At 35.2% G+C, this 72,089-nt stretch overlaps 5 protein-coding genes and 1 pseudogene across 8 annotated transcripts; 5 read left to right on the top strand and 1 right to left on the bottom strand.

Moving 5' to 3' along the window:
* Positions 1-18,402: 18,402 nt before the first annotated feature.
* Positions 18,403-25,698, top strand: LOC145634990 (protein SRG1-like). Its single transcript, XM_081686308.1, has 4 exons — positions 18,403-18,673; positions 21,459-21,706; positions 22,581-22,914; positions 25,308-25,698. Exons 1-4 carry the CDS (start codon positions 18,422-18,424, stop codon positions 25,563-25,565), a joined length of 1,092 nt encoding a protein of 363 aa, XP_081542434.1. The 5' UTR covers positions 18,403-18,421; the 3' UTR covers positions 25,566-25,698.
* Positions 25,699-28,295: 2,597 nt separating this feature from the next.
* LOC145634989 (uncharacterized) lies at positions 28,296-50,917 on the top strand. Of its 4 annotated transcripts, none has more exons than XM_081686307.1 (12): positions 28,296-28,459; positions 45,735-46,014; positions 46,088-46,324; positions 46,441-46,740; positions 46,830-47,237; positions 49,115-49,356; positions 49,433-49,764; positions 49,871-50,061; positions 50,153-50,268; positions 50,385-50,444; positions 50,539-50,640; positions 50,722-50,917. In XM_081686307.1, the coding sequence occupies exons 2-6, from the start codon at positions 45,856-45,858 to the stop codon at positions 49,337-49,339; spliced, it is 1,329 nt and encodes a 442-aa protein (XP_081542433.1). In that variant the 5' UTR covers positions 28,296-28,459; positions 45,735-45,855; the 3' UTR covers positions 49,340-49,356; positions 49,433-49,764; positions 49,871-50,061; positions 50,153-50,268; positions 50,385-50,444; positions 50,539-50,640; positions 50,722-50,917. The 4 variants fall into 4 exon arrangements, with proteins under 4 accessions (XP_081542433.1, XP_081542431.1, XP_081542432.1 ...); XM_081686305.1 differs by having other exon boundaries at positions 50,385-50,448; XM_081686306.1 differs by having other exon boundaries at positions 50,367-50,444.
* Positions 31,056-32,923, top strand: LOC145637036 (uncharacterized). The gene is made up of 2 exons (XM_081688551.1): positions 31,056-31,251; positions 31,353-32,923. Exons 1-2 carry the CDS (start codon positions 31,056-31,058, stop codon positions 32,921-32,923), a joined length of 1,767 nt encoding a protein of 588 aa, XP_081544677.1.
* LOC145637418 (small nucleolar RNA R71) lies at positions 43,210-43,310 on the top strand (annotated as a pseudogene).
* Positions 50,918-56,071: 5,154 nt separating the features above from the next.
* LOC145634988 (protein SRG1-like) lies at positions 56,072-64,793 on the top strand. Its single transcript, XM_081686303.1, has 4 exons — positions 56,072-56,426; positions 57,515-57,762; positions 62,376-62,697; positions 64,332-64,793. Exons 1-4 carry the CDS (start codon positions 56,187-56,189, stop codon positions 64,587-64,589), a joined length of 1,068 nt encoding a protein of 355 aa, XP_081542429.1. The 5' UTR covers positions 56,072-56,186; the 3' UTR covers positions 64,590-64,793.
* Positions 64,794-66,900: 2,107 nt separating this feature from the next.
* Positions 66,901-67,971, bottom strand: LOC145637035 (uncharacterized). The gene has a single exon (XM_081688550.1). It carries the CDS (start codon positions 67,969-67,971, stop codon positions 66,901-66,903), a length of 1,071 nt encoding a protein of 356 aa, XP_081544676.1.
* Between the last annotated feature and the right edge of the window lie 4,118 nt (positions 67,972-72,089).

Genomic DNA, 72,089 nt, shown 5'->3' with positions numbered 1-72,089 from the left:
ACCAAAAAAAAAAAAAAATCTTAAAAAAACCAGCCACCCCTTCCCTCCCCCCCCCCCCCCCCGCTGGCAGCCTATGCCCAGAAAATCGGTCGGCGTCGTCGCGCACCCCCTCCCTCCCTTTCCCCCACCCTAGGCAGCCCCCCTTCCCTTTCCCCGAACCCCACCTCGAACAAAAACACCTTCCCTTTCCCCTTCCCCCTTCGGAATTCGCCCCCAGCCCCGTTCCCCCCACCGAAATCAACATCCCTCCCCTTCCCCTCATGTTTTCGGCCTTCCCTAACCCTAAACCACCACCCCAAAACCACTTTAAACGAATTGCATAATTTTAGGGTTTCGGGGCAGCGAAAATGTCGGAGAAAGAGAAGGGGGGTTGCGTAGGGTAGGGGAAAGGGAGGGGGTGGGTTCGTGTAACACCCTAGAAATTCCTTTATTTTAAAATACATGTTTTGCCCTGTATAAAACTTTTAATAGGAATATCTAAGACATTACCGCCACCGTGAAAACGGCTAAGGCAAATACCAAAGATACACAGCGGAAGACTTAAAAACCAAAACTATTTAAATAACACAATTTAAAAACCAAACCAACGAAAATAAAGTTGAAAATCAACAAAACCAAAGTCAAATAAAACCCACCACAACTTGAAACCATTTAAGGCCCTTATTCAAAACCGAAACAACCAAACTTTTTGTGTTAGTCCACAAAGTAATATAATAAAATATTCAATGCATAAACAAATCATATCCTAACGGAAGCTAGCATGATTCCTTCTTCACTCATGCCCCGTTATGAACATGCTTCAATACCTGAAAGTGTATCTCTACTCGCCCCCACTACTCTCCATTAAAATGGATCATCGTAGGGCCAAGATAAAGACATGGCCAGACACAAACACCACACACAATCAGCAAAGCTGAGTACATAAGCGTAACTAAACACACTAACATGCATTCTCCTATCATCACACACACTTACCTCATTGTACCTGTTTATAAGCACACCCAACAATCAACAAGACACAATGACTAGACAATAATTAATTCGTTTTGCATTGATTACGCATCGAACGGGTTTCCACCTATTAACCTCCCCCAAATAAAATTTGAGGTTAACTGGCACAGGAGCTAACCGTGCCAGCGAAAAACCACACAAAGGTGGCGGAATTCCTGCGCATAACCCCCCCCCCCATTGTTCATACTCAAGGTATATACGTTCCAAGAGTTTTGGTGCGTAATCTCTTTCACTTTACGTTATTTACATATTATTAGACTTGGTGATGACTCTCAAAGCATAGTAAATCAATCAACAATAATTATTCAATCAAGCAAACATACCAATTTAATTCTTGAATAATCACTAGTAGAAAAATACAAATAGGCAACCCCCTAATTGCACCGGTTCAGGCCAAACCGGTGCCAAAAACCAACCTAAAAATGGACGGGTTTTTAAATAAAGAGAAATGGCACCGGTTCAGCTCAAACCGGTGCCAAAAATAAAAAGGGCACCGGTTTGAACCGGTGCCTTTACGAACCGGATCTTTACTTATTAAAAAAAAAACCCGCCCATATAAAACCCCCCCCAAACCCTAAAATGCATGCGCCTAGCCTCTTACACCCCTCTCCTCTCCTCTTTCTCTCTCCTCCGCCTCTCTCTCCTCCGCCTCTTTCTCTCTCCTCTCCTCTCCTCGGCTCTTTCTTTCTTGCTCACCATCTCCTTCCTCTTTCCTTCTTGCTCACCATCTCCTTCATTTTAATGCATCCGGATCTTTTTTTACCAACAACAAATCGAAGACAACAACATATCGAAGACAACAAATCGAAGACCAAAAAACCGCCCATTTTAATCGATTTCTTGTTTTTTTTTTTACCATTTCAATCGATTTCTTGGGTTTTTCGATTTGAATTTTTTTTTCAATTTCAATTATTTCAATTTCTGGGTTTCTTTTTTCGATTTTGTTTTTCTATTTCAATTTTGATTGTGTTTTTTTCGATTTTGATTTTGTTTTTCGATTTCAATTTCGATTTTGATTTTTTTTTTCAAGTTGCATGCGGTTTTGGGGTTTTATTTTCGTGATTTTTAGTTTTTTTCTTGGGTTTTTTTTTTCCATTTCAATTCTCTTTTAATTGGGTTTTTTTTTTCCGATTTTCATTTTTTTTTCGATCTCTGGGTTTATTTTATTTTTGTTTTCATGTTTGTTTTAATCAATTTCGATTTTAATTTTTTTTCTGATTTTAATTTTTTTTTCGAAGATGGGGTCATTTTAATTTTTTTCGATTTCTTATTTTTTTCTGGGTTTATTCGAATTTTGTCATATTTATTTTTTGTGTTTTTTTTAATCGAATTTAAATTTATTTATTTTCTGGGTATTTTTTAATCGAATTTAATTTTATTTATTTTCTGGGTTTAATTCTGTTTTAACTGATACATGTTTTGGGATTTTTTTTCAACTGATTTTCTTTTTTTTTTCGATTTTCTGGATTTTTTTTTTTGGAATTGTTTTCGCAGCTTAATTAAATCATTTTTATCAATTTATTTTGGTTGTTTTAATTGGTACAGGTACATGGATTTAGATCTTAAATTGAAGAATCAAGATGCAAGGATATTGATTTAGATGTTGTATGGGTTTTTTTTTTATTGTGAAGTTGTAAAATTTTATTTTGATTTATATTGTAATTTTTTTTTATATGTTTAAATTTTTTTTTTATTTATATGTTGTAATTTTTTTATTGATCTATATTGTAATTTTTTTTTTGATTATATATATATTGAATAGATTTGACTATATTGATTGTGATGTGCCATTTATATTTTGTATTCTCATTTTATTTTAGTGTATTTAATTTTTAAGTTAAAAAAAAAAAAATCAATTTTTTTGACACTTTTGGCACCGGTTAACCGGTGCCAAAAGTGGTGAATAAAATTTTTTTGGTAATTTTAGGCACCGGTTAACCGGTGCCTATTTCAAGTTTTGGCACCGGTTTGAACCGGTGCCTTTTTAAACCACTTTTTGGCACCCCCCACATTGGCACCGGTTCAAACCGGTGCCTTAGGCCGGGTTTGAACCGGTGTCAAATTCATTTTTTCACGTAGTGAATTAGTGACCACATATTATTTAATGTTGAACCCTTTTTAATTCTACCTCAGTGTCAAAGACACCTTAAACGCATAATGCGCCACAAATCCTATCCCTCGGTGTTAAACACACCTTAAGTGCACAAAGGCACCGACATACAATTTATTCCTTGTGTACATAGACCCTTATATAGCTCCTTCCTCATGCTTAAAGCATCAATAAAAATTATATGAACCATAATAAAATTTCTTTTCAATATTCCAAACATAATTAAACAATTAGTTTAATTAAACATGCTCTCTATCATGTCATAAATAAATATGTGGTCCATATAATCATGCCAAAATATAATTTTCCAATCCATAAACCATCACAAATAATTCATGTTTCACCATTCAATCACCAACACCAATAATTCACGATTCAATACATAACCTTAGCATGATACTACTTGTAATTGATTGAAATTAAACCTAGCATGATTCTACATCATCAAAATATGTTAAGTACGCGAACGTACCTTGAATACGATCTTAAAATCGTCACGACTAGTAAAAATTGCTCAATTCGAAGTCTCCTACACATTAAAATTATAATAGAGCATTAAAACCCACTCTAAACAAATTTCCAGCAATATATACTATCCTAAAACCCCTCTTAAAATAATTAGAATAAGCTGAAATTATATTTAAAACACTCTAATTAAGTCCCACTTAATGGGTAATTTAAATTATCTTCAAAAACATAATATTAAGTGCTCTACATAAAATTCCAGCACTTTATTTCTAATTAAACTTGCTGTAATTTAGTCTTAAAACACTTAAATTGAAGATCTAAACATTAATACCTCATATGCTTTCATAATTTTCATAAATCAAGGACCTAGGGTTTCAAAAATTGGGGCTTTTTAATTAAAAACCAAATCTGAAAATTAATTCATACAATTACAATTATCAAACATCAAAATTAAACCCCCAAACTCATAATTTATATTTAGATCCAAGAATAGATTCAATTAAAACAAGAAAGCTTCAATTTTTTTTTTTATATGAGGTTCGAAAAAGAGAAGGGGAAAAAGGGGAAGGAGGGCGGCAGCCACCACCGGCTGCTGGCGGCGGCGGCTGCCTGCTGCCGGCGGCTTGCGCCTGCTGGCAGCGGCGGCCACCAGCCTGCCGGTGGCTGGCAGCGGTGGTGGGGGTGAGGCAGCCGAAAATTTAAGGGGAAGGGGGAAAAAGAAAAAGGAAAAAAAATAAGGAAGAGAGAGAGAGAAGTTTACCTTGGGTTTTCTCCACTCTGGGCAAAGTTTGATTTGCCTCATAAGTGGGATATTTATACCCCTTCTCTACTAACCCTCTCCCAGGTTTTCTCAATTCCCTTTCCTAATAAACTTGTTGAAAAATCAAACTTTCCTAAAATAAAATCCCAACTTTTAAATAAAATAATTAAATAAACTTTCCTTCAATAATATTAATTAAAATACTTTAATTAAAATAATTACAACTATTTAAATACTTTATAAAATACATACTTTAAATAAAATACGTATAAAAATACGGGGTATTACAGTCTACCCCCCTTAAAAAAAGTTTCGTCCCGAAACTTGGGGAACGGAATTCAAACCTTTTTTTCTTAATATGTATAGTATTGCTGTACTTTTTATCACTTCGTTGTTGTTTTATGTCTCTTTGAGAGCATAAATACTCGAAATACTTGTTTAAATTCGTGCAAAAGCACAAAAGTAACTGAAATATAGGGAAAACGCGCGAAATTCTACCGCATTCTACCCCTCTTAAAGAAAACGAGTTACGCCCCCGTAACTCTACATACTTGAAACAACTCTGGGTATTTCTTTTTCATTTCATCCTCTGCTTCCCAAGTGGCTTCCTCATAATCTTGGTTAGACCAAAGTACCTTTACAATCTTAACGTTCTTGTTGCGTGTACTACGCACTTTACTGTCAAGAATCTTGACAGGTCTCTCTTCATAGGTTAAACTTTGATCTAACTCGATGATTTCTGGCTGTAGCACATGGGATTTATCGGGGATGTACCTTCTCAATTGGGACACATGAAATACGTCATGTACTTTACTAAGCTCCATAGGTAAGGCTAACCTATACACTACTTTGCCTATTCTTTGTAGTATTTCATATGGACCGATGTATTTTGGACTGAGCTTTCCTTTCTTCCCAAATCTCATCACTCCTTTCATCGGTGAAACTTTTAGTAACACCTTATCGCCAATTTCAAATTCTTCTTCTCTTCGCTTTAAGTCTGCATAACTCTTTTGGCGATCTTGAGCTGCTTGGATTTTAGATTGGATTTCCTTTACTTGCTTGACTGTGTCCTCAATCAATTGAGGCCCAAGAATCATAGTTTCACTAATGTCGTTCCAACAAATTGGACTTCTATATTTTCTCCCATATAAAGCCTCGAATGGTGTCATTCCTATGCTTGCGTGGTAACTATTATTATAGGAAAACTCAATTAAATCCAAACTGTCTTCCCAACTTCCCTGGAAGTCTATTACACAAGCTCTCAACATGTCCTCCAAGGTTTGAATGGTTCTTTCGGTTTGCCCATCTGTGGCAGGGTGAAATGCTGTACTCATCTTAAGTATGGTACCAAAATTTTCCTGAACACTTTTCCAGAATTTTGAGAGAAACCTGGAATCCCTGTCAGAGACAATATCTTTTGGAACTCCATGTAACCTTACTACATGCTTGATGTAAGCCTTCGCAAGTTGCTCCATCTTCCAAGTTTCTTTCATTGGTATAAACACTGCCGATTTCATAAGTCTGTCCACTACTACCCAAATGGTGTCATTTCCACTCCTTGACTTAGGTAAGCCAGTCACGAAATCCATTGAAATGCAATCCCACTTCCATCCTGGGATTTCTAATGACTGTACAGTCCCTTGAGGCCTCTTATGCTCTATTTTCACCTTCTGACATGTTAAACACTTTGCCACAAATTCAGCAACCTCCTTTTTCATTCTAGGCCACCAAAACATCTTCTTCAAATCCTTATATAACTTGTCTCCTCCCGGGTGTACTGAGTAAGGTGTGTTGTGTCCTTCTTCCGTCAACTTTTTCTTCACTTCCTCACATTTCTGTGGTACACACCATCGACCTTTATACCTCAAGCTCCCATCTTCGTGAATTTTGAAGTCTATAGCTTTTCCTTGCTTAATTTTCTCACGAATCCTATCCAACTTTACATCCCCTTCTTGGTTCTGTTGAATCACGTCGAATATTGTTGGTTGGATACTCAGATTCGCAAAAATACCTGCTGGTACTCCCCATTCCACGACTTCTAAATTCAATTTCGCCATTTCTCTACATAACTCATTAGCTACTACTAACGAGTTTAATCCATGACTAGTTTTACGACTTAGAGCATCCGCAACCACATTTGCTTTCCCTTCGTGGTATTGTATGTCTAGATCGTAATCCGTCGTATACTCCAGCCATCTTCTTTGACGAGAATTCAAATCCTTTTGGGTGAAAATGTACTTTAAGCTCTTGTGGTCTGTGTAAATTCTACATTTCACTCCATACAAATAATGGCGCCAAATTTTCAGTGCAAAAATGATGGCGGCTAATTCCAAATCATGAGTTGGATAGTTTACCTCGTCTGTTTTTAGCTGCCTTGATGCGTATGCAATCACCTTTCCATTTTGTATAAGCACACACCCCAAGCCATTCTTTGATGCATCACTATATACATCATACAGTCCACTATCATCTGGAAGTGTAAGCACTGGTGCTGTAACTAATTTGTGTTTTAAGAGTTGGAACGCCTCTTCACACTTTTCATCCCATTCAAACTTCTTGTCCTTCTTCATTAGAGTAGTCATAGGTTTAGCAATCTTGGAAAAATCCTTAACAAAACTCCTATAATACCCTGCTAAACCTAAGAAACTTCTCACATCAGATACTGTCTTGGGTGTCGGCCAGCTCTTAACAGCTTCTATTTTGGCTGGGTCTACCTCTACCCCGTCCTTGGACACAAAGTGTCCTAAGAATTCTACCTACTCCAACCAAAACTCACACTTAGAGAACTTTTCATAAAGATGATTTTCTCTCAATGTTTGCAGAATTGTCCTTAGGTGTTCTGCATGCTCTTCTTTGTTCTTTGAGTATACCAAAATGTCATCTATGAACACCACTACAAACTTATCCATAAATTGATTAAACACTCTATTCATCAAATCCATAAAGATTGTTGGAGCATTCGTCAATCCGAAAGGCATAGCTGTAAATTCGTAGTGTCCACATCTTGTCCTAAATGCTGTCTTAGGAATGTCCTCATCGGCAATTCTCAATTGGTGATATCCAGACCTCAAGTCAACTTTCGAAAACACTGTGGCACCCTTTAGTTGGTCTAACAGATCATCTATCCTTGGTAAGGGATACTTATTCTTTATGGTCACCTTATTTAATTCCCTGTAATCAATGCACAGTCTCATGCTTCCATCCTTTTTCTTCACAAATAGAACTGGTGCTCCCCAAGGGGAAGCACTTGGTCTAATTTACCCTTTGTCCAACAAATCTTGTAACTGATCCTTTAGTTCACTCATTTCTGCAGGTGCCATTCTATATGGTGCCTTGGATATTGGGGTTATTCCGGGTACCAAATCTATGGTAAAATCGATCGCCCTTTTAGGTGGCATCCCAGGGATCTCTTCCAGAAACACATCCAGAAATTCGTTGACCACTTCTATGTTTTCTGGATTTGCCACCTGTTCATGGTTCATATCCCTAACGCTGCAGAAATATACTGGATGTCCCTTCTTCATGTACTTTGCTAATTTTAACACTGATATTACCCTTGGACACTTTGTTTTACCATCCATCCAGTAAGTCACTGATTCATTTCCACTTGTGATCATCTTCACTTTCTCTGATCTACAACTAATCTCAGCATTATACTTACTTAGCCAGTCCATCCCCAAGATAAGGTCAAAGTCGCTCAGCCCAAACTCAATAAGATCAGACGGAAATATCTTTCCCTCTATTTCTAAAGGCACGTTTCTAAAAGTTTTGATACAATTCACTACCCCACTTGTCGGGATGGTTATAGGTAAATCTACTGCCTCTACTATTTTTAAGCAGTCCCTAAGTTTTGAAACAATACCCTTAGAAACAAAAGAAAAAGTTGCACCAGAATCAAACAATACTTTAACAGGAATAGAGTTACGTTAATAGAAAAAGTACCAGTGATAACATCTTTTGTGGCCTCTGCCTCGTACCTACTCAAAACATTCAGTTTCCCTGCAGTTCCTCCCTTTTGTTGGCTATTACCGTTGTTGGTGTTACTGTTTCTCACCCCATTCTGTTGCACTCCCTTATTCCCAGAAAAATTGTTGTTGTTCCCTTGAAAATTCTTCTGGTTTCCTCCTGAGTTATAGCTGTTTTGTTTATTCCCATTAGCATTCTTGGAGTAACACTCGTACTCCCTATGCCCCAGTTTGTTGCAAGCGCGACAAGCAACCAAATTGCCTTCACAATCCTTCCAAGGGTGATTGTTCCTACACCTCTTGCAGTAGTAAGACCTTCCATTCTTATTATTCCCCTGGTTATTGTTTCTAGTACCTCCATTGTTGCTACGTCCCCCTTGGCGATTATTGTTCTGGAAATTATTATTGGGGAAATTATTGTTATGGTGGTACTTCTGCTTCTTAAACCCATTCTGGTTTCCCTATTGGTTTCCTGAAACTTGTCCTACTTCCTTCCTTTTCTCTCTTCCTTCTATTTCAGCTAACTCTTTCTTCTTCTTTTCCTCCAGAGCATAAAGGTGTGCGGCCCTTCCATATACTTCATCTAGGGTCTCAAATACCTGCCCGCACAGCTTCAACTGCAGATCAGTAGTTAACCCACTCTCAAACTTCCTAGCTTTTGCTTTCTCTGTGGAGACGGATCCTTCAGCAAAACGGGAAAACTCAATAAACTTGGTGTAATATTCTGTAACTGTCGTCTTATCTATCCTAAGGTTTGAAAATTCCTCAGCCTTCTGCTTCTGCAAAAAGCTAGGATAGAACTTGTCTCTCACTTTTTCTTGGAATTTGGTCCAGTTGAACCCAGGTAACGCTCTAATGGTAGCCTCGTTTTGTTGCCACCAAAGGTAAGCTTCACCCCTTAGATAGTAGGTAGCACCACCTACTTTGGAGTTTTCAGGGCACCCCACAGCTCCAAACAGTTTCTCAAATTCCCTTAACCAGGTTTCCAACACCACAGGATCAGGCTCGCCCTGATAGGTTGGTGGCTTGCTTTGCGCCACCTTTTTAAAGAGCTCCCCTTGAGCATCCCCGTTACCAGTTGAGTTCCTTGCCAATTGTTGGGCAACCGCTGCCAATTGTCTCACTACATCATTCAAATCATTTCCACCACTACCTGAACTTCGTCCCCCTGCCATTTGGTTTCTCCTGAATATAGGACAAGGATAACTATTAGAATTGGCTAGATTTAGCTCTCAAGACGAACACCCTTATATATTTTAACAACTCTTTTGAACATTTACAGTAAAATGTGAAGCTAACAATTTGGGATAGCGATTGCTAAAATTTCCCTTAATGTAGCTTTATCAATTAATATTGATTGCTAACCAACCATCAATTAATAAAGAATCACAATAAATATAAAAATAATTCCCATGGACGTTTGCGGTTTATAAATGTTTGTTGGAGATAAGTTGCTTGGAATGGTGATTAGCATTTCAATAATTGCCTGGAATCAAAAACTGCTCAAAAATCGTATTTATAGGCTGAATTTGGCCACGAGAGGGTAGTGCTCACTATCAAAGGTAGTGAGTATTTCTCAAAACGTTGTTTCCACTCGAAAAACACTACTTTTTCGAACCAAATCGGAGGAGTTTAGAACCTGATCGGAATTAAAACGAGATTAATATTAACGAACGGAAACCTAATTATTTGCGTGTTCAAATAGTGGTGTGAAATGGAATATTTGTAAAACAAAAGAATTTATAAATAAAAATTTATCAAGAAATAAATAAGGTTTATTAATTAAAATAGACTGAAGGTATTAAAATAAAAAGTGTGTTCCAAAAACGGATGTGGTCATGCCACTTATTTGCTAAAACTGAAATAACAAATAAAAATTTTTCAAATAAAGAATATGAACTCTTTGCGAGGAAAGTCATAAGATTTAATCCTTTCGAACGTTGTCCCTATTGTCGGTGGATTGCTTGTAGCTTGAAGGATCGAAGTTAGAATCATTTGACTCCTCCATTGGTTCAGGTGATTCAGGTTCAGGTTCTACTGGAATAAACTCCCCTTCTTCTTCCTCATCCGATGAGATATCTATAATTATTGGAGTTGGAGGTGGGTTTGGATCAGAAATGTCCATGAGTGAACTATTACACTCTTGTTGTTCTCCATTCTCTGCTGGATTTCCCCCCGACGAAGAAGAAGAAGCGGAATTTTCTGGTTGTTGATTTGGAGGAGGATTGTTCTCTGCTGGGTTATCAAAGTAGTAGTCAGGGTAGGGAAGGTTTAAGCGCTGACAATAAACTTTCTCCACCCTTACGAGATATTTGGTTAAGAAAATATAGTCTGGATACCACTGGCCATAATAGTCTCTGTATTTATGGTAATTTGGGATGTCTCCTGGAAGATAAAAATCAGAGAATCTTTGTTTGACAGCAAGGTAAGGGGGCTCCTCTGGAAGACAATGTACAATCATTGCCGAAATACGATCAGGGGTGTCATAAACTTTTTCCCGTAGGACATTTCTCATGTAGGAACAAAAGTATCTGATCTTTTCTACAAAGTCATAGGGGTGTTCATTATTTTTCTTTACGAGAGATCCCATTTGGGTAAACTTGCTAGGAAAAATTGGCATCCTGTAGAGAAAAGGTTTAGAAAAGATTTCCCTCCCCTAAAGGAATAATTAAAATTAAATAAATAATACAAGGTTCAGTGTTCAATCATACAATCTGAAGAATCACATAAAATAATCCATTTATTGCATGCTTTCATCGCAACATTTAGTCATACAACATGCTTGAATATTCTAAAATAAAATTTATGCACACAGGGAAGAAATTAAATTCTAGTCTATATGCCCTTTTCTTTCCTACCCAAGCTCACCAATATATTAATAAAAGCTTTTAACACATAATTCTTACCTCAATCCTTGCTCCCTGCAAAATTAACAAACTCAAAATGTTTTACCCTACTAAAATTTTGTTTTTTTTTTTTTTTTTTTTGAAATTATATGGAAGGGGCCAAATTTTCGGCCTTCACAAAAAATAAAAAAAAATTTCGGACACTAAAAAAAAATTCGAGTGTCCCCCTAAAAAAAATTTCGGACCAAACTAGAATAAAATAAAATAAAAAAATTTTTGGCCTTCTTAATAAAATAAATTAAAATAAAATAAAATCGGAATGAAATTGACATTGCAAAATGAAATTAGCACTTGGCCAAGTTTAAATCATAATAAAAACGTTTTCGTGTTAGTGGTAATTTAAAATCTCAACCTAAGCTCTGATACCACTTTGTAACACCCTAGAAATTCCTTTATTTTAAAATACATGTTTTGCCCTGTATAAAACTTTTAATAGGAATATCTAAGACATTACCGCCACCGTGAAAACGGCTAAGGCAAATACCAAAGATACACAGCGGAAGACTTAAAAACCAAAACTATTTAAATAACACAATTTAAAAACCAAACCAACGAAAATAAAGTTGAAAATCAACAAAACCAAAGTCAAATAAAACCCACCACAACTTGGAACCATTTAAGGCCCTTATTCAAAACCGAAACAACCAAACTTTTTGTGTTAGTCCACAAAGTAATATAATAAAATATTCAATGCATAAACAAATCATATCCTAACGGAAGCTAGCATGATTCCTTCTTCACTCATGCCCCGTCATGAACATGCTTCAATACCTGAAAGTGTATCTCTACTTGCCCCCACTACTCTCCATTAAAATGGATCATCGTAGGGCCAAGATAAAGACATGGCAAGACACAAACAACACACACAATCAGCAAAGCTGAGTACATAAGCGTAACTAAACACACTAACATGCATTCTCCTATCATCACACACACTTACCTCATTGTACCTGTTTACAAGCACACCCAACAATCAACAAGACACAATGACTAGACAATAATTAATTCGTTTTGCATTGATTACGCATCGAACGGGTTTCCACCTATTAACCTCCCCCAAATAAAATTTGAGGTTAACTGGCACGGGAGCTAACCGTGCCAGCGACAAACCACACAAAGGTGGCGGAATTCCTGCGCATAATAAATAATAAAAAGGAATATACAGCGTCCTGTACTCCATTGGAAGTTATGGTTAAATATAAAACCCCATAACCCCCCCCCCCATTGTTCATACTCAAGGTATATACGTTCCAAGAGTTTTGGTGCGTAATCTCTTTCACTTTACGTTATTTACATATTATTAGACTTGGTGATGACTCTCAAAGCATAGTAAATCAATCAACAATAATTATTCAATCAAGCAAACATACCAATTTAATTCTTGAATAATTAGTGACCACATATTATTTAATGTTGAACCCTTTTTAATTCTACCTCAGTGTCAAAGACACCTTAAACGCATAATGCGCCACAAATCCTATCCCTCGGTGTTAAACACACCTTAAGTGCACAAAGGCACCGACATACAATTTATTCCTTGTGTACATAGACCCTTATATAGCTCCTTCCTCATGCTTAAAGCATCAATAAAAATTATATGAACCATAATAAAATTTCTTTTCAATATTCCAAACATAATTAAACAATTAGTTTAATTAAACATGCTCTCTATCATGCCATAAATAAATATGTGGTCCATATAATCATGCCAAAATATAATTTTTCAATCCATAAACCATCACAAATAATTCATGCTTCACAATTCAATCACCAACACCAATAATTCACGATTCAATACATAAACCTTAGCATGATACTACTTGTAATTGATTGAAATTAAACCTAGCATGATTCTACATCATCAAAATATGCTAAGTACGCGAACGCACCTTGAATACAATCTTAAAATCGTCACGACTAGTAAAAATTGCTCACTTCGAAGTCTCCTACACATTAAAATTATAATAGAGCATTAAAACCCACTCTAAACAAATTTCCAGCAATATATACTATCCTAAAACCCCTCTTAAAATAATTAGAATAAGCTGAAATTATATTTAAAACACTCTAATTAAGTCCCACTTAATGGGTAATTTCAATTTCTTTCAAAAACATAATATTAAGTGCTCTACATAAAATTCCAGCACTTTATTTCTAATTAAAACTTGCTGTAATTTAGTCTTAAAACACTTAAATTGAAGATCTAAACATTAATACCTCATATGCTTTCATAATTTTCATAAATCAAGGACCTAGGGTTTCAAAAATTGGGGCTTTTTAATTAAAAACCAAATCTGAAAATTAATTCATACAATTACAATTATCAAACATCAAAATTAAACCCCCAAACTCATAATTTATATTTAGATCCAAGAATAGATTCAATTAAAACAAGAAAGCTTCAATTTTTTTTTTTATATGAGGTTCGAAAAAGAGAAGGGGAAAAAGGGGAAGGAGGGCGGCAGCCACCACCGGCTGCCGGCTGCCTGCTGCCGGCGACTTGCGCCTACTGGCAGCGGTGGTGGGGGTGAGGCAGCCGAAAATTTAAGGGGAAGGGGGAAAAAGAAAAAGGAAAAAAAATAAGGAAGAGAGAGAGAGAAGTTTACCTTGGGTTTTCTCCACTCTGGGCAAAGTTTGATTTGCCTCATAAGTGGGATATTTATACCCCTTCTCTACTAACCCTCTCCCAGGTTTTCCCTATTCCCTTTCCTAATAAACTTGTTGAAAAATCAAACTTTCCTAAACTAAAACCCCAACTTTTAAATAAAATAATTAAATAAACTTTCCTTTAATAATATTAATTAAAATATTTTAATTAAAATAATTACAACTATTTAAATACTTTATAAAATACATACTTTAAATAAAATACGTATAAAAATATGGGGTATTATAGTTCGCACCGTCATTGGCCGAAGTTCTGGGCGCCGGCCACCGACAAGGGGGGAGAGAAGGGGTGGCAGTTGAGGGGAGGGGTGGCTGGTTTTTTTTTTTTGTTTTAGTTTTAATTTTTTAATTTTTAATTTATTATTATTATTTTTTTAAAAAAATAAACTTAACGGAACCCTGACTGATTCTGTTAACGGGTAGCAAAATTTTTAAAAAAGGGCATATGTTAGGTAGTAAAATAAAATAAAAGTTTTCAGAGGTAGCAAAAGTGAATTTGATGTGTTTGATAGGTAGCAAAAGTCAAAATTTCCTATATTTTAAGCCCAAGACCGAGTTAGAGGAATTTAATTTGGTGATTAAGGGCTCAATTAAGTTAAGAGGTCCCAAATTAATATCATGATCAAGTTTAGCTAAAATGAGGAGATTGGGCTCAAAGCTTGAGGATCCAATACCAAGGAGAACACTCGAGCCCGCGCGTGAAGAAGCTCATCTCGCTGCCAGACAGACGGGCCCGATCGGGCTGGTTATGTCCAACAACACGTTGGGCAGCTACAACCACTACTAGAAAACGGCCTAATACCGACGGAATTTTTACGACGGACCTCTTTTTTCGTCGCAAAATTTAAATTCAACGACGGAATTTAGTTTGTCAATAAAATACGTCGAAATTTTTATTTTGCGACGGAAATTCCCTCGCTAATATTGCGACGGAAATTCCCTCGCTAATATTGCGTCAGTTATTGACCTTTTTCTTGTAGTGAACAGTTCAATTGTCGTACTTCTTGGGCTTATGCAATTTTGGGCCGGTCACTTGGTTTCGTTTGCTGATGATTGTGTCGGTTTAGGAGCTAGTTTTAGTGGGTTTAGGAGTAGTAGTTTGACTTTCTATCAAACTCACTTTCCTATTACTCCATTAGATATAAAAGGAGTAGTAGTTTTAATTCTAGGAGGTAGTTGTCATTTGTCAGACTTTTGGTAGGAATATTAGGATTTGTTTTATGCTAAGTTACTTTTGTTAGGATTTTATTTCACAATTTTATCTTTATTTAGTTTGAGTCTTGGTGGGATTAAACTTACTTTCCTTATATAAGGGGAGGAAGTAAAATTGGAGGGTTGTGAGACAAATGCAAATGTCTCACAATCATTAAAATAACATAAAAAGAAAAAAAGAAAAGAGAGAAAGGAGGAGAGAGATAGGAAGAGTGAAAAAGGCGGTGTGGGTCCCACTAAAACGTTTTCTGAAATGTTTTCACGTGCAAAAACGACAAAAAAAAATTGGGACCACATCCACTAAGAGTATATTTTGTACCACTGAGGATTTTTATAAGTACCACTAAAACCGCATTGATTACCACTGAGAGTGTATTTTGTACCACTGAGCTGTAATGGTATTATTTGACAGCCTAATTAGACATTTTATCCTTTTTTTAAATACCACTAAAATTATATTTTGTACCACTGAGAGTGTATTTTTTTACCACTAAATCTAAAATGGCAAAATTTAAATCCCGCATGAAATTACCAATCTACCCCTGCAAGACACTTCTAAATCTCTCTCAACCCTCTGTTTATATAACCTCATATAAGGGAGGTAGTAGTACGTAGGAGCATTAGGTAGTTATTAGCTTAGTTTTAGTTTTTTAGTTTCATTTAGTTTAGTTTTCTTTTCTTCTCTATTTTTCACATCAAGATTTATTATTTTGTTTTCTTATTACTTTAATACTGTTATTCTCTTTCTCTAAATTCTTGCTATTTATCATGCTTTCTTTAATTACTTTGATTAGTTTGGTTTTAATTATGTGTGAGTAGTTTTCTTTCTAAGGTTTATGGGGATCCATAAATAATATGAAGGGGTAATTTATTGTTGATTGTCAATGTTTGATTAATTTCCTATTGGTTGATTTAATGCTATGAAACTAGATTTGAGTAGATCTTTTATGTATGAGTTTAGCAATATTGATTCGAGATTCGAGATATGCGAATTGATGTTTAGGCTTAGCTTCAATAGGCAGGTTAATTTATAAATGGTTAAGTCGAGATTCGAGAGATGAGATTTAATACCGGTAGATTAATTCTGTGATTGTAATATGTAGCGAAAGCCCTTAAAGATTTGGTTAATTGATGCATTGATGATTGATTGTTATGTTTTACCCTGGAATATTGTTTATTGGTGAACCTATGCCCTAGGTATTTTATTTTTTGATTTTCTCTATTTTTATTCTTCCCTACTTTTACTCTCCGTAGTTTAGATTATTTTTACCATAATTTTATTTGTTACTTAGTAATTTAGATTGCTTAGATTAATTAGGAATAGAAAGACTCGTTTCCCTGTGGATTCGACCCTACTTCCCTATCTATTTTTAGTTAGTGGTTTTAGGAATTATTTTTGATTAGGTGATACGACTTTAGCCTGTCAAGGGCCTGGTGGTGGTGGTCCGCGGCCAAGAAGGTGCGGAGGAGAGAGAAAGGGGAAAATTTTGAGGTTTTATAATTGGGTTTAATTGCTGAAATTTTGTGGGAGTTCTTACAATTAAAATTGAGATAAAAATTTGCTTGGTTTCTTGCTCTATTTATAGGTGAAAATGGTGAAGAAATCAAATTAAGCTTCAATGTTGATTGGTTGATTTGGGTGGTGCATCTAATGGTTGAGAAGAACTTGATATTGGTGATGGAGTGGATGAACTCCAAGTGTAAGAAAATATTTTTAAAATTAGATTAATAGACTAGAGGTGGTAACATTTGGGGAGGTAAATTGAAAGAATCTTCCATATTTATGGTGTATGAACATCATAGGTTGATGTTGTTGATTGGGCAAGATGGGGTGGGTTTCTATTTTCTTTTTCCTTTAATTTTGTGGTTACAAAAATCTGATTTGGGTTATGTGTAAAATGGACTTCAAAGTATTCTTATGAGCTAGAGAAAAGTGATAGTAAGTCAATGACCCAATAATTATGGTCATGGTTTAGAAAAGGGTTTAGACTCATAGAAATTTTTATCACTTTAAAGTCATAAATTAATAACTTTATAAATAAAGTTTAGCAAAATATAATTTTCTTAATAAATCACTTTGAAATCAGAAAAGTTTAGAAACTATTTATAAATAAATAACTCAAAATATCTTAGGGAACACACCTTAAAATAAAGTGTATAATGTAGTTTGAATAAATAAAAGTGAAAATCTTTTAAGAAATTAACTTTTCTATAAGGGAAATTAATTAAACCCAAATCAAAACATATTTAAATCTAATAAATATGATTAAAATTAATTAAATAGGCTTAAAAATATGGGGTAATAATAATAATAATATTAATAATAATAATAATAATAATAATAATTAAAACAGTAAAAAATAAAAAAATAAATAAAAAAAGCCAAATGTTAATCACTAGTCGATTATTCCTAAGCTATGCTCGGTTTTTTAGTTGTTAATAATTGAAATATTGAAATTCCTATAGAAATATAACACAATAAACACACCGTGTGGCCGGCATGCCTACACCAAAACACTGATCAGGTAATCCTGACTGAGTAATCCCTATATGAGTAAGTCCTGATTGACCAAATAACCCATTATCGATTAAGTAACCTTTGACCAGATAACTAGTGACCGATAAACCCCTAATTTTAAGTAACTCCTGATTTTAAGTAATATCTGGCCAAACATTGTGGTTAGTTACATATAAACTTTGTAAAAGATATTTCCCTACCTTATCCCTACCTTATAAAAAGTATAAAACTACTCTTATGAATAGTGTGATGCCAAATTTATCCCTTAAAAAGTGTATTTACATATGTACCCTCATTAATATGTACAAGTTTCTATTAATGAAAAGTATTTGGACAATTATATCCTCAAAAATATTTATTTACTTATTTTCTATCATAAATGTTAGTAACCATGGTGTTTTTTTAAAAAAATAAAGTTGACTTGGATAATTAAACCCCTAAACATAGTTCTTACATATTAACAACTAAATTCATGATTTAAGGTCAAAGCAAAAGAACTTTCGAATATGGCTAGCTATGGCACGAGCATCGCGCGCGTTAGTTGTCCTAGTAGAAGCAAATGTGTAATCATTTGAGAGCCACAAACACTGGGCCGCTAGAGTAAGTCCAAGGCCTTATTATTTCTGCTGCGCTAGTCCATTACAAAGAAGGCCTGGCCTGATTCACGCCTAATAAATCACTATCACAGAATTTCTAATACACTTCATATAGACACATACCAACCAAATACAAAACGTCTGGATTTTGAGCATATCTAATAGATAGTGAGATTAGTGAGGAAAAAACCAAAACACAAACAAAGAAATGGATGCTGCTAATAAGAACCAAAGTATAACAGTAGGGAAATCAATATTAGTACCAAGTGTTCAAGAGCTAGCCAAAGGATCACTAGCAAAAGTTCCAGAAAGATATGTTCAGATTAATCAAAACCCTTCGATTATACAAGCTGATTATGATCTTCAAGTTCCAATTATCAACTTTGAAAAGTTGATCAATGGAGATGGCTTTGAGTTGGAGAAGTTCCATTCAGCATGCCAAGATTGGGGCTTTTTCCAGGTACTTTTGATTTTACTTGTATATATTATCTCTTGATCACAACACTTATATATATTAGATCAGTGCATAATATGACCCATCACGGCTTGTTTTGACCCTTTTATTATGGCTCGGCTTGTGATCCTGGTCTGATCTGTTTAGTTCATATACATGCATGATATTTGACACATTTTCCTTTTGAAGTCATATTTTTCAATACCAATAGTGACTGGCTATTTGTATTTTCGTACGTACATTTCAGTGTGTCTAGATTTTTTTTTTAATTTTTTAATATCTTTACGGTATGGAGAAGGGTCCTATTGGGTCGGACCTGTAATCCGACCCAACCCGGGTTAGTGGACTAGACAATTGGCAATGCCACCCCAAATTGCCTCTAGTGGGATTTGATCCAATAAACTTTTGGTTGTGAGGTGGCAAACCTCATCAGACCAAGCTTTGCTTGGTTTTCACTGTGCCTAGACTCGGTTTAGATGTATTGTTAACAAAATAAATTTGATTTTTACTAAATACGAAGTATAGATATAGTCAAATTTATACGACACTTTCTCCATTTTTCTTTTGATTTTAATGTTTTGACTTTTTTGCTTAGCTTTTCAATACACAATTTCAATCCTTTCTATCTATAATTACAAAAATAATGATTAAAAAAATATCACGCATGATTATATTTTACCCAACATATAAATCTAATAGGACAGTACAGAATGAATTATGTGAATGAATTCCAACTGTTGCAATTATAAAAGAACCCTAAGAGTGAAGGAAAGAGTGAAGGAAGTAATAATAGATTCGCTCTGTTTTTTAAATGCATTACTTGGATTTGCGTATTTGCCCTAAAAACAGTTTTAACCATCAATTTTTTAAATTGGACATTAACCAAAATTATAAAAGTAGATATTCTGACTAATCTAGTAATATATTACATAATAACATTATAATACCATTTTTATAATAATAGTAAATAATCTTAAATAAAAAATAATATATAAATATTGAAAAAATTAAAGTGATAGCATTTTACAAAACTAGAAGGAGCAATTTGAATTTTCTTGGATACGAATGATTGTAATCCGTTCATTTGAAAAATAAAAGCAGGATTATATCAATCATCAATACTATATACTAAGGGGCCGTTTGGTTGGGGGTATTCATCAAAGGGAAAGGGAATCAACCACCCTGATTCCCTTTGTTGCTGTTTGTTAGCCCTTTTTTTTCATTCCCTTTCCCCCATCCATTCCCCCAAATTCTTCTAAGCCCATTCCCCACCCCCCCTAGGTATTTCCATTCCCATTCCCTACCACCACCACACCACCACATCACCACCTTCATACCTACCCAACCACCGGAAAACCCAACCACCGTCCTACCTGACCCTCGCCGCCCCTCGCCGACCCTCACCGACTCTCCCCTGCACCGGAATCGAATCGTTCGCTGCCCCTTTTCGCACCGGAATCGCACTTCGCTGCCCCTTTTCGCACCTCCCTCAACCCTTTTCGCACCTCCCCCAACCCTTTTCGCACCTTCCCTAACCCTCGTCGGAGGTTGTCGCACCTCAAACGGCGAGGGAGAATATTTTCTAGGGTTTATTCGAGGCTGATGGTGGTTTTTCGGGGTTGAGGGAGGGTTTGCGAGGGGCGGGGAGAGCTGTGCGAGGGGCGGGGATGACCGGCGAAGGGAGGCGAAGGGGGAGGGAGGTGCGGCGAGTGGTTTGGTGGCTGGAAACGGTGGAGAATGAAGGTTTGAGGTGGATGTGTGGTGGTGGGACTGGTGGCCCTCATTCCCTTTGTTTTTAAGACCAAACAACATAGAAAATTTTAGGTATTTTCATTCCATTCCCTGTCTTTCCCTTTGTTCATTCCATTCCGATTACCCCTCGCGAACCAAACGGCCCCTAAAAGCAAATAAAACATGACACTTGTCAAAATAGGGTTAAATAATTTCCCACCAATTTTTGTATTTATATTTTTGCCAAATTATCTTAGCAATTTTTTAATTCAGTATAATTTTATTTCCTACTTTACTTATATATTCTTTCCTTCCTAAATTCAGTAAAACATTTTTTAAAAAATTTATTACTTTTTGTCCTACTTTTTATAAAAAAAAATTATTAAAAAATTATTGAAATACAAATTTTTGTTACTCCGTGCATTGTACGGACCATACACTAGTAAAGTAACTAAAGTTCAAAGATAATTAGACATTAATCCTCGGTAGTGTTTAATTATTTCAATAGCCCACCAACTTTGGCCAAACAAAAAGAAACAAAACCCACCTAACCCAACATTTAGAGATTTGCATTTTGCACCACTTGGCATTTTTAATGACCTCAACGTTTCGTGCAAATGGTGCAATTTATGTGACGTACGACCTTCCGTTATTCTATTTTCAATGTTCTTACTTCTTTACACATTTGTACAAGAATTGATGCAGAGGAGAACAAGTGTGAGAAGGTAAATGAGTGCATGGAAAATAATGTATTAAAATAAGAGTCATTGTAAAATGATGAATAAGTTATAAGTGTAAGCAATACAAAGTTCATTTTGATAGTATCTTATTTTCACTTTAGTTATATATGTTCATTACATTTTAATAATATGTTCTTTTCATTATAGCTATATGTTCATTACTTTTATATATCATATTCTTTCCTACAAAATAACTGTATGTTGCACCGTACAGGCGCCTATAGAAACCAGCTATTGCAAGATAACAATTAGTGCAACAAAAATATGGAATTAATGAACGTTCTTCAATCTGGAAATCACAATGACATTATTATGTGCAGCTTATAAACCATGGGATTGACACATCATTACTGGAGAAATTTAAGTTGGAAACCGATGAATTTTTCAATATGCCAGTTGAAGAAAAGAAGAAATATTGGCAAACACCAAGCGATGTGGAAGGATTTGGGCAAGCCTTCGTTGTATCTGAAGAGCAAAAACTTGATTGGGCTGATATTTTCTTCTTGACCACGCTTCCTAAACATCAACGCAAACCCAACTTGCTTCCCATGCTACCATTGCCTTACAGGTTCCTTCTCTTTCTCCTATATAACTTTTTACTGTACTTATTACTCTGTAGAATGCACTCATGCAAATGCATATGAAATACACACACACACAAAAAAAAAAAATATAAATAAATAAATAAATTAAATTAAATTAAATAATAAAAATAAAATAATAAAAAAAAATAAATAAATAAAAAAAAAAATTGAGGATTAAGGATTTGGAGGACTATGATGAAAAGTTGAAAAATTAACTTGATTTTGAATTTCAGTTAATTCCTTTCAACAATTTTTTTTTTCTAATTTTAGTCAAATTGTCGCAACAAAAAGATAATTAAGTAAATTATTGGCCACTACATATCACCGTATGTATCAACGGTTTTCCCTAATAACTATGATTAAGGGTCAATTCACATTTACTGAACTGAATTGAGTAAAGATGAAATGAATTGAATAGAGTTAAAATGAATATTTTATGAGAGAAAGAAATTAAGAGCTGAATTGAACTGAAATGATTGGAGTTAAACTGAACTTAAGAGAACTGAACTGAAATTAAGATGTAGTGAATGAACAGGCTCTAAAGATAGTAAAGCTGAATGGGATTAATAATAATTTATTTAGGATCAACAATTTTAGTCATATATATCACCTTCGTTCATTTATTTTTTATTATTATAATTATTATTATTACTACTACTATTATTATTATTATTATTATTATTATTATTTTGTGCAAAATCAACATGTCTAAATCAAATTTCGACCCAAGTCTGTTTAGATATGTATCTTAGTATCCCTAATGAATCATGCATAATTCTACATTTATAAGAAATTTTGTATTGTGATCTATTCTTTCAAATCCAATTGAAGTCTTATTGTTGGCAATTCCAAACATAGGGATACTATGGAAAATTACTCAATCCAATTGCAAAACTTGGCTATGAAACTTCTAGATTGCATGTCAAAAGCTCTAAAGATTGACACTGAAAGAATGAGAGAGATGTTTGGAGATCATAAGGGAGCGCATCAATCCTTGAGGATGAACTATTATCCACCATGTCCGCAACCTGGAAAGGTCATCGGTTTAACTCCTCATTCCGATGCCGTCGCTCTCACTATCCTTCTCCAATTCAGTGAAGTTGAAGGTCTTCAAATACAGAAGGATGGCAAATGGGTTCCAATTAATCCCCTCCCTAATGCCTTTGTTGTTAACATTGGGGATATCTTGGAGGTAAGCAATTAGTTACTCCGTATCATTTAACGTTTGAACATGCATTTTTCAAAAGACTTTTTATGAAAAACTACCATATATACATAAATTTTTGTGAAAAACTATTTTATAAAAAAACTGTTGTAAAAAACTACTTTATAAAAACTAAATGTTATAAGTTGCTATCATGTGAGTCTTCAAAAAAAAAAAAAAGTTGCTATCATGTGCTTAATTTAACAATGAAAGAGAAGGGGAATTAGGCGTTATAAGGGGGCTATAGAGAAATTGGGTGGTAAAAGGAGAAAAAAAAACGATTGAAAATGGGTCATTAAACGTCTTTTTTTCAATGCAATAATTCGGAAAAAAGTAGCTTATTACAACATTAATTGTTTTATAAGGTAGTTTCTTACAACATTTATTCTTTAAAAGGTAGTTTCTTACAACATTTTTTTAATAAGGTAGTTTTTCACAAAAAATGACTTGTATAAGGTAATTTTTCACAAAAAGTCCAATTTCAAATTATATTATGACAAAATTATATTCCCTCCATTTTTAAATATTTGATTGATTTTTCCATGCGCGGAGTTTTAGGAGTAATTGGAGAAAGTAATAAAATAAAGAGGTAGTGGGGTAGGTGAAAGAATAAAAATTGTAAAAAGCAAAAGTAGTGGAGAGAATTGGAGGAGAGAAAATATGTAATAAAATATAATTTATATTGACTTCACTAGATGAGAGAAATAAATTAAATATTGTAAAAACTTTTCAAATAAGGAAATGAAGCAAGTATTTAAAAAGAGTCAAAAAAGAAAAGTGGAGCAAGTATTTAAAAATGGAGGGAGTACAAGTATTAATAATGTTTATGAAGTTTTTTTTTTTTTATTTAAGCACTTGTTATTTTGAAATATAAGCAAATATTTCATTATTAATTAATCCATTGCCATCTAATGTGTTTGTCTTGGTTTTGTACCCCGCCCGATAAGCCTAACTTCCTAAGCTATATTATCCATACTCTTATGTTCTTCAGATTAGGAAGTATTACACATGTATTATTTTCATAGATAACATTACTAATTTTAAACATAATTTTCTCACTATATATATATATATTTTTGTTTTTCTTAATAATACATAGTATTACAGTAACGTTTATACTCATAATTAAATTAAATATATGTGTCATATATAGAGTATCAATGACATGAAGACAAATTAGATAGATTATCAATGACATGTTGAATTAGTAGGTAGTTAATACATCTTGCTTTGATTTATTATCACATATTTGATTTAATTAATTAATTAGTGATGTATAAAATATAATAATACTACCTCCGTTGAATGTTATGTGCAACTTTGGGCTATTACTTGTGAGATATAAAATATTTCAAAGTTGCACACTTGCACATAACATTTAACGGAGGTAGTATACTCTAAAAAATTAAACAATTATTTTCAGAGAAGTGTGTATGTCTTGTCGTTTCCATGAATTTTCATTACCATTCAATATCAGAAGTTTAATGTATTATCTCGCAATTTTGTAAAAATTTAGCACCTACTAAGGGCCTGTTCCGATTGACTGAACTCAGCTGAACTGAACTGAACCGAACCGAACCGAACTGAACTAAACTGAACCGAGCTGAACTGAACTGAACTGAACTGAACTTAACTTATTAATTAGTGATTTTTAACTACGGATTAGTGATCTTTGATTATTTATTGATTATTTATTGATATTTATTACTATACATATGTGTATATACAAATGTACATATTAAAATATTTACGAAAAATATACTATATAATTATAATTATAAAATGTATGGAAAATATATTATAAAATGTATGAAAAATATATTAAAAACTTGAAACCTCTAATTTTCTCAATGAGATTAACATTAGAAATATGTTTCAAAAAAATAGAACCATTTGAACAATGAATTGTATCAATATTATTATTGTTATTATTATTATTATTAATTATTGATAATTATTATTATTATTTATTGATTATTATTATTATTATTATTATTGTTATTATTATTATTATTATTATTTATTGATGATTATTATTATTTATTGATTATTATTGTTAGTATTATTATTATTATTTCAATTATTATTGTTATTATTATTATTATTGTTAATATTATTGTTATTATTATTATTATTATTATTATTATTATTATTATTATTATTATTATTATTATTATATACTATTTATTATTATTATTTTTGTTGTTGTCGTCGTTGTAATAAGATCTTAAAAGAATGAAATTTGGCTTTATATCATTAGCAATATCATTAGACATAAATTAAGAGCTGAGCTGAACTGAACTGAACTGAGCTGAGCTGAGCTGAACTGAACTGAATTTCACAGAATTTTTCTAATTTCTTACATTTTTACTTGCATGAAGATTATGAGCAATGGAATATATAAAAGCATATTGCACCGGTCAGTAGTGAATGAAACAAGGGAAAGAATATCAGTTGCTGCGTTTCACAGCCCTGCTTTTGATAAGGATATAGGCCCAATTCCCAGCTTAATTACGCCAAATACTCCAGCACGATTTAAACGGGTTAGCTACACTAATTACTTGAAGGGATTATTTACTCGAGCTCTAGACGGGAAATCTTACCTTGATGTCATGAGGATCAATGAACAAGATGCTTAATACAATAATACTACGTATTTCAAAACAAGTTCGTTCCAATTTATTATGTGTAACGATATATGCGCAAATAAGCATTTGGTGGATGTATGTGAAAAATCACATGTGAATTAGTGTAATAAATATATATATATATATATATATATATATATATATATATATATATATATATATATATATATATATATATATATATATATATATACGGGTAAATCAAAGCAAGATGTATTGATTATGTGCGGGGATACTATTGATTATGGCTCGGATTCGGGTTACGGAATCAACACAAGAATTTACTTTCTCTCAAAATTGTGAAGCGACGACGGATCCACTCAAAAAGTTGTATGAGACAACGAATCGAGAATATGCCGAATTGTTATATTTATGTATTTGGATTCTTAGCCCTTCCATGATTAATTCTTGTTTGATTTTGTTAAATTCGTTTTCATTATCGTTCAATGTCAATTGTACATGTCGTATGGCTTATATTAATGAAATTTAGTGTCCTTTAGGACTTCTTTCAAAAAAAAATATGTTCGCTGGGATACGCATCGGATTTTTGGGGCGGGATTATGTAACCCAAGTCCAATAAGTCCCATATGGAAGAAGTAAGGAAGTGATGATTACTTGCTGTCTTGTTGACATAATGCTATGGAAGTTAAAATGCTTTGTTCATGATGGCTCCTATGAAAATCCCGGGTCCGGATGGTATTCAACCTAAGTTCTTCCATAAATATTGGGATGTGGTAGTCCAATAAGTCCCATATGGAAGAAGTAAGTAAGAGGCTATGGAAGTTAAAATGCTTTGTTCATGATGGCTCCTATGAAAATCCCGGGTCCGGATGGTATTCAACCTAAGTTCTTCCATAAATATTGGGATGCGGTAGGTAGTTCGATTGTTAACCTTATGACTAATTGTTTTAGGGAAGGAAAGATTTCGGCTTATGTGAATGAGTCTTATATTTGTCTTATCCCTAAAATTGATCAACCGGATACTATGAATGGTTTTAGGCCTATTGGTTTATGTAATTCAATTTACAAAATCATTACTAAAATCGTTGCTAATAGAATAAAACCTCTCCTAGGAAATTTGATTAATCCGGTCCAATCTAGTTTCATAGAAGGACGATCTATCGATGAGAATATTTTAGTTATTGAGGAAATTGCTCACTTTTTTTAAGAAAGGATGTAAAAAAAACACCTTATGTCTTTCAAAATCGATATTTCTAAATCTTATGACAGGTTAGAGTGGGGTTTTATAAGAGAAACTTTATTAGGATTAAATTTCCTTAGCTCTCTTGTCGGTCTTATCTTAAGTTGTATCACTACTCCGTCCATTTTTATTTTATGGAATGGTGAAATCACGGATAGCTTTACTCCTTCTAGAGGGATTAGACAAGGGGATCCCCTTTCCTCGTATATTTTTGTTCTTTGTCTTGAAAGATTATCCTTGATGATAGAACAAAGGGTGGGAGATGGTCATTGGGAGCCTATAAAAATTGATCATGATGTTAGTGTGTCTCATCTCTTCTATGCCGATGATGTGTTTCTTTTTGCTAAGGCCTCGGTTAGTAATGTTAGAACTATTAAAGAAGTGCTTCTTGAGTTTGGAACTAAGTCGGGTTTGTTCATTAGTCCTACTAAGTCTAAAGTTATCTTCCCTCCTAAAATGTGCTTGTCCCTTAAGAGAACTATCCTTAGTGTTTCTAATATTAAGGGGGCTCCTTTGTTTGGAAAGTATTTAAGGGTGAATATTAATACCAATAGACTTAGGATTTCGGATTATGTTGATCTCCTTAATAAAACTTAAAATAGAATTAAAGGTTGGCAAACTAAACTCCTTAACATGGCCGGGAGATGTACCCTAATTAAATTCGTCCTTAATTCGTATTCTCTTTATGTTATGCAAACTTCTTTGCTTCCTAATGCCATTATTGATGATTTGGAGGGAAGTTATAGACTTTCCGTTTTGAATGAAGTAGCAAAAATGCTATTTGTAACGCCCTATTAGTAACTGGCGTATATTATGCTAGTTATAGAAGCATCAGTAGTAACCGACTAAGATAATGCCAGTTACAAATTCCATGACATTAGTAACCAACGTAGTAAATGTCAGTTACTAATATGTGGTGTATCTTTATATGATGTTTTATTAGTAACTGACTAAATAAATGTCAGTTACAAATGTTCAGTCACAAAAAATTTGACTAAAAAACTTGTAACTAGCTTACAAACGCCAGTTACAAATACTTAGTCAAAGAAAGTTTGACCAAAGCGTTTGTAACTAGCTTATAAATGCCAGTTACAAATATTAAGTAAAAAAAAATTGACCAAAACATTTGTAACTAGCTTAGAAACGCCAGTTACAAATAACAAGTCAAAGAAAAGTTAACCAAAACATTTGTAACTAGCTTACAAACGCCAGTTACAAATAATAAGTCAAAGTAAACATTTTGTAACTAGCTTACAAGCGCTGGTTATAAATAATAAGTCTAACAAGAATTTTTGTTTTTTTTTTTTTAAACCAACAAATATTAAGTTTCTATTTTTTATTTTTATTTTTTTTGAAGGAAAGTTTCTAGTTTTCTAGTTTTATACTTTCTCTTAATTTTATTTATTTTTCATTAAATTTTTTTTTTTTGAAAAGTAATTTTCATTTAAATTTTGATTAAAGAAAAAAAAATTAAGGTAGCTATTACTGAATTCGCAAAAATAAAAAAAACTAACACTGTACCCTTCGCTCCCCCTTCGCGTACTGCTCCTCCTTCCCCCTTCACTGCTCCTCCTTCTCCTTCACCTCTCTTCCTTCTCTTGCACTGCATCGCACTCCATTAATTGTTGCTTTGGTTTGTTAGAATTTGGGATCAGCTTTAGGGGATTTTTATCAAAGTTTTGAGGTATGTGTTCCTTTTGAATTAGGGTTATTTTACTTTCGAATTAGTGTTTTTACATGTAAATTCGAATTGATTGTTGTTGTTTTCAATTATTTGATTAATTTTTAATGAAATTAGATTATAAAAAAACCAAGGAAATTAGCAGGTTTTGATGAATAATTTTGAACAAAAAAATTAAGAAATGCTTATTGTTTGTGAACTGCTTTGTGTAATTGGGGTACATGTATGTCTAATTGGGGTACACTAGCCGATTATGTGAGGCTGCTGTTTAATAGATAAAGGTTTAATAGATAAAGGTTCTAATTGGTGTACACTAGCCGTGTATGTTAGGCTTCTGTTTTCTCTTTGAAGCGTGTGTAAATTTGTGTGTGCAAGTTAATTGAGATTACCGTTAGTTACATTGAGAATGCTGCTGTTTTTATTATTGTTATTGCATCTATGTTGAACGCTGTTGTGGTTGTTCTTGTGTTGAACGCTATTATTGGCAAGAAAGAAAGGATTAGGATGGGAAATTTGATTCTTATTTGAAGTCATATATATATGCATGTGGTAGTACACTTAAATAAGTTATAAGCGATTTTAGTTATAGAACTCCTAAGAAGTTTATAAGGATTCCATGAAAATTATGCATAATGCTTCGTTTATATTACGATCTTAGGCTTTTTGGTTGGTTTGTTTGATTTAATTGTTTGTATGAATCCTACAATCAGGTTGAGCCGTTGAGTTATGTGAGAATCCTCAGTTTTATCAATGAGCTGAAGAGTAGTAGGGGTAATTATGATTTTACAATGGTTAAAATCACAATGGTATAGCAAAATTGAGGTATCAAGTTTACATGTAGAAGTTCTAGAGGGGTTGAGTTTTAGTTCATTCATATTAAACAAAAAGGCTAGTATCATAGTCTAAATCGTTTAATAATGGTCTATTAAAAATTATCTTTTGAAAGCACATTTTTATACTAGCATGGTATTTAGTTGCTGCCAAGCTTTAAAATTGGTTGCTGCCAGTAGCCTAGTATCAACTATTCTACTACAACAAGTAACAGCAACTTCACCCCTTTTCTATGTCGGTTATAAGTAATAGAGAAAGAGGCCAGCCTAATATGAATTATATTTCAAGTCCCTTTAAGCCGATTAGTTTAAGATGCATAGACCAGTTTAAGATGCATATGCTGTTGTGTGTTGTTGGTGTGTTATAATTCTAGTTTCTTGTTACTTATCTTGGTCTAATAATAGTCATGCTAATGTGTGTATCAAGTGGCTGAATTTCATCCTTTTGCTTTGTTGTTCGTTCTTGACAGAATATAAAGGCCAAGATTGCAATCAATTTCTGAAACACTACTTTGTATAGTATAGTGAGACATAAAATATCTAATAAGGTAATGAGCATATGGTAGAGTTTAGTGAGACATAACTCAGACATTTATCAGAACTGATTTTGAGAGCTAGAAGTGTTGACATTTATCAGCAAATTAAAGTAGGATATATTTCTTTCGCCGCCACTGTTCAGGCTATCACACTTTAACATCAGAACTGATTTCAGAGCTGAAATTCAGAACTGATTTCAGAGCTGAAACTTAGAACTGATTTCAGAGCTGAAACTCATAACTGATTTTAGTGCTGAAACTCATAACTGATTTTAGTGATGAAATTCAGAACTGATATCAGAGTTGAAATTCAGAACTGATTTCAGAGCTGAAATTCAAAACTGATTTCAGAGCTGAAATTCAGAACTGATTTCAGAGCTGAAATTCAGAACTGATTTCAGAGCTGAAACTCAGAACTGATTTCAGAGCTAAAACTCAGAACTGATTTCAGTGCTGAAATTCAAAACTGATTTCAGAGCTGAATTTCAGATCTGAAGTTCAAAACTGAAAATCAGAACTGAATCAAAACTGAAATTCAAGACTGAAAATCAGAACTAAAATCAGAGTTTTGGATCCTTTTGAGTTTTGAGTGACGAGATAGTACTTGACCAATTCGCTAAATCTTCAACATTCAAGTTCAAATCCACAACTTGGATAGCTGCAAAAATGGAATTGTAATATGCATTAATGAGTATTTCTTTGCTTCTTTTTTTTTTTTTTTTGGTGAATCCACAAATGTTTGTGTTTATGATCCATAGTTAAGTTTGATCAGTGAGATTTCCCACAACCTATCAAGTTTATGAAGTGTGCTTGCATTTTGTTCATACTTGTGAGTGGTAGCCTGGTAGGCATATATGAAGTGTGCTTGCATTTTGTTCATACTTGTGAGTTTGACTTTTTTTGAGGTATTTTATCTTGTGGGAGTTGATTGATAATCTTTGGTTGCTGTTCTATTGTAATTGTCTTTGTTTGTTTCTAATGTACTTGTTCTAATAGTTATATGCTTGCTTTTTCTATAATTTGTAGTAAGAAATGAATTGTGATTGGATGTATGTTGAAAATTGAACTCAACCCGAGTTCTTGAACGGGATTGAGGAATTTTGTAGAACTACTATTGAACACCAAAGGACTACTAAAGGAGAAACAATCTTTTGCCCTTGTCGTGATTGCAACAATGTGAAGAAGTGGAAGGAAATTAGTTTGGTTGAAAACCATTTATTTCGCCGTGGGTTCATGGCAAATTATACCATTTGGTATTGGCAGGGTGAGAAAATAATTCCTACAACTAGTAGGTCATCAATCAATGACGCTGATATGGAGAATAGAGAACAATATGATGATAATGAAAGGGATACCGATGATTTTTTCGAGGAGGATCACATTCCTGAGATGATGGATGGTTCGGGTGATCATGTGAACGAAGAATCTCGTATGTTTGAAACTGTGTCAAAGGCCGCCTAGACACCTTTATATCCTGGATGTGCAAAGTACTCTAAGCTTTCAGGGGTTTAACATTATTTAACTTGAAAGCAAAGAACGGTTGGACCGATACAAGTTTCAATTCGTTGTTAGAAGCTTTATCAGACATGCTTCCTGAAGGGAATGACATTCCTAAGTCTACCTACTATGCAAAGAAGCTATTGTGTCCCTTAGGTCTCGAGTACACGAAGATCGATGCATGTCCTAATGATTGTGTACTTTTTCGAAATGAGTATGAAAGCCTTGATGCTTGTCCAAAGTGCGGTGTTGATCGCTACAAGCGTGAGGGTTCAAACCCCAATCGCAAGAAGTGGCCACCAGCTACGGTGTTATGGTATCTGCCTATAATACCGAGGTTTAAACGACTTTTTTCTATCAAGAAGGATGCAAAAAACTTGGTGTGGCATGCACAAGAGAGGAAGAAAGATGGGTACATTAGGCATCCCGCTGATTCGAAGCAATGGAAACATATTGATGATACATTTCCGAAGTTTGGTAAAGAGGCTAGGAACCTGAGACTTGCATTAAGTACCGACGGGACGAATCCTTACGGTACCCTTAGCTCTCAACACAGCACATGGCCGGTGCTTTTGTCGATTTATAACTTGCCTCCTTGGCTATGCATGAAACGTAAGTACATCATGTTGTCGCTTCTAATATCGGGTCCCAAACAACCCGGTAATGACATAGATGTCTACTTGGAGCCTCTCTTGGAGGATTTGAGACTGTTATGGGATAAAGGTGTTCCAATGTTCGATGCCCATACAAGTACAAATTTTACTTTGCGGGCCATGATTTTTTTCACTGTACGTGATTTCCCGGCTTATGGGAAATTGTCTGGGTACAAAGTCAGAGGGAAAAAACCATGCCCCATTTGTGAGGACAAAATGGAATCAACACGCCTCAAGAATTTTATAAAGGATGTTTATATGCATACTAGACGACTGCTTCGTCGAGATCACCCTTATCGTAAGAAAAAAGCTAAATTCTATGGGTTCCCAGAGAAACAGTGGTTGCGTGAGCCACTTAGTGGTATAGAGTTGTGGGAGAGAATCAAAGATGTTGAGACAATTTTCGGGAAAGTTGGTAAACCTACCTCTATTACGGGTCTTTGGAAAAAGGTGTCTACATTTTGGACTCTTCCTTATTGGAAACACTTGTCTGTTAGACATTGTCTTGATGTTATGCATATTGAAAAAAATATATGCGATTCAATCATCGGGACATTATTAAATATACCTAACAAGATAAAGGATACTAAAGATGTCCGGAAAGACATGAAGCTTGCAAATATTCGACCAAAGTTATGGCCCGTGGAAAATGACGAAACAAAAAAGACATTTTTGCCTCGAGCTTGCTACACATTGTCTAGAGAGGAGAAAAAAATATTTAGTGAGTGTTTGTATGGCATCAAAGTACCTACAGGGTATTCGTTGAACATTAAGCGTCTAGTTTCAATGGCCGATAAGAGATTAATTGGTATGAAATCCCATGATTGCCATGTCATGATGCAAGTGATGTTGCCTATTACACTTCGAGGTCTTTTGCCAAAACATGTTAGGCACACTATTGTTAAACTTTGCCTATTTTTTAATGCCATATGTAACAAGGTGAGTGATTGATCCAGATAAACTTGATGAAATGCAAACTGATGTTGTAGAAACATTATGCAAATTTGAGATGTATTTTCCTCCTTCATTTTTTGACATAATGGTTCATTTGGTTGTCCATCTAGTACGAGAAATCAAGGAATGTAGCCTGGTTTTTTTGAGATGGATGTACCCTTATGAGAGACACATGGGAACTTTGAAAGAAAAGGAGACCAACAAAGCACATCCAGAAGGTAGTATTGTTGGAGGTATTATTGCAGAGGAGGCTCGTAACTTTTGTTCTGTGTTCTTAACTAAGACTAAAGAAATTGGAGTTCCAACATCTCGTCATGAAGGCAGACTTCAAGGGCAAGGGACGATCGGTCGTCAGTTTGTGAAGCCTCCATCAGATAGAATCCAGAAAGCTCATCGTTATGTTCTTCAAAACCTTTCAGAAGTCCATCCTTATATAGAAACTCATCTCAATTATTTGAAAAGAATGAATCCAAGAATAGGTACATATGCTTTGATGCAAAAATATAATCATTCTTTTGTTGAATGGTTTCAAAACCAAGTGAAGTGTGAGTTAGGGAAACCGAATAATAATGTATCTGATACGATCAGATGGCTTTCACGGGGTCCTCAATTGTTTGTGAACACTTATGAATGCTATGACATCAATGGGTATTGTTTCTACACTAGTCGCCAAGATGATAAGAGTGTACATCAAAATAGTGGTGTCATGGTTGTCGCATCTTCTACGGAATACTCAAGCTCTAAGGATGCTAGACCTATTAATGCAAAACAGTCATACTATGGGGTCATTCAAGAGATATGGGAGCTGAATTATGTTGATTTTGTAGTTCCAGTTTTCCGATGCAAGTGGGCTGACAACCGGCGAGGCAAAAAGATAGATGAACTATTTGGTTTTACTTTAGTGGATTCAAGTCGATTTGTTGATGGGGAGGAGCCCTTTGTTGTAGCTTCGTAAGCAAAACAAATTTTCTATATAAGGGATAACATTGATCATAACTGGCAGGTTGTTGTTCAAGGCAAGAGAAGAATTGTTGGTGTCGAAAATGTTGTTGATGAGGAAGAGTATGACCTATTTGATTATACACCGCCTCTATCTATTGGGGTTCAACCCCTAAGAGAGGGGGAAGACATTGTCGCTGATGAAGAGTATGCCCATAAGGAGGGAGAATATGTTGATACCCAGGCTTCATTTTTTATCAATCTGTAGTTCTTTTTAATTCTTCGATTAGTTTGTAACTATAATGCTAGACAATAATGTTAGATGACTATAAACCTCCATTTTTACTTGGATTTTAGTCTTTTGAGCTTTGACAGATTAAATGGAATTTTACATAGTTCTTATATATGCGGCACAAGCTTGACTGTTTTTATCGGTATTATAACTTCAGGAATTGAAAAATAATGTCTCTGTAGGTTGCTTTTATTATTTATAATCTGTAAAAATATAGCTCTGTGGTCGAGGAAATAATCGGTCGTTGGACAATCACCCTCAAGCCAAACAATAATTTTACCTAAACCAACCTAAGACAAGTCTAGGGTAAGTAGAGGATCGTATCCACAGGGAATGGGTAAGTACACCGAGAGTATGAAACGGTTGCAATCTAGTTCGGTCACAAATTGGGGGTTTTGATTAGGTAACTACTATGGAGACAAACACTAGGGGGAAATAGGGATCGACTCCAACCAAACCAATGGATCAAAACAATAGGCAAGCATGAACACAAATTGGGTGATAGAGAGGGCACTCAACATTGCCTTCTTTCGAAGCCACAACACTAAGCATTCCTAAACCAAACTCAACTAACAAGATAGGCCAACCAAGTCTTAACGATGAGAAGTAGACTACTAACTCGGGTTTGTCTTTCGATCGGTCCAAGAAAGCATTAAGGCACAAGCAATTGAGATTTCTCACCTAATTGTTGCAACTAATACTACTACATCATTCAAACAAGGAACCATAAATAAGAGGAATTTAGCATAATCATATAAGAAAAGGCTCACAACTAGACTCCATCTCTCAATGTAAGCATAGAAGTGAATACATGAGCAATAAGTGGCCATCCAATTACACATGCAATTAACCAATTCTTTAACAATCAATCATCAACCCTAAAATGAACATGCAAGCACATACATCAATCAACCCATGGCTTTGTTGGGTCTTCACCTAACCCCTAGCTAATTAACTACTCACTAAACATGGTGAAGGACATCAAAATAACAAGTTCCAATTCAAGCATTAAATTAACAAGTTGAGAGGAGAAGTAGGAATAAGGTAGATTGGACATGCAACAACAATTAAGCAAGATTAAGAGAGGAATTAACAATTCAAAGTAAATAAAAGCTGAAATTAAAGAGTAAGAGATAGAGGAAAGAGATTACTTAAAATGCTTCAAAGTTGAGAAATTGTTGAATTCAAGAGAACAATCTTCAATTAATCTACTACAATGATTGAGTTTGAGAAGTTCTAAGCTAATTAATGAGGGATGAGAGAAACTAAGGGCCTAAGGAAACTAAAGAGAAAAGAAGATGCCCCTAAAATCTGAAGTCAAACGTCCTATTTATATGCCCAAAAATTACATCGTAAAATCCGTCAAAATTGGGCTTCAGAACAGGAGGAGCGCCTGCTCCAGTAAGTAGGAGCGCCCGCTCCTGGGCTCTCTGCACGCCCTCTCCTCTTGCAGCAGTTTGGGGCAGAATGTAGGAAAACAGGGAGGAGCGCCCGCTCCTTGAAGGCTGCACGCCCGCTCCTATATGTGCAGGGGGAGGCAGAATGTGGCAGTTAAGGTAGGAGCGCCCGCTCCTTCTTAGGTGCACGCCCGCTCCTACTTTCCTTTGCTTCCAAAGAGTATTTCTTCATGCTTATGCTATTTAGCCCACTTTTCATTGTACCTACAAGCACGAGCACACACATAAAAAGAAACGGGGAAGCCAAAAGATGCAAATTAGCACAAGAGGAGTTAGAAAAAGGGATTAAAGTAGGGGAAAGAGTACAAAATTGTGTTTAGAAAGCCATGATAAGTGGACAAATAAAACACTTATCAAATTCCCCCAAGCTTGCCAATTGCTTGTCCCTAAGCAATTCACTTGGCGCAAAAGAAACCAATAGATTAGTCCGCTCAAAGAAAAGCACATGTATAGATAGAGGAAACCTTAAGCAATAAAACTCGAGCATGAGGTATATGCCTAAGATCAACCACGGTCATGACTAGCCAAGGCCTAGCTAACCTTCCCGAATGTACTCAACTTTGGTCCATTTAACCAATCTTACCGCGTCCCCAACACAAAGTTCAAATTCCCCCTAATGGTAGTGTCTCATGACTCCTCGAAGGAGCCGGAAGAAAAATAGACAAAAGAAGGTTTAGAACACTCGACATCTCAATGATAAGTACCCTCTCCATATGCTTGTGAACCAACTCCCTCCACCGACTATGGCTTCAACTACTCTACTAACATTACAAAACTCAAGGATTACGGCACAAAGTTAAGGCATAGAGAAAACTAGAAGTGCTTTGCAATTAAAGTCAAGCTAAGATATATAGCACTAAGAGCAAACCTAAAGAGGTTTCTAACTTTGACCCAAATTACAAACTATGAATAAACTTGGAACAAAAACGCACCCCCAAGCTTGTTTAATTGCTAGGGTGGTGGCTATTCATCACTTCTTTTCTTTCTTTCTTTCTTTTTGTTTTTTTTTTTTTTTTTTTTTTCAAACTTGGGCATTTACATCACAAACTATTATTTATAATAACTTAAAGATTGAACTAAGGAAACAAGAATGACATGCCTTAACATTGTGTGAATGAACAATACATAACAACCTTCATATTACTAAGAGTAGTTTAGGCCGCGATCTTGGGAGTTAGGACTCAAGTTCTCGATCTAGGTACTAAATCAAAGAGGATCCTTGCCACTCATTCAAAATGTAGTAGTCTTGAAAAAAAAAATATTACAACCTCACTTTTGGGAACAATGTGGGATCAATTACTACCTTTCGGGGTTCAAATTCCTTTGATATGGGCGACACCTTCTTACCACAATCCTAGACTTTTAGTCTCGTACATTCGGTAAGGTTATTCTCACACTAGCCTAAACTAGCCAATTCTATGTTCAACCAAGGGCATCTAGACCATGCTCGAAATTTTATTACCAAAAGAAAGCAAATATCCATCACATGCAATCCAAAATCATCATTGAGGACTATTCTAAAAGGAAAAATGTTTTTTTTTTTTTTTTTTTTTTTTTTTTTTTTTTTTTTTTTTTTTTTTAGTTTTAAAGGGACTAAGAGGAAAATAAAAACAAGAATAGAGGGGAAGGAGTTACCATTGATCTTGATGTAGTAGTGTCTCTTATATACAAGGTGGTAAAAGAGTAGTGATTAGTAGCAAAGCAAACAAGGACTATTATGAGTGGATCATACACATAAGAGTTAAACAATCATTCCACAATTCATAAATAAACCGTCATTTGCAAAACTAAGGCAATTATATCACAAGCTCACTTGAATTCATTTTACCATCAAAGACACTAATCGAATCATCAAGCCAAAGGAAACACAATTTTTTTTTTATTATTATATATATATATATATATATATATATATATATATATATATATATATATTTTAGAGGATAAAAGGGGGGAAAGGTAATAGCTAAAGAATTTGGATTAAGGGGAGAGGAACTAGCTAAAGAAGATTAGGAGAGGGGAGGAGAAGAGGAGGAGAGGAGAAACTAACTAAAGAATTTGGATTAAGGGCTTTGGATTTTTGGGTTTTGGATTTTAGGGAAGGAGAGGAGGCTCATCAACAAATATCATCATCAAAGGTGAAGCACATAAACCAAACCAAGCTCATCAAAATGCAAACATTCAACCATTAACTAACCAACCAAGATAAACGGAGCATAATCAAATTAAGCACAAAACTAGCAACATCAAATCCCAACTCTATACAAGGCCTAAATACTCCCCCAAGCTAGACATTTAGTCACCGTTTCAATGAAACAAAATAGACAATGAAGTAACCTCCCCCAAGCTTGGGTTTGGCACCGTCCTCGGTGTCTCAAGAAGTGAAAGGGGCAATGAAACGGTAACTAGAATGTCTAGACCATCTAATTATGTCGGCGTCCCGGCGAATAGTGATAATTGTAGTTAATATCTACATCACTAGAAGTGGCCGGGGCGTCTACATAAGGAGGTAGATCATAGTTGGGGCAAGAGCGGTAGTGACCATAATCCGGCATACCTTGCTCACCCCAACCACCATCATAGCCGGGTGGGAACCCGTAATGCCCCCTTAGGGGGGGATCAAGCACCTCCGAAGATGAACTAGCACCACCAACCTCGGGGACGTAGTAATAGCTAGGGTCGCCCCTGTAATCACATCCCCCGGGTTGGGTGTAGTCATAGGGTGGGTAGGAGCGAAGCTCATCAATTGAATGGCGCGGGCCTTGCCAAAAAGGGTAGGTGGGTTGACCATTATGCCAACCCGGAACCGGCCCTTGTTGAACGGGTCGGTTGGGATAGTTGAGGTAAGGGGGAAAGTCTCCCCTCTCAACTTGATGTTGGTAGCTTCTTTCCGCTACAAAACTTTGATATTCATTTTGCTCAAGGAGTCTTTGGTTAGTTAAATTCAGTTGGTTGAAAGCATATTCTACATCAAAGAGGGAAGAGGAAGAGGAGGAACCACCTACCCTAGATCGGGGGATGGAGGATGTACTCGCACGATGGGGTATAAGTACATCCTCGTCATTACCGGCCATACCACGTGGGGGCTGCTCACGTGGCACTTGCCACGTGGTCCCCACCGAGCTATTAACCGCCGGGTTTGGGAGAGTGCAATAATGCTTCCCATTGACTTTCCAACTATAGCGAATATTACGACCCTCAATTTCACTAAGGAACTTCATATCACTAAGCGCCTTAAGATCAAGCATGTTAGAACCTTGGACCGGGGTCATTTGGTCTAGATAAGACCCAAACCCTAGCTTATTCGCAATAATTGAAACCATTCCCCCGCATCTAATTTCTCCACTCATCTCTCCACTTTCCCTTATTTCGATACATCTTTTGATGAACAAGTATCCCATGTTCACATACCCTTCCACATTTCCTTCGAATCTTGAAGCTAGAAAGAGGCATTTGATCTCCTCTTTAGTTAGCTTCCCTAAGTCTTGTTTAGAAAAACAAGCATAGCTCATGATTCGCATAAAAATTCAAAGGACGGGGTGGATAATGTGCCTAGCATGGCTAGACCGGGTTGTGAAATTGGGATACCCCGCAATGGTATTCCACCACACTTGCTCCTCATAGCTTGAGAAGTAAGTACCATTGGGGTCATAGACTTGGTTGAGGGTGGGCCATTCAAAAATTTCGTTCAATCTCGTCAAAGTTAAGGTTCTTTCGACATGGAACATTCTAAATTTTATCTCACATTCCAATGGCTCATCCTCAAGGCTAATGCGCTTCATAGAAACCGATGAAAGGAATTCAAGAGTTAGGGAAGAAAAGGTTTCTTCCCCAAGGTTCAAGAAGTTTAGCCAACCGAAGTTTTCGGCTACTCTTCTAATTCCGTCATCGACCCCTAGAAGTCGCATTGATTGTTGATGATAGAATCGGGTTGGAATAATTTTTCGTTTGGAAAGGTCATCGAATGCTTTTTTAAATCTTTTGTCTATTTTTAAGGTTGGTGGTGGGTTAGGGTTTTCTTGTTGTGAAGGGGATGAGGATGATTGAGGTTCACTATTCTTTCTTTTCTTAATCCCTCCGATGAATTTCTTCATTTTTGGTTTAGAAAAGGCTATTTAAGAATATCACTCAACAACAAACAACTCCACACCACCCTTAACTTCAAACCCCCTTAAAATCCAAGAGTACCTGTTTCACAATACAACCAAAATATATCCAACACACAATTTTTCAAGAACAATGCACTTCACAATTTCACAAAAATCAAAATCACAAATTCCCAAAGTCTAAGAAATTTCCAATTATAAATTCAACTATTCTAAAAATTATTCACAAAAGTTTTCTAACAATCCTCCAAAGACAAAAATACTTGCTTGAATTCACCTAATCATGCAACTAGTCACACAAACTCAATGAAATTAGCAAGAATTAAGAAATTCTAAAGAAAGAAGTTGAGTAGAGTAATGGATTATACCAAATAGAGTATGAAAATACTCTAAAACCCTCCAAAACCACTCAAATTTTGCTCCTTCTTCTTCAAGCTTAAACCTTTTACTCTTGTTCTTCAATGGAGGAATTAGGGGTTTTCAAAATTTTGACCAATTTTGTGTATTTTTGTGATTTTTAGAAAGAGAATTGGAAGGGGAGTGAGAATTTGTGAATTTTTAGTGAAGAAAGTGAAGGATTGATGATGATTTTGATGAGAGAAGGTAGAGAAGATGGGGTTTTTAGAGTGAGAAAGAGGTGGGTAAAGAGGAGAGAGAATAGGAATAAGGTGAAATGAGAGGTGAGAAGTGAAAGAGGGTAAAAGGGATAAAGGGGGAAATTCTTCTTTTTTTTACACGGCAGGGGAGGAGTGCCCGCTCTGTTGAAGAGGAGCGCCCGCTCCTCCCTTTGAGGGCTGCTACTGCCTCTTTTTCGTCAGTAGGAGCGGGCGTGCAGGTGTATTGGAGCGCCCGCTCCTACTTCTTTACTTTGATTCTGCCTCTTTTTTTTTTTCAAAACAAATTTTTTTTTTTTTTCGAGAGTTGAACATAGGAGCGGGCGTGCAGGTGTATTGGAGCGCCCGCTCCTACTACCTGCTGTAGGTTCTGCCTCATCTGAGCACAAAGGAGTGGGCGTGCACTCCTTAAGGAGCGCCCGCTCCTAAGCTTGCTGGGAGGTTCTGCCTTGATTGCTGCAAGTAGGAGCGGGCGTGCAGGGTGTTAGGAGCGCCCGCTCCTAAGGTTGCTGGGAGGTTCTGCCTTGATTGCTGCAAGTAGGAGCGGGCGTGCAAGGTGTTAGGAACGCCCGCTCCTAAGGTTGCTGGGAGATTCTGCTTTGTTTGCTGGTAGTAGGAGCGGGCGTGCATTTGAGTAGGAGCGCCCGCTCCTATCTTGAATTTTCGAATCTGCCTTTTTCTGCTATCCTTTTGCAAATTACCTACAACAAAAACAAAACACTAAACAAACATTCAAAATGTTAAGTGTTTAAGCTTTTTCATCTCTCCTTTTTTTTTTTCTTTATTTTTGAGTAAAAGCAAAAATACTCGGGTTGCCTCCCGGGAGCGCTTCTTTAACGTCACTAGCTTGACGCAAATTCGAAAAATATCAGGATAGGTGGGATAAAGTTCGAAACCAAATTGTCACCATTGTTTTCATTGTTACAAATTGCCATCTTGGGCAAAACCAAATTGTTTTCTTGACTAACACCTACAACAAATTCATTTTCATCAATTTTCTTTGAATCCTTCTTCTTCCTTTTTCTCCTTGATTTTCCCTTCCTCTTCTTCTTGGAAGCTTTGATGCCACCCTCTTCATCCTTGTGAGTGTCGGACTCACCATCTTCAAGCATAGTCTTGAGGTAAGCAAGCATGGCAATCACCTCATCAAACCTATCCAAACCTTGCTTTGACTCATGGATATTGAAAAGAGGATTAGTAGCACAAAGCATTCTCAACATTTGCGAATCATTATCACCAATAGCATCTAAGGTCATGCAATCTTTTATGGGGGAAGGACATCCTCTCTTGGGGTCAATAATAAGACAAAATTCATCATCACCCACATTTAATGTGAGTTTTCCTTCCCTTACATCAATTATTGCACCACCCGTTGCTAAGAAAGGTCGACCTAGGATAATAGGGGTGGGGGCATCTTCCATCATTCCTAGCACAATGAAATCAACCGGAATGGTGAAATTACCAACCTTGAGAGGGACATCCTCTACCTTACCCTTAGGGAATTTGGTGGATCCATCGGCAAGTTGAAGAGTGATATTAGTGGGTACCAAACCACCTATACCAAGCTTCTCATAAACCGAAAAAGGCATCAAACTCACACTAGCTCCTAGATCACATAGGGCATTTTCAAAGGAAACGTTTTTTTATAGAGCATGGAATAGAGAAACTTCTGGGATCTTTTAGTTTAGTGGGAGAGTGGTTTTTGATAATTGCACTACAATTTTCGGTTAAGCTCACCGTGGTGGACTCACTCATGACAACCATCTCATCCTCACTTGACTTAGACTCCTCACATTGTTTTTCTTCTCTAACCTCCTCATTCTCACTCTCTTTTTGCAAGCTCATGGGTGGAGTTTCATCTATGCTAGACCCACATCTAGTCATGATTGCTTTACAATGTTCTTCTTGACTAGGTGAAGAGGTGCTAAAATTTTTGCTTTTAAGTGCATTAACTAGTTGAGTTAATTGAGTTTCTAGCATCTTATTGTGGACTTGCACTTGCTTGATAGTCTCCTCTAAGTCATTGGTTTTCTTAGTTTGAGCATTAACAAATTTTTCCATTGTTATTTCTAGGCTTGACTTAGGAGGGGGAGCTTGAATTTGAAGAGGAGGTTGAGGGATAGGAGCAAGGGTAGGTTTATTTCCTCCATTAAAACCGGGTGGGTTGTTGTTGGACGAATATTGACCTCTTTGGTGATATCTATTGTCATTTTGTTGATTTACTTGGTTGTTTGACACATAGTTACCACTACCTTGGTTCCTATAATTTCCTTGATTATTGTTTTGAACATTCCTTTGGCCACTATATTGACCTTGACCATTTCCTTAGGTTTGGCCCCCTTTCCAACCAAAGTTTGGGTGATGTTTCCATCCCTCATTATAGGTGTTGGAATAAGGGTCATACCTAGGATTGGTTTTACCATTGTTAATTGCATTTACTTGTTCCATGGAAGGGGAAGGGGAGCATGAATCATTTAACAAATAGCATTCCGAAGTCACATGATCATCACTTCCACAAGTATCACAAGACATCATTTGTATTGACATGTTTTCATTTATTGAACTAGATGCATGTGAATTTTGACGTGGGGAAGGGGATAGAGAAGAGGATTGCAATTGATCAAACTTAGAAGATAAAGAATCTAATTTTGAGTTAATCATGTTTATAGCATTTACCTCGTACTTTCCTCCTTTCTTGGAAGTGCTTCTCTCATCGGGGCTCCAATCGGTGTAGTTTTGAACTACATCCTCAATAATCTTTAGTGCCTCCGTGGGTGGCTTGTTCATGATAGGTCCTCCCGATGCTCCATCCAAGAGTATGCGGTCCGATCTCAAGAGTCCTCTATAAAACCCATGGAGCAAGAGCCAATCTTCCATCCCATGGTGGGGGCATTGTTGTTGGTAGCTCTTGAATCTCTCCCAAGCATCATAAAGAGACTCATCGGGCTCTTGTTGAAAGTTCGAAATCCTGGACCTCAACTCCGCCGTTTTCCCAAGAGGAATGAACCTCCCGAGGAATGCCGAAGTCACCTCATTCCACGTGTTCAATGAGTTCGGAGGCAACCTATCAAGCCAATCACTTGCCTTGCCCGTTACAGAGAATTTGAACATACTTAAGAGAATGTACTCCGGAGTCACCCCATTTGCCTTCACGGTGCTACAATACCGTGTGAATTGCTTGAGATGTGCAATGGGATCTTCATGCTTTGCCCCGGAGAATTGATGACCCTCAATCAAGGTGATAAGGGCGGGCCTTATCTCAAAATTGTTTGCTTCAATAGCGGGAGTAGCAATCGCACTTGCTTCTTGATATGGAGGAGGAACACCAAACTCTCTCAAAGTCTTGTTCGGAGCGGCCATTTCAAAGTCTTGAAAAGGTGAAGAAGTTGGAGAATTTATCCTTGGTGGCTCTAATGGAATGGTGTCTCCACTAGACTCACTAGAACAAGAGTGATCGGATTCCACTACCACTCGTGGCTCACTTGATGTAGCACCACTAGCTATCGCCCTCTTTTCTCTTCGATTTGCCCTTACCACTTTTTCAAGCTCGAGATTCAACGGCACAAGAGGAAGTGTCCTATTGCTGCGTTTGGGCATAAACAAAGAAGACTAGATGGGAGATTAGTAGGTTAGTCAAAGAAAATAAAGAAAAATGAAGCTATACAAATGAACTAGTCTCACATATCTCATAAGTAACTCAATGCTTAACGCCATTCCCCGGCAACGACGCCATTTTGGTCAAGGAAATAATCGGTCGTTAGACAATCACCCTCAAGCCAAACAATAATTCTACCTAAACCAACCTAAGACAAGTCTAGGGTAAGTAGAGGATCGTATCCACAGGGAATGGGTAAGTACACCGAGAGTATGAAACGGTTGCAATCTAGTTCGGTCACAAATTGGGGGTTTTGATTAGGTAACTACTATGGAGACAAACACTAGGGGGAAATAGGGATCGACTCCAACCAAACCAATGGATCAAAACAATAGGCAAGCATGAACACGAATTGGGTGATAGAGAGGGCACTCAACATTGCCTTCTTTTGAAGCCACAACACTAAGCATTCCTAAACCAAACTCAACTAACAAGATAGGCCAACCAAGTCTTAACGATGAGAAGTAGACTACTAACTCGGGTTTGTCTTTCGATCGGTCCAAGAAAGCATTAAGGCACAAGCAATTGAGATTTCTCACCTAATTGTTGCAACTAATACTACTACATCATTCAAACAAGGAACCATAATCAAGAGGAATTTAGCATAATCATATAAGAAAAGGCTCACAACTAGACTCCATCTCTCAATGTAAGCATAGAAGTGAATACATGAGCAATAAGTGGCCATCCAATTACACATGCAATTAACCAATTCTTTAACAATCAATCATCAACCCTAAAATGAACATGCAAGCACATACATCAATCAACCCATGGCTTTGTTGGGTCTTCACCTAACCCCTAGCTAATTAACTACTCACTAAACATGGTGAAGGACATCAAAATAACAAGTTCCAATTCAAGCATTAAATTAACAAGTTGAGAGGAGTAGTAGGAATAAGGTAGATTGGACATGCAACAACAATTAAGCAAGATTAAGAGAGGAATTAACAATTCAAAGTAAATAAAAGCTGAAATTAAAGAGTAAGAGATAGAGGAAAGAGATTACTTAAAATGCTTCAAAGTTGAGAAATTGTTGAATTCAAGAGAACAATCTTCAATTAATCTACTACAATGATTGAGTTTGAGAAGTTCTAAGCTAATTAATGAGGGATGAGAGAAACTAAGGGCCTAAGGAAACTAAAGAGAAAAGAAGATGCCCCTAAAATCTGAAGTCAAACATCCTATTTATATGCCCAAAAATTACATCGTAAAATCCGTCAAAATTGGGCTTCAGAACAGGAGGAGCGCCCGCTCCAGTAAGTAGGAGTGCCCGCTCCTCTGTGTGGAGTGCCCGCTCCTGGGCTCTCTGCACGCCCTCTCCTCTTGCAGCAGTTTGGGGCAGAATGTAGGAAAACAGGGAGGAGCGCCCGCTCCTTGAAGGCTGCACGCCCGCTCCTATATGTGCAGGGGGAGGCAGAATGTGGCAGTTAAGGTAGGAGCGCCCGCTCCTTCTTAGGTGCACGCCCGCTCCTACTTTCCTTTGCTTCCAAAGAGTATTTCTTCATGCTTATGCTATTTAGCCCACTTTTCATTATACCTACAAGCACGAGCACACACATAAAAAGAAACGGGGAAGCCAAAAGATGCAAATTAGCACAAGAGGAGTTAGAAAAAGGGATTAAAGTATGGGAAAGAGTACAAAATTGTGTTTAGAAAGCCATGATAAGTGGACAAATAAAACACTTATCACTCTGTTCATGTGATATTTAATTCTATCAGTTTCTGTCTTTTGTTTTATGCAGACACTTTTAGATCAAGGAGCATATATGGCCATTCAACAAAGTCAAGAGCAAACTTCCTCAAGCCACATCATCTAAGAAGAGGAGTAGGGGGCCATCAAAGGCAATACAATCAAGTAAGCCTATGGTGCTTGAATTTAATGATTTTGACTTGCCTACTAGTGAATGGGAACCCGCTTATGGAAAACAAATTGGTGCATGTGCTAAGAGATTAGACATCACTGTGAATGAGTATGCAAAAATAGATAAAGTGGATCGGGAAAATCTATGGGAGGAGACAAAGGTATAAACTATTCACTTACTAGTTAGTCATGCTGCTATTCAAAATATTAGTTAACTTTTTTTTTAATCCACAGCGAATGTTCCACATTGAGGATCCAAGTGGAGAAAGGCAAAAAAGGTTTCATAGTGCTGTGGGTTCGTGTTTCAGCTGTCACAAGTCGAATTTAAGGGCACGATTCATCACTTTTAAAAACCCATACCCAGCCACTTCTCCTAAAGCAAATATGAAGCCATGGGAAGTGTATGAAGGTTACTTTACAGAGGAGAAATGGAAGAGATTCGAAATATATAGAAAATCACCAGAATTCAAGGTAACTACATATTCACATGCACAGTTAATTAATCAAACAAAAGCTGATTGTGAAGAATATGATAATGTTTAACTCTCTTTTCTTTTCTTTTTTTTTTTAAAAAAAAAAAAAAACAGGAAAAGAGTGAAAAAGGGAAGGAAAATGCAAAGCTAAACAAATGTCGCCATCACTTGGGTCGAAACAGTTTTCAAAGAGCTTGGATAATTTGGAATAAGCAAAAGAGACTTGAAAATAGATTTCCTGCTCTGGCAGAATCTTCAACTACTGGCAACACTTTCCAGAGCATTACATCAACTGGTTCTATTTTTGATCTTCGAGCTCTTGAGTGGGTTTTAGCTCATGAAAAGCGGTTGCCAGATGGAACATGGGGCATCGACCCAAAAGATACGGAGACTATTCGAATTGCCAATATAGTTGTATGTCATGGTTTATCAAAACAAAGAAATATACTGACATTACAGATTTTTGGTCATCTAATTAACTTTTTCTATGTTTTGTCAAACAGGAAGAGAACTTGCAAAAACAAGCAATGGAATCTGAGGAAGGAGAGTGTAAACAATCAGAGCGAGGTGTTGATGCCCTTACTTTGGCATTTGGGAAAAAGGACCATCGTGGATTTGTGAAAGGACTTGGTGGATGTGGGATTGGTGTCGGCTATAGAAAAGCATTTGGCCCGGTAAAAGGTAAAAACATGTCTAAAAGTGGTTGCTCATTACAAGAACTATATGAATTTAAAGAGAACTTAACTCGGGAATTTGAAGAAAAATTAAAGGAAGGCATTGCAGCAGCTGTAAATTCTTATCTTTCTGCTTTCATACCACACATGACTGTTAATGATTTGCAAGTAAATGATGCTCAACCTTCCCCATCTTACTCAACCAATCCAACGGAGCTAAGTCCTCGCTTGTCAGAGGTAAACCTTCATTTGACTTAGATTGAACTCTTAATTATTATCACATGAGATGAATGCAGAATTGATAATCAGAATGAATTCAACGTCTAAATTCATAACCGAATGCAGAATTGATAATCAGAACAGAATTCAAAGCCGAATTTCAGAACTGAATTCAGAACTAAATATCAGAATTGAATTCAGAGCCAACTTTCAGAACTGAAAATCAGATCTGAATTCAGAGTTGAAAATCAGAGCTGAATTCAGAACTGAAAATCAGAACTGAATTCAGAACTGAAAATCAGACCTGAATTCAGAGCTGAAAATCAGAGCTGAATTCAGAACTGAATTCAGAACTGAAAATCAGACTTGAATTCAGAACTGAAAATCAGACCTGAATTCAGAGCTGAAAATCAGACCTGAATTCAGAACTGAAAATCAGAATTGAATTCATAACTTTAAATCAGACCTGAATTCAAAGCTGAAAATCAGACCTGAATTCAGAACTGAAAATCAGACCTGAATTTAGAGTTGAAAATCAGACCTGAATTCAGAATTGAATTCAATACTGAAAATCAGAACGTTATTCAGAGCTGATTTGTCTTGTTGTTGCTGTCATATAGCTGCTCTGTCCTGTATCGCTGATTTGTGCCTTCGCGTTTCAAAAACATGGTGTTTTTGTCTAGGGTTTATGAAAGGGGCTCAGGTGCAGCCCCTTTAGAAGGCCATGATGTTTGACATCCTTACTATACTTCATTTGGACCTGACACATAGATGTTTGACTAAAATATTAGTTTTAGTGTTTGACACTTGGACTTGTACCTTTATCTAACAACAGTACTTGAGCTAGAATAACTGTGATAAGCTACTTCAAAATATACCATGATCAGTGAACCTGTGTAGGTTAAGAGATTTTTACTAAGGCAATAATTCTCTCCATTCTCAATATCAACCTCCCAAACTTGCCTAGCATGAAAGGAAAATAGTCAGATACTTGAATTTTGTGATTTATTACACAAAAAATACCATGTAAAAAAAGTTACAAGCTTCCAATTATATGGTTTTCCTTTCCTAAGCACCTGGCAAATACCATATTCAATTGAGAACTTAATGCCTTAACCTACCTTTTAACTAAATTCATGTTATTGAGAACTGTCGGTAACTTAGTCATGCAATGAGCTTCAAGAAAGAGCCGACAAACAACCTCAATGCAATATAGCCAAACAACCAGAAACTGTATCAGATACAGGAATTCACAGCTTTGTGTAGTCTTTTAATTCCTCAAAAATGGTTGATAAAATTGCAAGGAAGCAATGGCAGCTTGAAAGGCTACTTGAAGTACAACTTGTTTTCTAATGCTTATGACTATCTTCAATAATAATTCCAGATGCCCATCAATCTAGCTGTCTAGCATGAGCTCAGTGGATTTATTCTGAGTTTCTGACAAGACTCCTAAACAGAATACAAGGCTGGGGAGTATATATTTAAGTAATTAAGTATGGTGGTAAGCTGGTTGATATTAGTACCATCCTGTGAGCATGTGGATACCATGTTTGGAATGCCTAATGGCAAGTCCAATTTTGTTTCAAGTGTCTTGAAGTGGGAACAAAATAGCATTGTGCACTAAGCTTTATGCATTTATTAGGATTCATTGAGGCTTGATTATGTCCCTTGACACACATATTTATTAAACATGTAGACATATAGTACTAATCGGTCTTATTGCTTATATAAAATGCTTCTAATTTATGAAAAGGAAAATATCATTCATAAATTTTATTAATCTTATTTTTTGACATCAGTGCTTTAAAATATAAACACTGTATTCAGCACTTGAATATTAGTTGTTAACTGTAGATTATGCTTTCATGTTTCTTACGACATGATCAATTATGTAGGTCCCAACTAAATGTCGTCTTGCTTTAGTTGATGAGTTCAGTGGGAACTCAGTGATTGTGGCAGATGGAACGACAGAACCTTGTCCTAGTGGAGTGATTCATAACAAGAAAATGAACCGTGACATCTGTAGAGTCAGTGTTAACCATGTTTACAAGAGACTGATGACGGTATCACCAAGTTGGGTGAGGCGAAAGGTTATTTTTTGGGGTGGCCGGCAGATTTAGTCTTCTTTATTGATGAGGTAATTCATTGATATGCTATGTAATGATCTAAGATATTTGTAACTAAATTATATTAATATTTACCGTTTCTTGAAGGTTATGACTTTGGAAAAAAAGACGGATAATGAATTGGTGCAAACCAAAGAGAAAGTTGATAGTTGCGGACCTATCAACTCAGACCATTCAACTATTAAAGGCAAAGGCATAACTATTCCGGAAAATATTGTTGAGAGTCTTGGTGAACAGTGTTCTATGTTGTATTATTGCATGACTTCAGGAAGTGGAGATTATGATACTACGACAATTCCATTGAAGGCTCCATTGTTTTATCAAAAGGAAGACACACAAATTTATGTTACTAGTGATGATGTCTCTGAATTACTACGAGGAGCATGGGCTAATATTTCATTAATCCATGTTTACATATTGTAAATACTAACATTCATTTAAGTTATTTGAATTTGTTTTACTATGAAATATATTTTATTAGATCCATTTATTATAATAATTATTTATTTTTTCTGTAAAATGCAGGTACTTAATTGAAGAGCATATCTCATTATTTCAGAAGACTAAAATCAAGTTCTTGTGCCCCAAAAAATTTCTGCAGCTGAAATCAAGAAAGATTTGCTTGAAGTCCAAATGTATTCAAAAAAATGCTTTCTTACTGAATTAAGGAAAAAGAATGCACAATACAAATTCATTTTGGCTCCATATATGGAAGCGTATGTACTACTGATCCTTGAAATCTTTACTTTTTCATAATTTTATTATATTAATTATGTGAATAATACAAACAAGTTTATTAAAATGTAGGAATCATTGGGTACTCTATGTAATTGATTTGCGTATGAGTCTTGGTATGAGTTTGATTATGTTATTCAATCACCTCCGAACGCTCGAAACTCAGAGTTGTCCAAAGTAATGAAGATGTTAGTACACAACATTCCTAGTACTACGTATTCATATGCATGTGATTAAAAATTATTTTTCTTTCGTTTAATCTAATGATTTTTATGATTTTTTTTAGACCTTACAATGTATACAGGTCACACCTTCAAGGAAATGCTTTCAAAACGAGTAAGCCACAATTACTACACATAAGAATGTAGGTAAGCGTATAATTTTTGCTTTTTCGTTCTATTAGTAATGAAAGTATTATTTAATATATTAACTAATTGTACTATGTTCATTTGAATTAGTGTGCTCAACAATGTGGTGGTACCAAATGTGCTTATTATGTGATGAGATATATGTATGAGATAGTATCTTTCCATAGCGATTGCAAGGGTAATTTGAAAGAGGTTAGTGATGAGATGTATTACGAGTTTTGGTTGATGTTTTATTTTTATAAAGTATAATATATATACCCGTTTTTTTTTCAGGAGTATTTGGCAAGATTTGCAGCCTACAACGATGTAGAATTGGATGAGATTCGAGAACAATGGGCTAAGTTTTTTAGGCTTAATTTTTTGTTGAAAGACCAGTTATCTTATTAATCGATGTTATGATTTATCGCATTTAGCTTAATAAAATGATATAACACATTTTTATATATCTATTTTAATTTTATTTAGCCTATTGGTTATTGTTATTACATTTCTAAATTATAAATCAATGCTTTTTTAATTCAAGTTTAATTGTTTTTTTGGAAATTAAAGTATAATTAATTTTTTTGTATTGTATGGTTATGGATGAATAATTCGAGTTGTGTGGAACTATTTAGAGTGTTTGTATTGTATAGAAGTATGGAAGTATTCGCAGTACGTGTTTTTTTGGTTGAATTGTAACAGGTTATAACCCATTTGACGATGGGTCATTTGGTAGGATATACTACCATTTTTGTATTTGAATCAAATATTTAAAAAATATATATTTATTAGTAACTGGCGTAATCTAATGCTAGTTACTAATAGTATTTTTTTAAAAAAAATAAAAAATATATTCGTAACCGGCGTTATGATTTGCCAGTTATTAATAATACCCTTATTGTAACCGACGTAACTTAATGCCAGTTACAAATAGTGTACTGTTTTACTTGGAAAATAGACTTTTTGTAACTGGCGTTGGGTTATGCTAGTTACGAATATACCCTTATTGTAACCGACGTAACTTAACGCCAGTTACAAATAGTGTGATTTCTTACCTGGAAAATAGACTTTTTGTAATTGGCGTTGGGTTATGCCAGTTACGAATATTACATTATTTGTAACTAACATGAGCCGGTTACGAATAATTTTCACTAGTTGTAACGGTGGCATTCGCAACCAACAATGCCAGTTACAAAAAGTCAATTTCGCCAGTTACAAATAGCACTTTTTCTACTAGTATAAGGTGGACATAGGACTAGTTGGGAAAAGGTTTTCCTTCCCTTAGGACTAGGGGGTCTTGGTATGCGCAACCTTAGAAAATGAAATCTTGCGTTTACGGCCAAACTTGGGTGGAGAATTATTCGTGAGCCGGATAAACTTTGGGTTAGAATTCTTAGGGCTAGATACTTTAAAAGATCAACTTTCCTTAATACCATTCCTAGGACTAATGACTCTCCTCTTTGGAAGGATATTCTTAAAGGAAAAGATTTATTTATGAAGGGCATTTCCTATAGGATTGGGAATGGGAGGGATAATTGTTTTTGGTTTCGTCATTGGGTGGGTTAATCTACTTGATCATAGATAAGCCCATCCCTAATTCTATGTCTCATTGGGGGTTAATCATATCAATAATAATGGAAGGTATAACACTAACAAAATAAAACATATCCTCCCGGATTATCTTTGCAAGCTTATTGAAAGCATCCCCCTCCTCGCTATTGCTTCAGTTAAGGATACCCTTTGTTGGGGGCATTGAGACTAATGGTCAATTCACTATTCAAAGTGATTATAAGTTAGCCTCTAATTGTTTCACGCACCCCTCCTTTCCCTGTATTAGTTGGAAGAAACTATAGCATATCCCTATCCCTTTTAAGTACAAAATGCTAGTATGGAACATTGGTCATCAAATTCTGCCTATGGCTAATGTTTTGGCCGAAAAGGATTGATAATTTTGATCCGATTTGTGTAAGGAGGGTGATCCCATCGTAAGGGGGTCCTTCCTTAGATGCCCATGGCCACTAAAAAGCTAGGACTTTACACTTGTTAAGGTGTAGTAGGATTTGAATTCCTGACTGTTTGGGGAACCTTGAATTAGAATTGATTCTATCATCACGTTTTTTTATAAGAAACAAGTAGGAGTTGCCAATGAGTTTTAGGAAAAATCATAAACCTCGTTCATGCCTTTCTTCCATGTGGAGTTCATGGAATAATTATCACTAATCGTAAGTTTACCCATGCCCAAATCGGTCTACATAAACCAGAAATGAGTTCAGGAGCGAGGGTACTAAAATAACGTTCCCTTTATAGGGGAATCACTATTCTAGCCGTAGTACGACCTCTACTAGCTCTTTCTTTTTTTACAATTTCATCACCAAACAATATGTGCAACACGATACCTAAAACTAAGTTAGTTGATTTTATTTACACACATTAATTCACGTAGGAATTACATTGCAAAGTCGTTATTCTTTATTTAATCAAATTCGTGAATATGACTAGAAATAAACAATATTCGCCTTAGCTTAGGTGATCAACTAACAATTAATTAGTCAATTCTAATCTTATTTAACGCAAGATACTTTGTGGAATTGATTAATTAAACATTTTAAAGTGATCAATCAACACTAATTAATTATTTAAAGTTCTTTTACACAAGAAAATAAGAGTGATTTATCTAAGTGCTCAGGAATTTACCACTTCTCTTTGCTAGATCTCCGTTTAGAACGCTTATGGACTCCTTTTTGTTCGGGAACCTCCACCGTAGTAACAAAATATCAAAGGGGTGAGTGTTTAGGACAAGAGAGGTTAAGTAGCACAAGTTCACAAGTTTTTCGCCATAGTTTAGGGTTAATTTCTGTCTGTATAAGCCTCGGATTAAGCCTCTATTTATAGGGAATGGGTAGGTTTAGGTTTTTGAACATTCTGCCGCAGCAGGTGTCGTGCGCAACGTAACTGGATGAGTCGCGCACGGAAACCCAGCGCAAGTGATGGAGCTGCGCTACTTAAGGCAGCACAACTAATTGTCTTGCACGCAGCTTTATGGTAAGATTCGATTTTCTAATTTTTAAAATTCTGAATCTTTCACGAGCGCAACTCTAGCAGTTACACTGAGTTTCACGCGCAACTGAATTAGTTGCGCGCGCCAGCCCAGTGCGACCCCTTGAGATGCGTGCGTTATTTTCTGCAACAACGCTTAGTTTAACCTAGGCGCTCCTAAATCCGTCATTATTGGGTTTTAAGTACGGGCATAAGCCTAATTATGATCGGATTTAGGGGCCATTTGGTTCGCACGAGGGAATCGGAATGGAATGAACAAAGGGAAAGGAGAAGAATGGAATGAAAATACCCTTTTTTTTGCTTTGTTGTTTGTTTTTAAAACAAAGGGAATCAATCCCCCAACTACACCACCACCACCACAACCACCACACCACCACACATTTCATCTTTCTCAGCCACCAAATTCCTCGTCGGCCATGCCCTGCCCCTCGCCGGCTCTCCCCCTCCCCTCGCCGCCCTTCCCCTCCCCTCGTCGCCGCTAGCCGCATGAGCCACGACCTCCCCTCCCCCGAAAAAACCTCCCCTAGCCCCGCAAAACCCTAGCCCCGATCACCAATTCAATATTCAAAGATTTAACAATTTACCTAGTGAGAACTAATTAAGAAAGTAGGATTCGAGGGTTGAAGTTAATAAACTAAAAATAAATTTCAACAAGTTACCTAGTGAGAACTGAAAAACGAAGTAAGGTTTAAGGTGAGCATAGGTCAGTTTTACCTTCTCCGGAAGCATGTTCAAAGCCGAAGGGAGGTTATTTTAAAAAAACATATGCCTTACGAAGATGAAGTTTACAAGTTTTAATTCCCCTTGTTTTATTTTATGTTGCTTAGTGTATGTTGTAAACACTTTTTAATTAATGTCTATTTTGCTGTTGTCAAAATATATATATATATATATATATATATATATATATATATATATATATATATATATATATATATATATATATATATATATATATATATATATATATTAAAAAAATTTTTAAAAAAAAAAGAATAAGAAGGTAGGATTTGAGCCTTTGAGGGATGAAGTTAATTTAATAAATAAATAAATTAAAATAAGGAAGAAGTTAATTAATAAATAAAAATAATAATAAATGTTGCTCGTGGGTATCAAACCCAAGCTCTTTGAAAAATAATAATGCTTCTACCAATACAACATTGTGCTCTTATTTGTAATGTATGCATTGTTAAATCATTATACTAGTATATTTAAACCTTTACTTAATAAGTCTTAAAATAAAAAGAAAGGAAAAACAAGGAATTGATGCTTCTGGGTATCAAACTCATGTCTTTTATCTAAAGATACAAAGGGCATGTTCGGCAAAATATAGTTGTGAAGGTAGCTGTGAGTTGTGTATGTAGTTGTTAGCTGTCAATAAGCTGTTAGCTGTGAAGATAAATAATTTAGATATGAATGTTCGGTAAATTAGCGGTTGACTAGCTGTTACATATAAAAATCAACATTTTATTTTTAAAACTATAGATTAAATTTTCAACAGTTACCTCAAAAGCTACATCCAATTTCAAAAGCTAATCTTTTTAACTTTTCATAAAATCTACCTTCACCACTAAAAGCTACCCTAACCACTACTTTGCCGAACACTCACATTTTTTGTCAAGTAGTGATTTGACTTGGTCAAACCACTAAAAGCTACCTGAAAGCTACTCAAAAGCTAGCGCCAAACACGCCCTAAGGCGGTAAGGCCTCAAGCCTCAACCCCTAGACTAGTAATAGAATATGGTTATTAGTTGCAATGTTTGATATTTAAAAGCTCTTTTTATTTTTGCTGGGTCATGTGACCCACTATGCACAAGGGTGGGTTCGCCACTAAGGTGAAGTAATACAAAAAAAAAAATAGAGGAAGTAATATTTAACAATTAAACACAATAATCATCTAAAATTATGTGTCACATCAGTGTTATAAAATATAAATACAATATTTTTTTTTATAAGGTAAGGAGAACGATCCTAACCGTTTTTTTTTTTATTTTTTTTTATTTTTTTTTTATAAGGTAAGGAGAACGTTCCTAACCGATTTTTTTTATAAGGCAAGGAGAACGATCCTAACCATAACTCAACCTTCACTGTTTTAATTTGTGGTATTTGCGAGTTAGACACTTTGACAGTGAGGGGGAAGAGAAAGGGAAGGGATCCCCACTTTAGCTTTCACAATTAAACTTAGCTTTCACGCACGACCATAGCCCTACAATTAGAGGTGTCAAGTCGAATATCCGGGTCAGGTTAGGTGGAGCCGGGTCGGGTTTGATTTCAAACTTGATTCATGTTAAATTATTGTGTCCATGGTCGGCTTTAATTTCAAACTTGAATCATGTTAAATTATTGTATCCATTTAAGTCGAAATATGAATCGGTTTCAAATCAAATAGGTCAAATCAGATTTTAACAGGTCTATAGCTCTACCTGCATTTCCACAAGTTTTACGTACTGTATCCTACAACTAGTTGGTATAATTTTCTTATAAAGACAACAAGAATAATTATTCCACTTCCACGCCACGTACAAAAATTCTAAGCAGACAAATTATCATGGCCCTAGTAGTCAAATTTGATGGTTGAGTAGAAAATTTCATCTTAAAGACGCAATTAGTAACCAAAAGTCTACCTTTTAATCTTTACAAATCCGATTAAAATAATGGTAAAAAACATTATAATCAAATCATAGATAGCAAAAGATTTTGTAATGGAAGGAAAAATAATAAACCTAGTAGGATCGAAATTAGTACCTAGTGTTCAAGAACTAGCAAAAGATTGTCCTATGGAAATCCCAGAAAGATACATACGAAATGATCAAGATCCTCCATTAGCAACTGACGATGAAAATCTTCAATTGCCAACTATTAATATGGAAGCTTTGATTAGTGGAGATGGAGTTGAGCTTGAGAAATTGCATTCAGCATGCCAAGAGTGGGGCTTTTTCCAGGTTAATTACGCCATAATCCTCTTGTTTTGCCTTCATTATTAGTTGCTAATTCGTGTGCATTATTGGGACACATTTGTCAATTCATAAGTTAATCTCTGAGATTCACAAAATTTGTTTATCACATGGCAATTTTATAAATAAATCAACAACTTTTTCCATAAAAGTAGGTCCTATAGTGATGATGACTGAATAAAGTTGTTGATTTATTTACCAAAATGCCATGTGATAAACAAATTTTGTTTATCCCAGATATTAACTGGGGCTTCCTCTATTATTAATATAGTGGAAAGTTAAGTGATATGCATGACACACTTGTCCATCCCAACTTTAATTGTTATGATTATGCATGTTTGTCAATGGACATATTTTTTCAATAACAACTCTAATTGTATACTCCGTGCTATAACTTTTGTAATGGGTGCAGCGTGTTTCATTAATTTTTATTTCTAATTGTTAGAACAACACCTAATGTAAACAATAAGGTCTTCAATGTCATTTATGACACCCGATGCACCCCTTAGCAAATTTTGGTGTTTTAAGTTTTAACTAGTGCTCATAGGTGGTGTTTGTTGCTTAGTTAACCCAAACTATAATTGATATTGTTGTCTTATTTTGGTATTAAAATAGTTATTGACTTATTGTTGATGTATTATATATATATACTTCCTTCGTACTGTAATAAGTGTTCCACTTACTAATTGTGGTTGTGTTTTAAAGTAATAAGTGTTACACTTTATTTTATGACAAAAATCTAAATTTTGATATTATATTTTTCTTTTTTCATGGTTCTCACATAAATCCACCACTACTTTATTATTATTATTATTATTATTATTATTATTATTATTATTATTATTATTATTATTATTATTATTATTATTTATTTCCTCTTACATTCATTATTTTCAATAAATTATTAGCCTCACTATCTTTCTTTTACAATTAGTAAAATACTCTCTATTTTATTTAAGTCAATTAAATTTCCTAAAACTATGTGACGGTCAACAATTATTAAAATACGAAGAGAGTATTAATAATATAGTAATATAATAATATTGGGTAGTTAACTAGTTTGTGATAATGTGCAGCTTATAAACCATGGGATAAGTTCTTCACTGTTGAAAAAAGTCAAACAAGAGACACAAGAATTTTTCAACCTTCCACTAGAAGAAAAGAGAAAATACTGGCAAACTCCAACAGACGCAGAAGGATTTGGACAAGCCTTTGTTAAATCAGATGACCAAAAGTTGGATTGGGCCGACATGTTTTTCGTAACAACCTTGCCTAAACATTTGCGTCGACCCAATTTGTTTCCCATGCTACCTCTTCCATTCAGGTTCGCCTTCTACTACATCCTCCACACTAGCATAGTGCCCGTGCGATGCACAGTTTATAAATCAAATTATTAAACCCGTATGAAAAATAAAAATAAAAACAAAGGTAATTCATTTACTATTAAAGGATTTGGTTACTATTGGTCAATAAAAAAAAAAATTAAAGGAACGTTATTTGAATAGTATTTTATGTTATTTGAATTTCTTTTAATATTTTATAATGTTATTTTATTAATTAAAAAATAATTGAATAATACCCCACATAGCTATATAAGAAGTGGACTAATTTATTTATATCTCCTGTTGTAAAAAAACTAAAATTTTCTTATCATACCATCCGCATCAGTAGCTACAATCAATCTAATATATACATGTTTTATTTACCCGTCACACTCATTAAATCTATAGACACAATAATAACCTTATATTTAACCTACCAGAGTATATATTTTCCTAAGTTAACCATTGTGCCAAAAAATATATATTATATAATAGTCACATATATAACCAAGTAACCAACAGCTGATTAAATATAGTATACAACACAAATACATCGTATATAGGTATGGATACTGATAATTTTATATAAATAAAATATACGGAGTATATATTATTAAGATTTATCCCTTCCTTAATTATAAAAAGGTTAACAAAACTCTTATAATAGTGCATGGACATTTATATATCTAAAAATGTTCTTTTTACATATATTTTCCCCCATTTAATTTTAAAAGCCTTAAAATTGTCTCTTGAATTTGCTAAATTGATTTAAAAGGTTATGTTTATTTCAATATTTAAAGCCATTTACTATTTTCATTTCTTTTTGTTTTAATTTTTCTATTTAGAATTTATTAGACTATTAGGTTTCAAGATCGAAGTCAATATCTTTTTACCGTACAATCACTAAATCAAAGTCGCTCAACTAAAATTTTGGACATTGCATAGCTACACAACATCCAACACATTTAATGATTACATGCAAATAATTTTAATAAAACTACGCATTCGATATAAGTTATTAAACAATTTAACTATATATACATTTTGATAGGTTTATATCTTTCATATTAACAAAATTTACAAATGTTATTATTATATTTTGAAAAAAAATTTAGACTTTGGAGTTTTGTATAAGATAGATAAAGGATAAGTTAATTCCCGTCATATATGCATTGAGTTTTGGGTGTTCTATCCGGTTCACCCTTTGGGCTAATCCAGATTTGAGGATCAGTTCTAGGTTATTAGGTTTCATTCCCCTTCCGATTGTTGTTGCAGGGGAGCGAACATAGGTCCTCCCTACCTAGTGTAGTCTCAGTCACCACTACACCAACAACCAATTGGTGTAGTGGTGATTGGGACTACACTTGGTATGGAGGACACGTGTTATAAAATATTATATTATATACATATACTTTTTTATATTATAAAAAATATTATATTATATACACATACTATTATAGTTAAAAGTATTATTATGTATAAAACAACATAAATTATTGCACATGATTGTTGTCTATCTAGTATAGTACATGAGCAATGCACGATTTTTAAATCAAAATGTTAGTTTTTCTAAAAAAAATTCATAAGTAATAGCATTATTATTACGAATATTACAATTTAAAACACGAGTAATAGTTATAATATATTTTATATCTGTCCCCTTTTCCGTCAAATGTCTAATTCAATTTAACTTTTATTCTTCTTGTTTAGATTGGTTATTGGTTCTTATTTTTTTATTTTTTTTTTATGCAAGAAAAACAAAAGGTCATTGTAAAAGATATTGTATAGAAAATGAAAGACCGATTAAAATTTAATTTATGTTCAAGATTATGTATTTTTTCCCAAGACAACATTTTGGCTCAGCATTCAGTAATTGTCAAAGAGTACAACAAACGATAAAAGTAATTTTTACACTATTTTGTATCTTTATCAAAATTTATCAAAAACTTTTGTATTTATCCGATTACTTTAATTGAATTTAGGATAACTTGTAGACTATTTTGGGTAACTTTTATCAATAAATAACTTTCATTCATTACAGGGTAGCTTTTATAATAGGTGCACAATATTTTATTGTACATCTGATTTTTTTAAAAATGTTTGTATTGATTTCATAATTGACGTCAAACTAAATTTTATCGATTTTATTTAATTTTCATAAAAAAAAATATTAGCCTTTCAAAATACGAAATATTTGTTTCCTTAATTATGCCACTTTAATCATATTGCTTCAAATTAGTTATTATTCTTTAACTTGACTATAAATAAAGATTGGAAAGACTTTATGGATTATTTGTAGTATTGGAAAGTATATATTTATTATAAAAAAAATTAAATCAATATTTATGTTAGAAAATCATGAAAATCTTATGCATGTATAGAAACTTGCTTTTATTGTTTGAAGTTTAACAAAAATAACTATGCTTGAATATGTAAACAGTAATTATATAGATATATTTTATACATAAGATAAGACAATGACAGAGTAACATTTGTCATCCTCACATTGAGGCGCTTGTCTTTTAATATAATAATATAGATTGGTCATAATTTGGAGAGAGTATAGGTTAATATTCATGATAAATGAAAAAGGTTTTTATCCTGGGACATTTCTGTAAATAAGTCAACAACTTTCTACAAACGTCAGGCTTACAAATGCTTATTTACGAAAAGTCATGCTAGATAGCATATTTTATTGATTTATTAACAGAAATGCCAATAAATTAGCATTTTTTGTTTATTACGATGATTAAATGGGGGCTCCATCCCTCATTTTATACCAAGTATTCCCTTCCTTTCAATATTTCGTAACATATACATATACAAGTGTTGGAAATAAAGAAAGGAAATTCAAAGGATCAGATATGGGCGGGCGCCCGAACGGGCGCGAGAAGAGTCGTAAAATTCTTGAGCTCCGTTGCCAGATTGGGCGAGCTCCGCCCGATTGGGCGCGAGAAGAGTCGTAAAATTCTGGAGTTCTGCCGCCCGACAGGACGAGCTGCGCCCGATCGGGCGCGAGATGACGCCTGAAAAAAAAAGAGTGTCCGCCCAATCGGGCGAGCTCTGCCCGATCGGGCGGCGTGTTTGTCCGTTGGACTCCAACGGATCCCTTAGATTCCTCTTCTAGTTTGATTTCTTGTAACCCCCCATTTAAGAGGTTGATTATGATGTTTTAACCACCATAATAATTCTGATTTCATTCTTCTTGTTCAAGGATATTCTCTCTATGATCTTTTCATCTACCTCAATCTCTATTATAAATTAGAGAATAATTTTCTGATTTCATATACTTGAAAATACATTCAAACACAATAGCTTAAACACATCTCTCTTTGGGCATAAGATACTTGACTCCAACCTTCCACCCAAAAGTGTCTTTGTGTGGAAGAGGTGTGTTAACCTTAGGGAACGTGCCGGCGAATACAATTGAGCACCGTGGTTGCGCCGGATTTTCGTTTTCAAGTCAGTGATTTGCATCACGACATACCATTTGTTCCTTTGTTTTGTGAGATCAATTTTTCGGTCTTACTTGTTATTTCTTTATACTATTACTATAGATTTCTTCTATATTTACACAATAAGTTGTCCATAAAATCGTTTGGTCATAACATTTTTTATATTGTAAGGAGGACTTCCTTCTTTCACTTTTAATTACAATATTTTGACTTCTATACTTGTCAGTGCATAATTTAAATGATTTATTTCTCTAAACATATATAATATATATTACTCCCTCTGTGTTTAAATAAATGAAACAACTTGACTTTTGTACTATTCATCTAATTCACTTTGACTAATTTTTGTGCTTTATAAATAAGAATTAATAAAGTCTTGTGGTTACGTACTTGTTGGAATCTTCCCAATGAATAGTTTATTAATATATTATAATTTTTACTTATTTATAATAAAAGATATTATCAGTCAAAGTATTATAATTGCATAAGTGCACAAAGAAAACATTTTATTTATTCAAACATGGAGGGAGTATAACATTCGCATATAAGTTTATAGAAAGTTTAACCCAAGTCTTAAGACTTGGATGTGACACCATTTTTTGTGGTCTCCATTGAAAATGATATCATTTAATTCTTGTTAAGACTCACTAAGACTTGCACAAATTTATCACTTTAGCCCTAAGACTCAAATATATGACATATTATGTAGAAAAGTGTAAAAATAAATAAATAAATAAATAAAAGGATGATAAAAATAAAAGTGAGGTGGTTGCAATCTCAAATCTTAAGTTGAGTTTTGATATTTTAAGACTCAAATTGAGACTTGCTTGAGATTTAAGAAGAAATATGGGAAAAGTCTTAAGCATAAGTCTTAAGACTCAAAATGCTAATGTCACCCCAAATCTTAAGATTTGGGGTTCGAACCAAGTCTTAGACTTGGGACTAAACTTGCTCTGAATACAGTAATGTTTAAGATCATAAGAAACACTATGTAACAAAATAGTTGGAGTCCTTAGTTTTTAATAACTACTATAGGAAATAGGGGTTCGACCTTAGAGTCTTAGACTACAAATTGAAATTATTTACATCATACCGTACTTTATTTCTTGGCTTTTAAAAATGTAATTTAATAGTAACATATGAAAATAATCCTGATGCAGAGACACATTGGAAAATTACTCGACCGAGGTTGATAAACTCTCAAGGAAAATCTTAGATTTTATGGCAAAGGCTCTAAATTTTGATATTGATGGCAATGTGTTTGGAGAAATTTCTCAAGCAATGAGGATGAACTATTATCCACCGTGTTCTCAATCGGAAAAGGTCATTGGCATTGTGCCTCATACTGATGCAACAGCCCTTATCACTATCCTCCTACAGCTTAACGAAATTGAAGGCCTCCAAATCAACAAAGATAACAAATGGATCGCAGTTAACCCCCCACCCGATGCCTTTATAGTCAATATTGGTGACATTTTGGAGGTAAGTACGCAATCCATTTTCTCAATGTAAATCCCTGTTTTAACAAAAAAGAAAAATTGATATTAATAACCCCAACTTTGCTCTATTTTCTTTAAATAATTTAAACTCTGGAATAATCCTAATTTTTTGGAGTGTTTTCTTTCTTTAATTGCAATGACCGATTACCTATTAAATGTTTTTTTATTCTTAATAGCACGTGTCGCAAATTAATTGGTTAAAAAATTTTAAAACAAAATTAAGGGTCTATTCTCTTCAACTTATTTTCAGTTTAGTTCAATTCCAATAAGTTCGGTTCAACGATTTTTTTTTTTAATTTTCTTCTCTCACAAAATATTCAGTTAAGTTCATTAGTTCAGCTCTAATAAGTTCAGTTCATTTTAACTCACTTCAGTTTATCAAAACAAGCCTTAAATATAAAACACCATCCAAACCCTAAATCCTGGCAAACCCAACCTTGATGTAAGCTAGCTCCCCCCCATCCTTCTCTTCCCTTGCGCCGCTATTCCCCCTCCCCCTATGTCGGTTTCCTCCCTCCTCCTGTGCTGATCATGCGAACCCCCCCCCCCTTACCACCCTCCTCCTCTCCTTTTTCGGCTCTCCCCCAACATTGAATCTCCTTTAAAACACTCGAACTCCCTTAAAATCACCTCCCCCACTCTCGAAAACCCCAAAGACCCCTTCCCCATCGAAAACCCTAGCTGATAGGGTTTTGGGGTGGGAGGAGGGGCGATTTGGGTTTTTTTTTTTTTTTTTTTTTTTTTTTTTTTTTTTTTTTGAGTGAAGGAGGGGTTTGCTTGGTGGTCACGTGGTGGAATAGGAGGGGGTTTTAGGGAGAGGGAAAATCGGCTACGCTAGGGTAGGAGAGGGGCGGCGAGCTGGGCAATAGTGGTGGGGTTAAGGTGGGCCAGTGGGGGAAGGGGGAGGGTACTTTATGATTTATTTTTTAAAATATTTTTTTTTCCAATCAGGCTAAATTTGACATGTTTCATGCATGTAACTTGATATAATAGGTCATTGATTTGATTTGTTGACCAGTTTAGGATTGAAGAAATATAACACTCCCAAAATTTGAATTATTTCAGAATAATTCAAAGTTGGAATTATTAAAAGAAAACGGAGCAAAGTTAAGATTATTAATATCAATTTTTTGTTTAAAAACCAATTGGTTGTTGGTGTAGTGGTGATTGGGACTACACTTGGTAGGGAGGACTTGTGTTCGATCGCCCGCAACAACAATCGGGAGGGGACTGGAACCTAACCACCCAGAACTGATCCCCGAATCCGGATTAGCCCAAAGGGTGAACCGGGTGGAACACCAAAAAAAAAAAAAAATATGTAACTTTAAAATAAGAAATATAAAAGGGAATCAATAAAAATTATTTAATTTCAGTAAAAATAATTTCGATTTAGTAAAAATAAGGTGAACAAAATTGAACTAAATCTCTAGCTGGTTTTTTTTTTTTTTTTTTTTCCACTGGTGTATATATATGTATGTATGTTTATGTATATATATGTATGTATGTATATGTGTGTGTATATATATATATACACACACATACACGTCTTTCTTTTTTGTTTTTTTTTCTTTTGACAAAATATATATACAGTTTAATCCTTCTACTTGTATCATGTAGATAATGAGCAATGGGATGTACCGAAGTGTTATGCATCGAGCCGTGGTGAATGCAACTAAAGAGAGGTTATCAATTGCCACATTTGTTTCCCCTTCACTTGATCGTGAAATAAGCCCCAACCCTAGATTAATAAACTCGATCAATCGTGCAAAGTTCAAAAGAATCAGCATGAAAGATTACTGGAAGGGATTTGTTGATCGTCCGTTGGATGGAAGAAGATACCTTGATGGTGTTAGAATAGTTGATGATGATGCATGAGCATTCATCAAGATGCAACTAGTCAAAAGAAAATTTAACCTTGTTTAATTTGTTGGCATTATTCATGAATCATGATCATCAATTTATCATAATGTTATGATCTTCCTTGTAACAAAAAGTGCGCTTGACGTTTTATTTTCTAATGTATAAATTGATGTATTTATGTAATATATTTATAAAAATAAAATAAAAATATGTATTACTAGTTAATATTTTGGGAGAAAAAAGGAACGTTGGTAATCACATTCTTCTGTAGAATTTATACCAATTTATCAATTAATTTGAATGACATTGTATTACAAACACTTTAAAATATGATTACAGTGTTTAATTTGAACGTGTTCGTTAGTACTACTTCCGATTCTTCGCTCAGTTTTAGTTGCAACAATTTGTTGGATTAAAGAGAGTAAAAACCAAGTTTTTTGGAGGTTGATTAGTTTGCTCCACAAGGAGATTGTGGCCTACAATGTTTGTCAACAAGTGGGTTGTGGAGTGAACTTTTTATGTCTATTTTATAAGGAAAAATCAGCCTACTCCACAAGTAGGTTGTGGCCAACAATGATTGCCCACAAGTGGGATGTGGAGTAGACTTTTCATGTCATCATACATTTTACTTTTGGCATTCTTTCTTCATCTCTTGGATTATCTTGTAACCCCTTATTGAATTGGATGTTTATTGTGATTTAATCATCCTTTGTTGTCTAGATTCATCCTCTTGCTCTTCATCTTTCATTATATATTTTCATGATTAAAAATAATGAAAAAAAAAAAAAACAATTATCAAACACTTTAAGCTAAACACATTCCTCTTTTTGGGCATAAGTTTATATGACTCCAACCTCTCATCCCCAAAAGTGTCTTTGTATGAGAGTGGTGTGTTAACCTTAGGGAACGTGCCGACGAATACAATTGAGCACCACGATTGCGCCGGAATTTCGTTTTCAAGTCAATGATTTGCATCACAGCACACCGCATTTGTTCTATTGATTATAAAATCAACTTTTCAATCTTATTGATTATTTCTTCTTGATAACCTTGAAAACACATCTTATTTTACAACACAATTAGACTAAAATTATGAGAGGTTTTGGTCAAAGTATCACTACTAAGGTAACCATATGAAGATATTGTTATATTGTAGATGTTATGGTGAAAAGTAAACAACTATAAACGGGTAAATGGACTTATGTTTGTTTGTAAACTACAAGATATCGACGTCAAGTCAGTGTACAAATTGATATAGAATTTGTGCACAACAAGTCAACAACCAAATTAGAGATGACATTCAAACAGCATAATGACATCAATATGGTATAAATTTTCAGCATTTGATGCCAAATAAAGGAAATTGAGACATTACTTCAATAATCACAAACAATAATTATTCTCAGCTATAATGTCAACAAAGGTCTGTATTTGAAACTAATAGTTCCTTTCCTTAAGGCATATTCTGTTCGGCTTAATTTCAGTTCACTTCAGTTCAGCTCCAACCAATTCAGTTCAGTTCCTAATTTCCTTCGCTCATAAACAATTCATTCTAATTTAGTTCCGTTCATTTCAGCTCCAATCAGTTCAGTTTTTTCAATAAATCGGAATAGACCTTTTGTGAGTTAGAAATGTAAGAAATAAGACTTCTTAATAAGACTATATATTGTAATTAGGCAATTAGATACCTACTTTGTCAAGTTGAAATAAAATTACCTACATATGAAATTTCGTAAAGTAAATCTAAGAATACGAAAACTCTAGTCATCCCCATGAGTAGCTCAGGAAAGAGCAAAATATTTTTCCTCTAACCTGCTACAATACATAGGCTCTATTCACTTCATCTTAAAAAAAACATAATATTTAGTAAAATTCATTTAAATTTAGTAAAAACCGGTAATTGTAAAAAAGAAATATATGGAATAATAGAGAATTAGTAAAAATATTTCATTAAGCAAAAATAATTTAAGTTTAATAAAGTAATTTTAGTTTAACAAAAATAAGGTAAAAAAAACGTGAACATACGTCTAAAATTTTAAATTCCAAGAGTGAGGGTGTGAGGGATAGCTCAAGTGGTTAGAGCTTCCCTCCCGATCCTAAGAGGTCCTGGTATCGATCCTCACCCCCGCCCCTGTGGCTCTCTAAACACACAAAAAATAAAAAATAAATAAATTCGGGGTGCTAAATTAAAGGGTATGTGCTATGTAGTGTATCATGCTGGTATTAATCACAATGCATATCCATCTATCATGATATTCTGTAGTTTTTTTTTTTTCTTCTTTTTTTTTTTTTGAAAAGCTCCAAGAGCATATATTAGATATAAAACTTAGCCAACATCGAGCTCAGCAAGGGAGGCTACCCCTGGCGGAAAGTTATCCACATACAAATTCTCAATACCATCAGGTGGGTATTGCCTCGCCATGAGGTGAGCAACACAGATTCCCATCCGTTTGATATGAGCACAAACAAAACTATCAAAATCCCTGCTCATTAAACGGATATCATCTATTATAAGGTCTAAAGGAGTCTTGCCTTCTTTTAATGAATTGATCAAATTGGTCACTGTAATGGCATCAGATTCCAACTCCACCTTCCCATACTCAAGCTGACGTGCGACCTGAAGCCCCATCCTAGCAGCCATAGCTTCGAGCACTTTGACAGAAGGCATCCCTGCAATACGCTTCACCTTAGCTGCCACCATAACCCCCTGCTCATCCCTCAATACCATTCCAATACTAGCATTATTTTCGTTGATAACAGCAGCATCAGAATTGATGTGAATAAGCCCCGCAGAAGGCGGCTTCCATTCATTCCTCGCCACAGCAGCAGGGGAGTTGACCCTCACAACATTGTTGTATTTCTTGTAATCTTTCACTAATCTCAGAAAGCCCAGGACCCTCACATCTCTGTTCTGCCAAGAATTATCAAACACCACTAAGTTACGATACGACCACGTAGCCCACGCAAAGGCAACAAACTCCAGCAAATCGCTCTTATTTAGTTTTCCTTTCACCCACGTAAATCTGTCAAAGAAACTCTCGCTTGGTGCATCACGAAGTAAGTCAGCAAACGGAGAAAAATCCCACACTTGGCTCACATTTGGGCATAGGAATATCGCATGGACTATGCTTTCTTGTGAATTATGAAACACCCCACACACACCATTATCCCTAACATGTCTTTGTTGCAATCTGCCAAGCGTTGCCAAAGATTTCGTACATGCTCTCCACAAAAATTGACACAATTTGGGAGGACCACCATTATTCCATATCGCATTCCAGATTTCAGCCCTATCACCTCTGACGTGTTCTGTCCAGCCACTCACATGACCCATCCTTGCTAACCAGCAACTTGATTTTGTGGAGTACATTCCATCAGTAGCAGGCCACCAATACATAGAGTCCGAAACATTATTTAAGCTCAGCGGAAGTCCCTGCACTATAGCAATATCCTCATCAATCAAATGTTGATGTAAAGCCTCAACATCCCAGCAATGTCATTCGTGATCAATTAATTCCGCAACACAGAGATCAGCGGGGCTCTCTACATTCAATGTAGGAATTTTAATCCCACTGTCACTAGGTAGCCAAAAGTCTTCCCATACATTAATTTTTCCACCGTCACCAACCCTCCACTTTAATCCATCCAACAGGATTGACTTCGCACCCCAAATACTCCTCCACACAAAGCTCGGATTGTGGCCCTTGTAAGATGATAAGAAATCACTATTCTTAAAGTATTTAACTTTAAGAACTTTAAAGATGAGGGAGTCTGGATTATTCATGAGTCTCCAACCTTGTTTCGCAAGAAGAGCTTGGTTAAAGGTCTTTAGATCCTTAAAACCCATTCCCCCAGGAGACTTTGGAAGGCAAAGCTTTTCCCAACTCAACCAATGCATCTTGCGTTCCGTACCGGACGATCCCCACCAAAAACGGGCAATCATAGCATGAATTTCATCAATGAGAGTATCCGGAATATGAAATAACCCCATCATATAAGTAGGAATCGCTTGAGCAACTGCTTTAATCAACACCTCCTTACCGGCTTGAGAGAGCAATTTTTCCTTCCATCCTTGCATTTTCTTCCAAATTCTTTCCTTGAGGCAAGCAAAAATCGCTTTTTTCGACCTTCTGATAATGGTAGGGAGCCCCAAATATTTCTCATGCTTCTCAACTTGTTTGACACCAAGGGCCGCTAATATATCCATTCTCCTCATAACATCCACACATTTACTAAATGACACTTCATATTTATCAAAATTAATTTTTTGCCCAGATGCTCTTTCATATATATATGCCAATAATGTCGGCAATTTTCGAGCAATCCTGAAGTGTAGCTCTAGCAAATAAAATACTATCATCCGCAAATAACAAGTGAGATACTCTAGGAGCACCCCAACAAATTTGCGCTTCAGTAATAAGTCTAGCATTAGCCGCCTTAGACAACAAAGTAGAGAAAGCTTCGGCACATAACAGAAACAAATAAGGAGAAATCGAATCCCCCTGTCGTAAACCACGAGTAGGGACCACCTTTCCATCATCCTGCCCATTCCATTTGAATGATTATGACACCGAGGACAAGCACATTAACATTTTCTCTATCCATGCCCCCCAAAAACCCATACGACACATCACTTTTTCCAAAAAACTCCATTCCACCCTATCATACGCCTTACTCATATCAAGTTTTAATGCCATAGTTCCCGCTCTACCCTCCTTTCTTCTTTTCATATAGCATGGAAAATTTCAAAAGCAACAATAGCATTATCAGTTATCAACCTCCCGGAACAAAAGCACTCTGATGATGAGAAATAAGACCAGGAAGAATAACTTTTAGACGATTTACAAGGACTTTTGAAAGTATCTTGTAAACAACATTGCATAAACTAATAGGGCGAAACTTAGTCATTTTTTTTTGCTATTGACATTTCGGAATAAGCACAATACAGGTCTTATTTATTTCACCAAGATCCCCCCCATTAATCCACCAATTCTAAATTAAAGCAACAATATCATGCCCAACAATATGACAACATTTTTGGTAAAAGAGAGCATGCATATCATCAACTTCGGGAGCCTTATTCGGGTGCATTTGCATTAGAGCTAGATGGATCTTCTCCGCCGTGGGAATAGTCATCAGATTTTGATTCATCTCATCCGTCACCAAACAATCGAGCCCTGCAATGGCCTCCTCAAAATCAGAAGGCACAGACGACTCAAAAATGTTAGAAAAATATTCAGATATAATTTCTTAAATTTCCTCTTCATTATCATGCATTTGACCACTATTATCCTCAAGCTCATGAATAAAATTCCTTCTTTGTCGATAACTCTCCTTGTGATGGAAATAAGAGGTGTTCTTATCTCCATCCTTCAATTCATTAACCCGAGACCGAGCATGCTAGTATGACTCATCTAGGCGCTGCAATTCATCCAGTTCCTTCACAATCCCCTTACATTGTTCGAGCATAGCCGCGTTGGGGTCTCTATTCTGCTAATCCTGTAACTCTTGCTCTTTCAATGCAATTTTTTTTTCACATCCCCAAATACATCGCACGCCCATCTGCTTAGCTTAGTTGCACACACAGCTATTTTAGAGTTTATAGGCCTACCCGCATTTCACTACTGACTGAAAGTCATGATTCAAAAGCCATAATGACTCAAAGTGGAATCGCTTCTTTCTCTGTCTCTGGCGAGTAATAGCATTTGTCTCAAGTAGTATTGGTGCATGGTCAGAGTAAGAAATTGGATAATGTCGAACACCAAACCTAGGGAACACAGACCTCCATGCCTCACAAGCCAAAAATCGATCCAAACGTTCTCTCACAATCGTGCTAGGATCATTACCCCAGTACCAAGTAAAAATATTACCTTTGTAACCAAGGTCCTCCAGCCTACATAAATCAATAGTCTCCCTAAACAACTCCATTTTCCTCTCATTTCTTGGAATTCCACCTTGCTTCTCATATTAAAAAAGAATCTCATTAAAATAACCAAAGAAAATTAAGGGAAGTTGTATAGCATTTGTGAGCGACTTCATTAACTCAAAAGTCAGGTGTTTATTTCCATTCTCCGGCCACCTGTATATACCAATTGCATCCCACTTGGGAACATTATTACTATCTCGAATTTCCACTGCAAAATGATGCTCCGAATAGGACAAAGTATATGCGTGAACATCTGTAGACACCCATTTGTGTCTCCCCAAAACCAAACCCGTTGATGAGTACCTTTCACGTCGAATCATAATCGAATGAAGTGAAAGTGTGGAAAGTCCAGTGTTGCGGATAGTTTTAATTTCTTTTCTCCTCTCTCTGTTTTTGAAAACCTATTTTAAGAAAACAGTCAATCCAGTTTGGTTTGGTCCGTGGCAAGGGTCCAATAATGGTGTAGTTGGATGGGGCTTGAAAAGAGCTTTCCAACGATATATTATAAGCCCAATTCCGATGAATAATGAAGAAGTTATGGCCAAATTACTAAACTGGGCCCGGTTTGATGCTTATATACGACCCAATGATCTAGAGGAGGGCCTAATGTGGATTTATCATTCCTAATACAATTAGGATTGATTTTAGTCTTCTAGATTCTTCTAGAAGGTTCTTTTCATTCCTAATTCAATAAGCATTGATAAATTGACTTTGGTTGACTTTTTGGAGTTTTATTCAGAATAAAAGAGTGTTTTTAAGGAAAATACGATTTTGCCCTTCTGTAAGGCTAAATTTTATCTGAATTAAGAGAACGCGTGAAAATATTAATTAGCGCCTGACGACAGACATTAGCGCCTGGCGCCTGGCGCTAGCCTTAGCGCCTGGCGCTAATGATCAACGCCTGGCGCTAACTTCTTTTATCCTCGTCGAAACTCTGATTTGTTTTTCTATCCGTTTGGCTGATTTTCTCTATAAATAGCCTCCTAAAACCTCCGTTTTTCATCATCAACTCTCTAATTCTCTTCTCTCTCTAAGCTAAAGCTTATTCTCTCTCTCTCTTTTCTAAACTAGCCTTCTCTCATACAAAATTCCGCATTCACAAGACCAAGAAACACCTAGCATAATTCGAAGTTGCCTTCGCCCTAGACGTGAAAGGTTTTTAATTTCTGATGGTTTGGTCCTAAATCTTCCTTTCAATTATTTAATTTAATTCTTTGATTTTTATATTTTCCTTGAAGTTACTAACGCGTGTATTTTATTATTATAAAGAGATACGAGGCATCCAATTAAGTGCTTTAATTGCTTTATGTATATTATGATATAGAAATCATGTCTAAGTTGTTATTATGATTCCTAGCGTCATGTTAGGGCGTTTTGATCTTCCTAGTATCATATGTTTAGGGTAATAACTAAAAATTCCTAATATCAAGTATGATTAAAAGTATGATGCTTCCTATTTTCTTTCCTAATATTCATGTTAGTATTATGTTAGGGCTAAATATATATTTGATCTTTGTAATTTGTGACATGCTAGGTTTGTTATTAATCTTGTTAGTATCATGCCTAGGATCTTGCTATTGTTATTCTTT

Source organism: Chenopodium album, chromosome 6 (genome assembly GCF_948465745.1).
Source record: "Chenopodium album chromosome 6, dcCheAlbu1.1, whole genome shotgun sequence".
Taxonomy (NCBI): Eukaryota; Viridiplantae; Streptophyta; class Magnoliopsida; order Caryophyllales; family Amaranthaceae; genus Chenopodium; species Chenopodium album.
The sequence above is the reverse complement of the archived record's forward strand: the minus strand, read 5'-3'. Positions and strand labels throughout refer to the sequence as shown.

Coding starts and splice junctions, on each gene's coding strand:
- LOC145634990 (XM_081686308.1), top strand. CDS start 18,422: ATGGATGCTGCTAATAAGAACCAAAGTATAACAGTAGGGAAATCAATA. Junction 18,674..21,458: donor AAGATTGGGGCTTTTTCCAG/GTACTTTTGATT, acceptor TATTATGTGCAG/CTTATAAACCATGGGATTGA. Junction 22,915..25,307: donor ACATTGGGGATATCTTGGAG/GTAAGCAATTAG, acceptor ACTTGCATGAAG/ATTATGAGCAATGGAATATA.
- LOC145637036 (XM_081688551.1), top strand. CDS start 31,056: ATGGCAAATTATACCATTTGGTATTGGCAGGGTGAGAAAATAATTCCT. Junction 31,252..31,352: donor TCATGTGAACGAAGAATCTC/GTATGTTTGAAA, acceptor TTAACTTGAAAG/CAAAGAACGGTTGGACCGAT.
- LOC145634989 (XM_081686307.1), top strand. CDS start 45,856: ATGGTGCTTGAATTTAATGATTTTGACTTGCCTACTAGTGAATGGGAA. Junction 46,015..46,087: donor ATCTATGGGAGGAGACAAAG/GTATAAACTATT, acceptor TTTAATCCACAG/CGAATGTTCCACATTGAGGA. Junction 46,741..46,829: donor TTCGAATTGCCAATATAGTT/GTATGTCATGGT, acceptor TTTGTCAAACAG/GAAGAGAACTTGCAAAAACA.
- LOC145634988 (XM_081686303.1), top strand. CDS start 56,187: ATGGAAGGAAAAATAATAAACCTAGTAGGATCGAAATTAGTACCTAGT. Junction 56,427..57,514: donor AAGAGTGGGGCTTTTTCCAG/GTTAATTACGCC, acceptor GATAATGTGCAG/CTTATAAACCATGGGATAAG. Junction 62,698..64,331: donor ATATTGGTGACATTTTGGAG/GTAAGTACGCAA, acceptor TGTATCATGTAG/ATAATGAGCAATGGGATGTA.
- LOC145637035 (XM_081688550.1), bottom strand. CDS start 67,971: ATGTATTGGTGGCCTGCTACTGATGGAATGTACTCCACAAAATCAAGT.